Source organism: Balaenoptera acutorostrata, chromosome 6, assembly GCF_949987535.1.
Source record: "Balaenoptera acutorostrata chromosome 6, mBalAcu1.1, whole genome shotgun sequence".
Classification (NCBI taxonomy): domain Eukaryota; kingdom Metazoa; phylum Chordata; class Mammalia; order Artiodactyla; family Balaenopteridae; genus Balaenoptera; species Balaenoptera acutorostrata.
This window is the reverse complement of record NC_080069.1, coordinates 38,973,856-39,045,944: the sequence shown is the minus strand read 5'-3', so window position 1 is coordinate 39,045,944 and position 72,089 is coordinate 38,973,856.

Here is a 72,089-nt window from a genome sequence, read left to right as displayed (position 1 = left end):
TGTGTGCAGGCACCAACCCAAAGGCAACCGAAAGAGTGAAACCAAGTAAATTCATCTTTAAGAGGCTCTGTCTGCTTTCCTCTGGATTTAACCCCAGTTCTCTGGGCTCCAGCCAAGGTTCACTGCTACAGAATATAAAACCCCGATTCTCAGTCTTTAAGCTCAACCTTTGCACACAGAGCACCGTGGAGCTCTTTGTAAGCATCAGGCTGCATAAAGGTTTTGCATTCTCATAAACATAGAAGTTTTAGGAGTTTAAAGTTGACTTTGAAAGTGACACAGAACTACACAGAGCTTTTGTTTGCCAAACACTTGCAAATCATTTTCCTTCCACAAAAGCCTTTAAAATGTCAGCAGCCTAAGCATCTCTGCCCACACGGCTGTTCCTTCCATGGGACCTGGGCAGTAATTCACTACCCAGGATCAACTGGCCCCTGGACCCCAGGAAGGCTGTGAATGTTTACTGCCTTCCAGGCAAAAATTTTCTGGAACCATCTGGGAGAAGCGTAGGCCCTTTCACTACCTCTATGGCACTGAACCATTTCTGTGAAGGTATTTTTATTTTAAATAAGTGAGCTCAACAAGGAAAAATTAGTGAGGGCGAGTGAAGTGCCTCAAAATGAAGCAGACTGAGTGAAGAAAGAACAGCCTTTGGATAATAAGATTCTGGTTTTCCTTTTTTTCCTCCCTCTTTTCTTGAGGGGCGAGACCATGGAAAACAGGCATCAGCCTTTCTTTCAGAACCAGACCGTTGTGTATATCATAGATACATGGGCTGAGAACAGACCCAGGAAGGCGGGTGATGGTGTGGACTTTGTTTCCCTTCAGTTACCACATGAAGGAAATAATTCATCATCTTGCTGCTCCCTCTCTAATCAAGACTCCAAGAAGACTATCATGAATTATCAAGAGAGAAGTAGAATTTATTTTTATTCCTAAATGGACCAAAGAGGCATGCGGTCAAGTTCAGAGGAGATTAAGGCAGAATGGTGGGTGAGAGGCACATCCAAGTTTTCCCACACACATTGATCCCTATTTGACTAACACAGTAGTCTCAAAAGCAGACGAAGAAAACAGCACATGATTTTTCCTCCAGAAAGGGAAATCTAACCTACATCACTATAGTACAATTAAATTATACTATTTGTAATTAAAGAGTATTCCAAGCACATACTGTATTCAGCTGACAAATTGATTCCTGCCTCTAGCCTCTGTTCTCTGCCTTAACAACATTCTCTAGGTACTAAACAGGGTATAAGAAGAATTGCCAAGTCACTGCTTGATCATTTGTCACTCTGCAGTTGCTTTCCCAGCTCTTACTGTATCTGATTCTATTGATGAGAAAACTGATCAAGAATGAAAAGCTTTTCTGGAGTTTTGTGCTACAGTGTTGATCAATGAAAAGAATGTGGTGGCCGTAGATTTTAGTTTACTTTTACATTGAATGAGTTAAAAGAAAATAGAAAAAGCAGAAAATTTTTTTAAGTCTAGGAAATTTCGCAAATAAGGCTGATGGACTTAAAGGACTTCCAGAAATAGATGGAAATGAATTTAAAATCTAGCTTTTAGCTGTGTTTCCTTCTTTTAAACTGTTCATGCTCTCCTCTTCCCTGCAGTTTTCACATACTGGGGAAACATTTGTAAAAAGCTCAAATCCCAAAGGACCCCAAACAGCTAAAAGATGTCACAGAAGCAGTTTCACTTCTAGAAATCTAAATAAACTCATTTATTTTAAGGCCAGGGAAACGACAATAACATAAAACAACTGGCTTGCTCTCCATACTACATGAGCAAGTATAGATGCTCCTATACGCATACACATATACACGCAGACATGCACACATCTCATTGAGCCAAAGTCAACCACTCCAAAACAAAATATAAGAGCTTACTCAACGACTTGGAAGATCATTAGTTTTACTTGGGATTGGGGGAAAAAGAAAAAAATACAATCAGGTCTTAAATGCCAAAGCCAATAAAAAGAAGAGATGCTGTGATCAAGAAATTTTTTATCTTCCTCCACGCATGGGTTTAGAAAGTCTCCTGCGTCTGTCTCCCATAGTATGACAAAATGAGAATTCTTCATAGGGAAGTCTTCCTAGCATTCCTCAATTTCACATGGATTTTGTTTTCTTTTATTGAAGTACTAAATACATTAAAATACACAGATCTGAAGTGTACAATTGAAAGAATTTTCTTCCAAATATCACCATATCAAGATAGAAAATATTTCTGTCAACTCAGATATTTCCCACATGCCAATTCCAGTCAATACTGCTCCTCACAGAGGTCCCTACTAGAAGGTTTTAAGTTTCATTTGTACAACACTAGAATAGGAACAAAGATTTCTGAAATGTATAGGCCATTTGATTTCCATATCTCCAGAATGGATTATTGTCCCATTCTAACAACTATTCATGTATTCATTCAACAAATATTCATTGAGCACTCACTATGTGGCAGTCACTAGTTTAGATGCTTGAGATAGATCAGAGTACAAAATAAATAAAGATCTCTGCCCCCATGGATGTTATAGGCTAGTGGGGGTAGATTAGCAATACACAATAAATATAATACATTAGTAAATTATAGAGTATGTTAAAAGATTTAAGTGTTGTAGAAAAAAAGCAAAAGTGGAACAAAGCAAGAGAGATCCTAAGTACTAAGAGGGGTTAGCAGGAATTTGGTCCTGTCCAAGACATCCATGAGACATTTGGTCCATGCCAAAAGGTCCTGATATTTGGTCCTATCTAAAATGTCCGTGAGCATATTTGGTCCATGCCAAATTGTTTTGGATGAGACCAAATATCAGGGACCTTTTGACATGGACCAAATGTCTTGTGGGCATTTTGAAAAGAACCAAATGTCCAGGATATTTTGGTGTAGACCAAATGTCTTATGAACTTTTGGGGAAGGATCAAAGGTCCTGCTAGGCTAAGAGGTGGTAAGAATGAGTTACAATATTAAATAGGGTGGTCAGAGTAAGCTTCCCTGAGAAGGTGAAGCTAAGACTTGAGGATGGAGGGAGCTTCCTGTGTGAATACCCCAGGAAATATAGTTTCAAGTGGAGAATGGCCAGTGCGAGGCCCTTAGGTGGGAGTGGACTAGAGAGTTCGAGGAACAACAAGGAGGCCAGTATGGCCAGACCACAGGAAATGACTGGGACAGTGAGGTCAGAGCCAAGGGTGGTGCAGATCATGCTGGTAAGAACTTTGGCTTTTATTCTAAATAAAATGGGATTTCTTCCAGAAGAGAAAGGATGTGATCTAATTTATGTTTAAAAGTTTCGCTCTGGCCATTGCATTACGGATAGACTGTAGGGGACAAATGGGAATGGGATAAGAGGAGTTAGGAAGCTATTACAGTAATCCACATGCAGGAAAATGCAGGTTCAGATCAGAACACTAGCAAGAGGAAGTAGTAAGAAATGATTGTATTCTACTTATACTTTGAAGTAATACTTTCAGGGATTCCCTAATGTGTGTGGATATGGAGTATATGAGAGAAACAGAGAAGTTGAGAGTACACCAAGTATTATCTGTTGGTATTCATCACCACTCCTGTCTTTCTCTGTTTGCTCTGTATTCCAGGGGCAGGGAACTACATTTTTAAGATCCCTTTGCCACCAGGGTTCCAATTCATGTTCTACCAATGGGAGGCTCATGGGTGATGAGAAGGTGGGAGGAAGGTAGATGCTATTCTTGTGGCTCCAACTGTACCAGTAGCAGCAGACCACAGACTCCTTTAGGAGCCTTGTGGCAGCCCAAGGGCACATGGGCATAACCCCCAGAGTGGGTCATCACTCCCTGCAGTTCTTAATCTCTGGGTACCATCCTTCTCTTTCTGATCCCTGCAGAAATTCTGAGAAGGCTGGTGTTAAACCAAGGAGAAGGAAGGATGAGGAAGAAGGAAGGATGCAGAAGAAGGGAAAAAGGAAGAAGTGGTACTGTGTTAAACAAAGATGGAAAGGGGGCAAGATTTGTTATGTCAAGAGCAAAAGTCTTATCAAAATAATCCCACTCCCAAAGACCATTGCCTTCTGCAATTCTATTTGTCTCAGGTGTGTCAAAAAGCCCAAGGATCTCAAGTCATCACTCACAACCGGCCTTCTCATCCACACGAAGTTCTGTATGTCCCCTAACCTGACCATATCTCATATCCCTTTGACAGCCTACAAGCACCTCTACTGGGTCTGCTGAAATTCAAGGCCATCAGCAGAATCTTCTATGACTCAAACTCTTCTCTGAACCTCCTTTCACCTACGGTCAATCCTCATTATTCACAGATAACATATTTGTGAATTTGCCTACATGCTTAAATTCATTGGTAACCCCCAAATCAATATACACAATGTTTTCACAGTTATTTGTGAACATGTACATAGTGGCAAAAAATCTGAGTCATCTGACACATTCCCAGGTAAAATCAAACAAGGCAACACCTTGCTTTTGTGTTTCAGCTCTCATACTATAAACAAGTGTTGTTTTATGGTCTATTTAGTGCCACTTTCTTTCACGTTTTTATGGTTTGTGTTGGTGTCTCTACTGTTTAAAATGGCCCCAGCATAGTACTGAAGTGCTGTCCAGTGCTCCTAAGAGCAAGGAGGCTGTGACGTGCCTTATAGAGAAAATACACACATTAGATAAGCTTTGCTCAGGGAGTTGTTGGCCATGACTTTAATGTGAATGAATCAACAATATATATTAAATAAGGTGTCTTTAAACAGAAATACACAGAAAACACAGTTATGTATTGAGCAGTTGATGAAAATCTTGTGGCCAGGAGCTTGTATTTTTCCTAGGAGCAATGGTATTTGCTAATTCAATGTTCACAGCAACTTTATAGGACATCACTACCATGAAAAATGAGAATCGACTGTACATAACAGACACCTGGCTCTCCTCTGAAGGTATTGCTTCCCTTACAACCTTCTCAAGGGGTGACATTTATTTACTGACTTATTTTTAAATTCCCTGCCCCTCCATCCTCCACTTACCTCTGGGAGCGGGGGAGGGGGGTGAGATCAGTGTCCTCCTTGTTCTTTTTTGTCTTTCCTGGGCCATTTATCCTCCTTCCATCCTCATTCCCCACCACCATCTCAGCTCCTTTGAACTTCAGGCCATAAGACTATGCTACATCTTCAGATCCCCTAATAATTCTCCCTCGTTTCTTGAAGAGTTTAGTTTTTCCTTGTTTTACTGTCATTCTCTTCACTGCTACTTCTAATATGATTCTTGAGGATTTTAATATCCACATTTTCAATAATTTCATTTCTTAAATCTCCCTCCTCCTCCCCACCACCTGTGAGCTTGCCCTCCATCCCCACCTCATCCACCCATCTCAAATGATCCATCCCACTCTAGACTTTATCATCACCAGTAAGCAGCCCCCTCCATCATCTCAATTTCAAATATTCCACCTTATGACCACCTGCTCCTATCTTTTCAGATCATTACCTCTAGTGCCCAAACTCAATAACCCTTTGACCCCTGGGACCTCTAAGATCCTCTCCCCTATCTTTTCACTGCTTCTCGCCTCCTCAGGTCCTCTTCTGCCTCCAGACCTGACTTGGATCCCATGCTCTATAACTATAATCAGTCCCTTGCACTATCCACCACTCCATTTCCCCATCTCCCCCTCCATTAGCCACAACCTGATTAAATCCAAATACTTTGTGCTTACTGTCTGGTCTTGATCTAAATTCTTAACCAAACCTCAATGGGCCAGACATGCTACACATTTCCCTGATCAATTCTCACTATCAACCTTCAAGTCTACTATTTCATAATTCCCTTTCTATCCTTAAACACTAAAATGTATTCCTCATTCCTTTCTCTCAAGTAAAGACCTTCTTACTTCAAGAAAAAATAGAATCAGTAATAAGAGAAACTCTCAAAGTTCCCACCTCCAAATCTACCAACATGCCTGCATCTGGACCCGTATACCTCACCCCCCTCCTGTTCCTATGAGTGAGGTCCCTATAGCTTCCTAAGGTCACTCCTCCCTCAGACACTGGATTCCATCCTCTCCAAAGTCATCAAGGGCTTCAATCCTGCAATTGTGCCCTCCTCTCTCAAGAGTCCATTTCTCTTTCGATCACTTTGATTATTCCAGTGAGCAGATGTAATCCTCCCTTGACATCACCTTCCCCACCCACTACTAGCCACATTTCTCTACACTGTTGCAGCAAAAATTCCCCAAAGAATTTTCTAAATTCATTGTCCCCATAGTATCTCTTCTAATTCTCTCTTGAACAACTTCCTATCAGGTTTTTGTCTCTACCCACTCCATTAAAACTCCTGTCAATCCAATCCAATATTCATTTCTTAGTCTTCTTTCTTGTTCTGTCTACAGAATTTATGCCAGTTGTTCATGCTCTTTTTCTTGAAGCATTTTTTTTTTCAGTTGGCTTCCAGAGCACCATTTATGTCTAGTTTTCTTCTTACATCACTGCCTCCTTCTTCTTATATCTTTAATGAATTCTTCTCATTCCCCTAATCTCCGAATTTTGGAGTGTTCCAGAGTCCAGTCCTCAAATTGCCTCTCTTATCTATATACACCCCCATATAATCTCTTCTAGTAAATACCATTTATACCCTGGTGGCTCCCAAATGTCTGTCTGCAGCCTGGGTCTTTCTCCTGAACTCCAGACTTATTTTCCTGCCTTCTTGGATATATATCCAACTCTTGATTACCCAGCCGAACTTGCTTTTTCCCCACCTTCCTCATCTGGGTAAATGACAACTCCATCTTGCTAGTTGTTGAAGCCCAAATCCTTGACGTCTTCTTTCCTTGACTCCTTTCTCTCAGATCCCTCCTCCAATATATTATCAGATGCTCATGGCTCTATTTTTAGAATGTATCCAGAATATGGCCACCTCTCAACCCCCTTCTTCTGCTTCTGCTTCCGTCATTTTTTGCCAAGATTACTGCAACAACCTTCTAATGTTCTCCCTGATTCTATCCTTTTGCTTCCCTTTCAAAGTGTGTTTCTGTTTTAACACAGCAGTGAGAGTACTTTTAAGATCTAAGTTGGACCATATGGTAGTTCTATTTTTAGTTTTTTGAGAAACTTCCATTTTCCACAGTGGCTGCATCAATTCCACTCCTGGGATAGATCCAAAAACAAAAACAAAAACACTAATTTGAAAAGATACATGCACCCCAATGTTCATAGCAGCATTAATTACAATTGCCAAGATAAGGAAGCAACTTATGTATCCATCAACAGATGGATATATAGAATGCTTTAAAAAAAAAAAAAAAAGATCTAAGTTGGACCTATTATTGCTTTAACCAAAATCTACCAGGAGCTCTATCTGTCACAGAATAAAATCCGAAGTTTTCACCATAGACTACACAACCCTACCTGATCTGGCCCCTCTACTACTTCTCTGTCTGGTTCCCTGTGGCTCTCCCCTCATTCACACACCTCCAGCCACTTGGATAAAGAAGATGTGCTATAAATATAAATATACAATGGAATACTACTCAGCCATAAAAAGAAGGAAAATTTTGCTATTTGCAGCAACATGAATGGACTTGGAGGGTACTATGCTAACTGAAATAAGTCAGACAGGGAAAGACAAATACTATATGTTATCACTCACATGTAGAATCTAAAAATACAATAAACTAGTGAATATAATCAAAAAAGAAGCAGATTCACAGATATAGAGAACAAACTAGTGGTTACCAGTAGGGAGACGGAGAGGGGAGGGACAATATAGGGGTAGGGGATTAAGAGGTATAAACTATTATGTATAAAATAAGCTACAAGGATATATTGTACAACACGAGGAATATAGCCAATATTTTATAATAACTATAAATAAAGTATAACCTTTAAAAATTGTGAAGCACTATACTGTACACCTGTAACTTATATAATATTGCACGTCAACACTACTTCAATTAAAAAATAAATTTTATAAATATATAGAATGATTTTTTTTTTAAAAAAGATCTAAGTTGGACCTATTATTCCTTTAACCAAAATCTACCAGGAGCTCTATCTCTCTCAGAATAAAATCCAAAGTTTTCACCATAGACTACACAACCCTATCTGATCTGGCCCCTTACCACTTCTCTATTTGGTCCCCTGTGGCTCCCCCCTCATCCACTCAACTCCAGCCACTTGGGTTCTCACCTCAGGACATTTGTCCTTGCTTCTCCCAGATATCTGTCCATCTAACTTTATTCAGAGCCTTGCTCAAATGTCAAATTATTCAAGAACTTTCCTCTCTGTTCTATTGAAAATACCCCCATGCACCTCTTTCTTTTTCTGTCTACTTACCCTGCTTTAGTCTCCCTTCACACTCACCATCACCTGATATGATAGATTTATTTATTTATTATATTACCTCAGTTAGAAAGTGGGCTCCATGATAACAATGGTTTTATTTGTTTGTTTTTGCTGTTTCCCAAGAGCTTTGAGATATAACATGTATCGACTGAATAAATTAATTTTTAATAAGAGCATTTAATAATAATATAAACTCTGAAACAGATTCAACCATTGATATAGCCATTAAGCACTTTTTGAGCATCTTATTTGGGCCAAAAATATCAGCTGCAAAATAAAAATACTGAGAAACCAAAGAGAAATTTGATCATGAAAGACGACATTGATAACCATTTAAAAATATTTAATTGGCTAAGACTGTGGTATGGACCATATCCCAGTCAAAAAGGAGGAACTGAGTGTGACACATATTTGCCAGTTAAAGAACATGCAAATGTTAAGGAAAGTAGAGGCTTGATACACACATGACTAAATGAATTAAGAAGGTAAGTAGAAATTTTTCAATAAAATTCACATTTGACATTTTGATGGTCTGTAGAAGGCTGAGTCATTGTAAATCTATTATTTTTCACTAGTAATAGATGCAATCTGTTACCTTAGTTCTCAAGAGAAAAAAGACACCTCTACACAAGAGAAACATACATTTTATTTGCAGTTTAATATCTCTGACCATTGTTGTCACACTCTCCTTTAAATGTTTTAGACGTGGAAGGGGTTGTCCTTAAAACTGTATTGGATTTACTTGATCAGATCACAAGGAGGACAATGCACTGACATTGAGGTTGGAGAAGGGGTTGCTGTGTTTTGTTTGGGCTGCATTTAATTTGTGTTTTATGCCATGCAGTGTGGGCTGGTGGGAGGAACCTGGCACCAGGGATTGAGAGGCATTCCTATAATCCTGGATGTCAGAACACCTAGGGCCTCCATGGAGAAGGAAATTCATACTCCTTTCCTTGGTCCCCACCTACTTCTCTGACTTCACATCCCACTGCCTGCCTTTTGGTTGCTATGATCTAAAATGAGTGATTATTTCTTTGATAGTTGTTAGTTAGTTACTAATTAGCAATTAGTTATTTCTCTAATAACCAAAGATGTTAAACTTCTTTTCACATGTTTTCTGGTCCCTGGGGTTTCATTATTTCTTCCTTGCCTCAAGCTTTGAACTTTCTCTCTCTTCTGCCTGGAGCTCACTTCCCCAGATCTTCTTTCTCATCCTTCCATCTCAGCTTAAATGTCACCTCCTCAAAGAGACCTGAGCTGACCACCCAATTTAATAATGCCCCTGCCTTTTCAACTCTCTCTTTGACCTTACCCTATTTGGTTTTCTTCTTAGAACTTGCCACTGTCTGAAATTATCTTGTTTACTTATTTGTTTACTTTTTGTTCACACCCTCCTCCCTTTCCCCCAACTGAGCAAAATCTGTAGGACAGCAGAGAGCGTGTCTATCTTGCTAAGATCTGGATCACCAGTACTGGAGCTGTGCCTGGCACACAGCAGGCACCCTACAAGTATTTTCTGGAGGGAAAAAATGAAATGACTCTTCTTTTCTGATCATGCGGTCCTTATGTCCAGAATGAAAGAGCTGGGCTAGATCAGTGGTCCTCAAACTGGACCAGCGCATCAGCACTTACTGGGAGCTTGTTAGGAATGCAGATTCCCAGGCACCACCTGCTGCATCAGAGACTCTGGGATATGTCCCCATGATCTGTAATTTATCAGCCGTGCAGTGCCTGAATGTGCACCAGAGTTTGGGGACCACTACACCAGATGATCTCTGAAGCCTTCATATTTAATTATTTTAGCTGTTTAAATAACAAAGGTATTTCACATATAGAAATGAGAATTGAAAATAATACAATGAATTGCCATCCCCAATGGCTCAGTTTAGTAAATCTTAATATTATGTCATATTTATTTTTAAATATTTAAAAATATATTTCAAATATATTTGAAGTTCACAGTGTACGACTTTTTCCAGTCCCATCTCCTCCCACCCTCTCCAGAGGGAAGCCACTCTAATTATCTCAGTGCTCATCATTTCCCAGTTGTTTTCCAAAATACTTGTATAATTTTACATTCCCATTAATAGGGCATAGGAACCCCATTTCTCCATACACTTCCAGCATTTGGTATTGTCAGAGATTTCAAGTCTTGCCAATTGATGGATGTGAAATGTTATTTATTGGGATATTAATTTGTATTTCTCTAATAGCTAATGATGCTAAACTTCTTCTGTTTGTTAACCACTTAGGTTTCCTTTATACGTCAAATACTTATTCTCTATCAGCTATGTAGTTGCAAATATTTTTCTAAGAATGCAAATTTTTTCATTATGCTTCTGATGATTTTTATTACACAGAATTTTAATGCATTTATCATTTCTTTTATGACAAGTAATTTTTTATTGCTTAAGGAATCCTTCCTTAACCCCAAGGTCATAATGATATTCTCCAAAATTTAATAACGATTGTTATACTTTTCTCATGGAGGTCTTTAATCCTTGATCTTTGTAAATGGTGTGAGGCAGGGATTCTAATTTAATACTTTATCTTTCTATAATAGAAGATTGGTATCTTGTCTTCCTTTTCATTCAACATGAAAACAAAATTATATGTATATATAACCTCTGCCCTAATGGAACCTTAGTTTGGGGGGAAGAGAAACCATAAATAAGTGAGCAAATATATGAATAGTAATATGAACATATATATAGGGTCTCCCTGTGTGAGGCACTAAGCTCTTTACATCTGTTTAACCTATATAATCATTGTAATTTCTCCATGAGGTAGACGCAGTTAATACCCTCATTCTATGTATGAAAAAATTAAAGCATAAAACAATGCAGTAAATTTCTCAAAGTTTCACAGACCATGGGAGAGCTGGAATTTCAGCCCAGGCAACTCACCTCCAGGATCTGTGTTTCCCAGCCTGACACTTGGCTCCCCTTGTCTGTGACACAGGAAAAGCTGCAACTGAAATTCACATGGGGGTCTGGGAAGGGGCTTAGCTTCTTGGGGATCAGAGAAGGAGTCTTTCAGAAAGTGACATTTAGGCTAAAATCTGAAGTCTGAGAAGAAAGCAGCTTCTCCCTGTCCCAGGGAGGTAGATGGTTCTACTGTTCTAAGTCTTAAATAGGTCAGAGAACAAAGAAGGAATGAAGGGATTTTCTAATCCTTTAGGGTGAACTGAGTAAAGATAGGACATCTGTCTCAGTGGTCACAAAATATTAACATTCTTTTCGCCTCCCTGCCAGAAAAAGCAAAACCCAACAGTACACTGGATTGCATCTGTGTGCCCTGACCTGGGCTGCAGGTACACCCATGTGCCATCCGCACAGCAGACAGACCCAACACAATGGCTTCTTCTCTCTCAGTAGAGAACATCTGTCTTGAGAAAACAGCATGGTGTGCTCTCCGCATGGGCTCTCCTCCTGTCCGTCTCCTCCCTCTGTACTCCCGGCAAGACAGAGACGCCTCTGTGACTCCATGATGGGAGCAAACAAATTACACAGACCCGTCTGAACCAAGTCTGAACATATTAGTCAAGGCACTTGAAAAACATTATCTTCTTCCCCTCAAGACACTTCATTTACAGTTTCACCAGGCCCTCACATTACAAATCAAATGAGTATGTTGTTCTTAAATTGCTCAGGAGATAAGAAGTAGCAGAAAAGATTTCCCCAGGGACTATGGGGAAGGCTGAAACTTTCTGGAAAGATCCCTGAAGTGCTGGGCTGGCTTAGTCCACCTTGTTAGCAGGGCTTGCAGTGCACATTCAGAACTCGAACTTCAAGAAAGATAACCAAATATGTGCTTGAAGATTTTATAGCCCCCTCTGCACCATTCTGCAAGATAAGTTCAATGCAGTGCCTGCACTGTTCCCAGGTTCTGGAGGATGGGGATAAAGACAGGCTCTAGACTGCATTAGAATGTCATAAGCTGGCCTGAACAAGGGGACCCCTCCTCGGCCACATTTTGGGTGTCAGAAGCACTGGTGTGCATGGACAATCGAAGGCATCTGATTTCTAACCTGGCACAAACCCCATCCAGCTAGCTCCACTGTGCTGCCCTACTTATTATAACAGTGAAATATTTTAGAACAAGAACATACCATTCATTCACTGAGCCAATGCTCAGCTTTATAATCTCTGTGTTTGCCCTTGCATTTTATGTACAGATCAGTAGGGATAAATTGTGGGATGAGACATGTTACCTTATATACTTGAGTTAAAAATGTGCTCTGATTGTATAGGGCACACCATGACCCACCTTGAAGTGTACTCTTGAATGTCAGTTTTAAAACCAGTCCCCTTTGAAAATTATTTGATATAATGTCTTGGCATTCAGAACTTCTAAGGTGTTCTTTGATTGTCAGTGTGCTGGGCAAAGGGAAAAATGGGAGGACCAAGAGAAGAGGAAGGAGAAGTGGGTAATATGGGGGAGGAGAGGGAAAGGGATGGAAGGGAGAAGAGAGGGGAAGCTGACAGTGGAGAGATGGGTTTGTTTTCACCAGTATGCAATTGTCTCTAAACTTTCACAAAACATGAGGTGCTGGGAAGTTGACAGCCTTCACAGAAGTATCTGGGATAGCCACATGTCAAAGCATTGCCCCTGTCATTAATTACCTGTCTTCAACATCTGTAATATCCATTTGACCACAGTGCAAAGTAGAGACAAGTGCGTTGACCAATGCAGTCTGTCTTAAGGATACTAAGGGGCGTGTGGCAGGACAGATCTCTTTGGACATGCTATATAGGGCAACTTTTTTAAGTTCTCAGTTGTCTGATGGTTTCCTATGACCTGGAGGAGATTTATAGTTATGTTCCAAGAAGCCTGTGTCAGTGGGGACTATCCCAGCTTTCTTCCGGACAGAGATGGGATGACACAATTGGTAACATGAAATAACACACTCCAGGTACTAGCTGGAGAATAAGATGTCAAGCCGACATGTGCCCAATACTTATTCAAAAGCCCAATAGAAAGAAACAGTATTTAAAACTATTTGAAGGCTCAATGTTAATTTGTTTTTCTAGGTGTTCTCAACTATCCTCCAGACTCAGGAGGATCAGAAAGAAGCCAGGCACACAGATTTCATTTCCTTGGATCTCTGAAGAATTGCTCTTTATGAATTATGCATTGGGGATTCCAAAAGCCTAAATAAAGGGTCATTATTAGAAAAAGCCTTAAAAAAACTCCAACATGCAAGGATAAGACATTGTTGAGGACATCAATCATTATGTCCTGTTTGTGAGAACTCCAGGAAGAATTTCTTGTCTCACTTTAGTAACAACACTAATTAGAGCTTTTCTCGGTGATATCCTTTTTTGTTTTCCATCTCGAAAACATTGCCAACTATATAAATGATCAGGTTAAGACCATATGTTCAACCCAATCAAAACAGGTTCAAGTCAATACACAGCATGTTTTTTAAGCCTCATTCCTTCCCTCATTGTATTTTTTTCCTGATTCTTCCTTCACTCAAATTATATTTGATGCCATACCTTATATTACACACATTGTTATAATCAGCTAACTCATTTTTGGAATCGGGGAATATAAATTAATAAATAACTTCTTAGGGTCTAAAAGCTTGATGAACTCTAAGTGCTACATATCCTTGAGGTCAGGGCCTGCAATAGAGTTGAATTGTCAGAAACATTGCATGTTGCATCCCTTCTGATAGAGGATGTACCTTCCCAAATCTTAAGGAAAAGGGGATGCCGTTCCATTCTGCTACATTAAAAAAAAACGTCCTGCCCTATACCCACAGTTTCCATCTCTATTTTTTTGACCTTCAGGGTGTGATTATTTGGAATTTCTGGTTACACCCCTTGTCTGAATCACTTGGTGGTAACATTTAGAACATACTCTTAGATTCTACAGAATCTTCTGTCTTTAAGATTCCCACAATGGAGGAGATGAGGTCATTACAGAGCATATTTCTAAGCTTCATTCTTTGCATCATTGTATTCTTACTCAGTCCATCTTTCTACTTTCATCCTATTTATATTCGAAGCTCTATCTTGTATGTATATGTTTTTATAAATTTAACTCATTTCTGGAACAAGGTGGAATACAAATTAATAAATTGTTTCTTGTGGTTTGAAAGCGTGGTGACCTCTAAATTATAAATATCTGTGAGGTCTCAGGGTTTTGACAAGACTCTTTGGTGTTACCACACTTATGGTGGGCAGAACAATGCTCCCCCAAAGATGTCCACATCCCAATCTTCCAAACCTGTGGATATGTCACCTCACATGGCAAAAGGGACTTTGCAGGTGTAATTAAGACTATGGACCTTGAGATGGGGAGATGATCCTGGATTATCTGGTGGGGGCAATGTAATCAGAAGGTTCCTTATAAGTGAGCGTCAGAGAAGGAGATTTGATGATGGAAATAAGGATGAGGCAGAGGTTTGAAGATGCGGTGTTGCTGGCTTTGAATGAGAGAAAGGGGCCAAGAAGCCAATCAGTGCAAGAGGCCTCTGGAAGCTGGAAAAGGCAAGGAAACTAAAGGCTCCAGAAGAAACAGTTTCATTATAACCCAGTGAAACTTCTGACCTCCAGAACTGTAACAATAAATTTGTGTTGTTTTAAGTGAGAAAGTTTGTAGTAATTTGTTGCAGCAGAAATAAACGAATACTCTTTGAGAATTCTAGATCCCCTCCATGTCACAATTGTGCTTGTATGTTTTCACCTTTATTCTCTCTTGCTCCCACAGACTTTGGCATCACTCATTTCTTAGCCCCAAGTTTGCTCATGGTATAGGACTAGGTTCTGCATTCCTGCCCAGGATCGTTCAGCTTTGAATGCCATGCCTCCATTCTGGCATTGACTTCTCACCCCTGTTCCATCTTGGTAGTATGCTCATACAGAACATCACTTTTCACTGTTCATCTCTTTAACAAGAAGGTGCCCACTTTCCAAGGGCTGACAGCTTCCCACATCTGTAGAGTATCCACTGTGCAGTCCATCTGCCTTCATGCTTTAGGACTCAGCAACATCCAATAGAACTTTTTGTTATGATGGAAATGTTCTATCTGTATATCCAATATGGCAGCCACTAGCCATATATGGCTACTGAGCACTTGAAATGTGGCTGGTGTGACGAAAGAACCAAAAAGTTCATTTCATTTTAACTAATTTAAAGTTCATTTTTAAATAGCCACATATGGCCAGTAGTTACCATATTGGACAGCTAGGTTTTCTCTAAATGCATATTGATAATTATTGAAGCCATCATCAGACACCTGTAATCACACCTGTAATCACATCAGCAAATTTTTCTTTAATTGTTGCTTTAAAAGAAGGACTGTCTTGATGAAAAATATCTGAAAACTGAAGACATTTATCCATGAAATAGGCTTCAATTGTGTAAGGGAATGATCCATACTTAAACAAAATCCCCCAAACTATTAAATTCCTGTGCACAATGCCATTACCTTCAGCAACTCATAAACGGAAATGTCCTTAATTAAAAATGTGATTTTTTTTTTTTTTGAGCTCTGGGGACTTTTAAATGTCTGGGGTATAAATAAACCACATTTGTAGTTGGGTTTGAAGGCTTGCCTTTACCTCTTCGGTCAGGTTCTCAGCCCCTCCAGGCTACACCAACGCCCAGTTACCTAGGAATCCAGGTCTGCCACAGAATGAGAGAGAAAGCTTGCTGAGCATGTTGGCTGATAGCTGTGTCCCTGTGCTGTTCTCTGTGATTTATCTTCCATTAAGTGTCTGTGGCTGTAAAAGCCCATGTGAAAAGGAGTAAGTGGGAGTAATAGGAGATTTGCCACTCACTACCAGGCACTTATTGACGGCATTAAGTGGAGGAAATACAGCGGGAGCCTTGTGAGGGGAACGCTTGGCCTGGGATTTGGTCTAGACAGCGTTAGCTGAGCAGAGTGACACCAAATGGAAGCTGACGTGGTTCCCGGGACAAAAACCAGAGTTCAGTGGAGAATGCTGCCCCAGCTTCCTGCCACTCTCCTGGCTTCTGCAGGTAGATTCTGCAGTATTTGTAAAAAGAAACCCTAAATGGAAAAAGGCATCAAAATGCTAAATTTATAAAGCTTGCGCCTGATACCTCTTACCTTTGTGTAAGCATCTATAAAGTTAGGTTGGCAGATGAATTATAATTCAGGAAGAGTGAAGTCACAAGAAACTACAGAGACAGCCTGTCAATCAGGGATGATCCTGGTTCAACCTACAGGCAGCACCCAGTATCCCAGTGAGGTAGGTGTTTGTCTCTTTCTGGAGAAGCAATAAGTTCCCCTGTTTGGGCATTTCCTTAACTGGTTACAGAATTCATTACTGTCAGACTCTCTTTTATTTAAAAAATAATACTAAAGCAACAAATAACATTATTTGTTAAGAAATATGGCCAAAATACAAATCTCTAGACTGTATAGTCTATTTGGTTCAGATAACAGAACCCATCCATTTGTATGATGAAAATCAATTACTGCTCACCACATCCTGGATTTTGCAGCCTGAGAAATGCTTCTTGAGGGATTTCAAAATGTGACATAGCTTTATGCACAAATCAATGAACCAGTCACGTGGCAAATGTTGGGAGTTTGTGGGATATTCCAAAGAAGAATTTAACGTTGTGTGGGAATTACTTCCGTAATTTCTTCCTCAAAGGTAGAGGGAGCTGGGGAAAACATCCCCTTCCTATGTCTTTCTTAAGGGTATCTCCTTTCCCTGTATGTTCACTGCCCAGGATTTGACAATGCCCCCCCTCCCACCATTTCAGCTCACGTGCATTCTGTTTTGAACGGCTCTGCCACAAAACATCTGATATGGCTCAGTGAAATTTCACTTTGAAATTTCAGTGATCATAAGCTGAATTAAGGCTGTGAGTTCCAAACCCTGTAACAAAATTATCGTAATTAGAATAGAAATCTAAATTTCCTATAATTCCTAAGTGGATAATACGATAAACTTTTTTTTAATAGTTCGCATTTCCTCACTGCGTAATCATTTACTTTACCAAACTTTAAACCGGCATCAAATACTCCTTCATCCCTGACCTTGCCAGCTAGGACCACCTTATTAAAACCTTCCCAATGCTTACAGAAAAAAGAAAAGTACCCAATGGAAGGCAAGAAAAATCAGATTTTTTTTTTTTTAAATCAGATGTTTTGAATGTGAAAGGTTGCAGATGTCTGAGGCTGATGAGTGCCTGGAGCATACTCTGTTGCAGTTAGAAGTTCCATTTCAGTGCAGTGAGCAGTGAATGCATGATATTGGGTTTCCTGGGACATTTGAAAAGCAATACTGCCTATCTTTTCCTCCATTCAGCACACATGGTCAGGGGACTTAAAACACATTAGGAGAAAGGAAGTCTATCAGAGAAAGGAGAGCAGCCGCATCGAGAAAGAGACCAGGAGTCTGTCGTAGGCAAGAAAGAAACAATTCAGAAGTCGTATTTTTAAGAAATGATTTATTGTTCAAATTACACTCTTTGCTTTTTAAGAGCAGCCAGGAAAATGAAGTTTATTGGTACATTAGATTTTTCCTCTCTGCTGTCTTTCCAAATTAATTATTGCTCAAACATCTGTAATGGAAAGAACTAGGGCCTCAGAGCAGGGTTTCCAGCTTGGATCTTTCTAAATCTGTCCCTGGACAGATGATGGAACTGGGACAAGTGACCATGGCGCTCACAGAGGTTGTTTCTTTACCTGAAACAAGGGGTTCCTAAGTGCTGCATTACAGTGCAGATGAGAAGATATAATAAAGTTATGGATGTGACATTGAGTCAATGCTCAGCATGTTAGCCGAACCCAAATTTAATGACCATGTTTCTGCAACCTGACAGTAAGAGAGGGTTCTGCTCCCTACACAGCCCTGAAGTTTTGAATTGAACTGTTTGAGGCAAACAGGATTGGATTTGAGGAGAAAAGACACTGCCTGGTATTACATCAAAGCATTGACTTACCTTCTATCTGGATGAAGGCAGAGTGAGACACGGGAAGAGGTCTTCTGGACGCCATGTTGTAGGAGTCTGAGATTGGTAGTACCTGCAAAGCCTTCTCAAACATGGGATTTATTTAGACCAGCTCGGAACTGAAAATATCTGCCACGCAGGGTTTTGGGGAGAGTGAAGAGCAGACAGGTCTTCAAATCAGATGGGATGGAGGTATAGAATTTCATGGTTAACAATTACGTTTATGCTTATTTGTCATCTGGATTCTTATATACCATAAAATAAGTAGGTGCCAACCAAAGACTCAGCCCAAACATTGAGTTAATCCTGACCTGGCTCAGCGGCAGTCTGTATTTAGAGCCTTTTAACAAAATTAAAGTTTTTTTGTTTTGTTTTGTTTTGTTTTTAACAAATGGATTCTTTTTCAAGTGGCATATTTAGACATGGAACCACTGAAACTACATTTTCCCCCACTTGTTTTTATTCTACAATTGTCTGGACTCCCAGAACCGGGCAGACATAGAGACCTCTTCCAATGCATATAAAAGCATGGCTTGGCTTGGAAAGTCTTCTGGTCAAGTTAAAGCAGGCACTGTGCCAATGACCCTGTGCTCAGCTTACAGCTTTGAGACCTTCGTTAGAATCTCTTAGAGTTCCACTTTCAGAGGAGCAACAGACCCTCTTTAGCCGAGGGGAATGAAAGGAGCCCCTTTATCCATCACTCATGTATTCTTTCCAGTTCTGATCACAGATTTTGTCAGCAGGAGCCAGGCCAAGCTAGAACTTTCACGTTGGTCAAGCTCTGTGGCTCGTTCCCTCCAACAGCATGTCCCAGCGGACTGTGTTTCCTCATTAGTCACGCATTGCTCATGTTGTATTTCCTGGCTCAGCTGTTTGTATGGCTATCCTAGGGCTGGGTGTATCCGGGGTCAGTATTAATCATGAGACTTGCCACTCTTGGAGTCGGATTTGTTTTGAGGATGGCATCTTGTATTTGCCTCTAGTTATGTTTTTTCCCTGGAGAAATCTCAGGTGGGGCAGTTGCAGGGTGGGGGGGGGTGGATTGGGGGGGATCCAGTTCCTGCTTGATGTTTAATAGCCTGGTCATTATGAGGGATCCTGTAAACCGCACCCCCAGCTGTTATGTGGGCGTTTCGTAACCATAAAATCTGCCGTCTCTGCCACAGCATATTAACTGGCTCCAAGTTTAAGACAATCCACAAGGATTTTAATTTACCTCTCACCTGTCTCCCTACCTAGTTCCCACACAATTATCCCTGGAGACTCCTGAACCCTTGTTGCTATCATTCAACCATAAGCCGTTTGAAAACCACACCGTGTCCTGTAATGAGAGCAGCTACCAAAGGTGTCACATACAGAATTGCTGGCCGAGCTTGTCAGGCACTGTGGAGAGTTTCAATCACACTGTTTGCTTTAGTGCTAGACGTTGCCTCAGATTTGAGGTGTGGGAGCTCTAAATTAGCTTCTGAAACAATGCAGCTGTATTCCCACTGCTGCATTTCTAGCCAAGGCCCTAGTCCCTGCGACTTCTGAATTTTCTATCTGGGATCTGCTACTTGTTGCATTGAATTCCACTTTGGGAAAAAAATGTGGGTGTCTCTTGAATTAGCCCATGGAAGGAACGTGCTGAGATTCCAACTATCATTTTGGTTTTCCCCAGAAGCAGACACCATGGCAAGAATTCAAGTGTAAGTCATGTATTTGGGAGGTGACCCCAGGAACCACCAGGAGAGCAGTGGGGAAGGGAGACAAGAAAGGCATTAATGGGCTTCCCTGGTGGCTCAGTGGTTAAGAATCTGCCTGCCAATGCAGGGGACATGGGTTCGAGCCCTGGTCTGGGAAGATCCCACATTCCACGGAGAAACTAAGCCTGTGCCCCACAACTACTGAGTCTGCGCTCTAGAGCCCGTGAGCCACAACTACTGAAGCCTGCGTGCCTAGAGCCTGTGCTCCACAACAAAAGAAGCCACCGCAATGAGATGCTTGAGCACCGCAATGAAGAGTAGCCCTCACTCGCTGCAACTAGAGAAAGCCTGTGTGCAGCAACGAAGACCTAATGCAGCCAAAAATAAATAAATAAATAAATTAAATAAATAAAATTTTTTAAAAATTACTTTAAAAAAGATAGGCATTAAAGCATGCGTTATCAGGCTCATTTCCATTGTGGGCTTTGGAGCTTGACCTCCCTGGTGGGAAGCCAAGTAGCAGTATCCCATCTGTAAGGCAACGAAGCTGGGGTATTTCTCCACCAGCCCCCTTTACTCATGGGTTGAGGGGTGCTTCCAGGAGCTGTTAATCCTCCAGCACCTCTAGCCTGCAGTGTCTGCAGGTAGAGTGGGCTCCAGAAGCCAGACAAAAGCCTCAGGCAGTGAAATGCAGGTACTGGCAGGTGGCAGTCCTGCCTGTGTGTAAAAATGGTAAAGCTGGGCGGTGGGGGTGGGGACAGAGTGGAGTGTCCACAGTATCTGCTCCGCTAACTCCACTACCCAGGGACCAGAACAAATAGCTGGGAAAGCTGAAAGCCTTGTTAAATCTCACAGCTAGAAGGGACCTGGGCGAGGCTCTCAGTCAGCCTCCTAACTCCATACAGAAATACTTTCCAGAGCAGTCATCCAACTTCTACGGGAACACCCAAAGTGATGGGAGGCTCAGATGTCAAATCTTCCTATTCCAGGGATAGAGGGTTCTAGTCGTTATTCTACCTGATACTTTCTAAATTTCCAGGTTGTGTTCAAATAACCATTCACTCCAGTTTATTGAATGCCTCCTGCATGCTAGGTGCAGTGCAAGGAACTGGAATTCACAGATAACACCGCCCCTATAGCTCTTACGCTTGCATGTCCAAGAGAGGGATGGACAAGCAGATTTTATGCTCATACAGCATTGCCATAGGGTGCCCGCATTGCACCAGATGTGCACTGCAGGAAAGGGAGTGAGTAGCCCTCCGTAAGTAGGGAGGGCGAGACAGGTAGAGGAAGCTTCACACAGGAGGCATGAAGTGGGAGAGGGTGGGCGAGAGGGACTCAGCACGAGCTCAGCCGTGGTAAGAGCCACATCAGACTCTCAGCTGTCCATCCTCCAAAAAGTGTACACGCCAAGAGCAATCCCCACACGTACCGAATGGGTGCTTCACTAGTATTTAACCAGAACTCTATTTATAACAGGACTCAGGGCATAGACCTTTTAAGGAGAATATCAATATCTTTTCCTCTATCCAGTTTTCCTCTATCCAGTTTTCTCATCCATGTGGCTGCAAACAAGCTCACCCTACAAGATAATTTTCATCTTCCTCTGCAGATATTTTTAAAGGTATTAGGTGCAAACATATGGATACCTAGAAACCACCACCAGTTATACCACATGCAAATAGATCCCATAAAAAGTAGTTTAAATCAATCACCACTGGTGTGGATAGCCTGGGATTGACGAGTGCTGATCACTGTCTCTTACTGCATGGGGCTCTTTAGGGAATGTGGAAAAGAAGAGCAGTCCGAAGGCTGGTCACACAGAGGTGAATCTAAAAAACATGTTGGCCAAATGTAGGTGTGACTGCAGTTTATATTTGCATATATGTATATATGCAAACGTGTGTGTGTGTATGTGTGTAGTATTTGTTTATATTTGATCATGAAAAATGAATAAAAAGAATTGGTATACTGCTCCCTAAAATAAGTAGTTTATATTCAACAATTTTGTGTCATTTTATTGCAGAAGAAGGAAGCAGAAATCTTATTATGTAGAGTAATAGTCACAAACAAGCTGTTCCATCGGCCAAATTCAGTTTGTGGGTGTGTTATGCTTGGCTCACACAGTGTTCACCCACAAAGAGTTTTAAACATGCATTAGTTGCCATTCTTTAAAAATGAGAATAGTTTAAATCAAAATCCAGGCTTCCAAATTCTCTTGGGATAGCAAAATCTCCATCATTGTGAGCCTACATTTCACAGCATTCAGCTAGAGCTGGAAGCTCCTTTGGTCAGGCGTATACTTTCTAGTGGGTCATGCTCCTGACCTCCCTTCTCTGTGGAAGGTCAGTTATCACCTACCACTTCATTCTTCATTCTTTCATTTACATGACCTGCCTGGTTCCATCAAACTTTCAAGATAGACAGAAATGAGTGAACTATGGTATGAGGAACAAGATTTAGGTACTTAAATTTCATTTTACAGGTGAGCATATCCAAGGTCACTGGAAAACTGGAAGATGATCCAGGAGAAAATGCATTCCATGGGAAAATAAGTTGGAAATTCTCAGTGTGCACTAGAACAGCAAGTCCCTGGAAAGTTCCACGATATGTCAACTTGCCTGGCTTTGGTTAGAAAATAGGGGACCACTGGGAGGTTTTCAACAATAGAGGAAATGATCAGAGAGATGCACTGGCAAGTTAAATTCGCTAACAGTGCCATTTCCATAAAAATAAGGGTTAATATAAATTTTAAAAGCATCACCCGTACCTTCCAAGATCTTCCTCTCAGAGTTACAGAGATGTTTCCCATTGAGCATCTAGTTCCTTTCTCTATAAATGGATACTAGCAATACCTTCCTGTTTGGATATGTGGGAATATTAAATGGGATAATACATGTGATAAGTAAATGTTAGCTATGCGTATTTATTTCTTCTTCTTCTTCTCCCTATTCTTATTATCTGTAGATTCATAAATGTCCATTTACATGGATATGGAAAAATGGAAAGTTCCCCACTTTATGTGCAATTAGATATATCATGCAGAAAATCCTACTTCAACTTTCTCACCCAGTTCAAACTTTATGTCCTCTGGAATGCATATGTAGAGATCCCCAGGCTGAAACACTAATTTCACTGTTTGGAGTTATATATTTTTGTCTTTGCCAGGAAAGAAGATATAGAAAGAGAGGGGAAAGGAAAAGGGAAGAAGGGAAAGGAAGGAAGGGAGGGAGGGAGGAGAGAAAGAAAGAAAGAAGGAAGGAAAGAGAGAAAGAGAGAAAGAAAGAGAGAAAGAAAGAAAGAAAGAGAGAAAGAAAGAGAGAAAGAAAGAAAGAAAAAGAAAAAGAAAGAAGGAAAGAAAGAAGGAAGGAAAGAGCAAGAGAAAGAAAGAATGAATGAAAGAAAGAAAGAGAGAAAGAAAGAAAGAAGGAAAGAGAGAAAGAAAGAAGGAGAGAAAGAAACAAAGAAAAGGGAGGGAGGGAGGAAAGGAGGGCAAATAAATCTCCTCCTCCCAGAGCATAGTAGTGAAAGTAAGGCAGCATGGCAACTTAATGGTAGTCACAAATAGCAGAAGATCCTTTGAAAACCAGGAGAACAGAGAATTGGCTCCATTGTTTCCCAGAAACGAGAATTGCTAGGTCAACCCACGAAATTAGAAGTTTATAACCAAGAATTCAGCCAAGAGAGCTAGCAGTTTTCCATGAGTCCAAAGGCTGTCTGCAACAGTTATGTTCAAATTGTTTTTCTGCTTTCAGCTTGGTTTTCCATCCATGCTATGGCAGAAGGTTCTCTGATGTGCCCTGTGTAAGTGGTTTTGAAACAGGGACGAGCCATATCTGACTACACGTTGGACCTGTTTATTTTACTTTAACCTTTGCTTTCTGCTGCTTTTGTTCACTAAAAGGATACTGTCTATACATAATGGTCTGCCTTGGGGAACCCTGCCCCTCTGCCTGAATGTTAAACCAAAGTGCCTTTGTTCAGGGAAACATGCTGACCCTGTCCACCTGTGGATGGCTGCAAGAAAGAAGAAATTAACACATCTCCTCTCCTAGGCTGGCCATTCCAGGGGACATTTGCAAATCTTATGACCTTTTTCACTTGAATTCCTCATCTCCTCCTCATTCTCTATTCTATAAAAGAAACCGGCATCCAAACCCCAATAAGATGGTTTTTTGGAGACATTAGTCTGCCATCTTCTCGGTCTGCTGGCTTTCTGGATAAAATCGTATTCCTTGCCTCAACACCTCGCGGCCTGTTGTGTGGTAAGCAGAGAGAGCTTAGACTTAGTAACAGTTTGTCCTCCACCTCTGAAGTCCACTGAGGCAGTCCATAGTAAATGTTGCTATAAAGACCATCCCCGAGGGTGGGAGGCTTGGTGTCCAGGCACAGATGACGTACTCCAAGCTATGATGAGGCGGGCCTTCAAGTAACCAGAAAGGGACACATTCCATATAGATTTCAAAAATATTAAGATCCTATGATGTTTTACGAACCAGGCTACAGATAGAGAAACAATAAAAAACAAAAAGGAGACACAACCTCTGCCCTGTGGAGCTTATGATCTAGAGGAGAAGGCAGACAAACAATTCCACAGTTAAGTAAAATGCCAGCAAAATAATGACTTTGGTTAGTACTCAGAAGGAAAGGCATGTGGTGCTTTGAGAGTGTATAACAGGGAATCTGGCCTCATCTTGGAGATCAGAAAAGGCATTCCTGAGGAAGTGAAGTCTAGATGATAACTAAGAGTTAACCAAACAAAAGATGGATAGGAGTATATATATACAATGGGATATTCTCAGCCATAAAAATGAATGAAACCTTGCCATTTGCAACAACATGGATGAACATATAGGGTGCTATGCTAAGTGAAATTAAGTCAGACAGAGAAAGACAGTTACTGTATGATCTCACTTATTATATGTGGAATCTAAAAAATGAAATAAATGCATAAACAAAACAGAACAGAAACAGACTCATGAGGGTTTTTCTGTTTTCTTTTCTCTCTCTCTCTCTACATAAATGGTTTCATACTGTAGTTATCATTCTGCAACTCATTAATTTTTTTTTTTTCATTTTTGAGCTCTATCCCTGTCTGGTTATCTGTTTTAACTGCTGTATACAATGCCATCATCTAAATACACCACATTTTATTTCTCCATTCTCTTTGATAGACACTTAGGTTATTCCAATTTGTCACCATCACAAACAATGCTGCAATGAACATACCTGATGGCCCCTGGGCACAAGCTCCTCCCATCCAGTCATGGCCAGGAACACTGTCACCACATTTAAATGACAGAAAGCTTGACAATCACATCACATGGGGTCTCAAGTCTCATTTCTCCCACTGTCTGGACATTGGTGAAGCAAGGTCCTGGGGGTCTTGTGGCCCCGGCACTTCCCCTGAATCTCTCCGGGGAAGAGGCAAACAAGCCACTAAGAGAAATAAAGCCATCTCTTTCCCCAGGACTGCTCTAATACAGACCTGGGCTCGTTGGCAGATTCAAATGCAAAATGTCATTATTTCCCCTAAAACCTGAAAACCCACCTAAAGGTGGTTTAGTGTGGATCATTCCCTCCACGTGGCCCCTGGCTGAGAAGGACCTCAGGACTCAGCCTATTGAAGGGTCTTGGAGGAGTGGGCAGGGGCACTCTGGGAGTTCTTGCTGGAGGTAAGAGCGGATTTTCACAAACTCCTGCAGCGGGAGGTCTAGTCTGACGCAGTTCTTTCACACGTGCGATTGCAGCCTGCGAATACAATCCCGGCCCTGTTCCCCGGCCCCAGGGCCATGTGAGAGTCATGAAGTCATCACAGCTGCGACTGCGGGGCGGGGGAGCCCCCAGCGCGCTGGCCGGCGGCCCATCCCCCACAGCCTGAAATGTGCACTCGCTGCAACTCAGACGCCCGGGGAGACACTGGGCAAATCCAGCCGCAAACACCCTGATATTGACCAGGCAGCCTAGGGGTGGGGAAACACATTCACAGCCGGTGGGGGACAGCCGCTGTCTGGGCACCAGCATCATGCCTCTGGGCCTCCTGGGACCGGGCCCCCAGATTTAAGTCATTTCACACTTGGAACGTGTCACGAGGATGGCCTCCAATCTGCCACCTCGGTGTCAAGCGTAGTTCCACTCAATAACTCCTCGCGGGCCCGGGGCAGGATTGAAGAATTGGGGAGCACAGGACTGGAGCCTCACAAGCGTGGTTTGGGGAGGGCGTCCATCATCTGCGGGGCGCAGCCTGGCCTCCTGCTCCTTCCCTGCCGGTGGAAAAAGCTACATAAGTGCCAAGCCACAGGAGAGCGAGTCCCGGCCCAGGCCTTTACAATCTGTTTCATGAGCTATTCCTCCCAGCAGACTGGCAGAAGAATTTCTACATTAGTGCCGCAGCATATGTGAACATGAACACCCGGGCCTTTCTGCTCTGGGAGCACTGAGGCCTCTGAAGCAAGCAGGTGGCAGCCCTGAAAATCCTGGGAGGGCTGGAGAAAGAGCCTCCCCTTTTATCTCGGCTGGGGTAGTCCTGTGTGGTGGTTTGGGGTCAGCTTTAATCTGAGACCCTTTGCCTGATGCCATAGCAGGATCTGCCTCTGCCTGATGACCAGAAGCCTTGGGGTTGGGAGAAGCAGGAAAGGGCCTCACCATCTAAGTAGCCCAAAGGGTGCTTTGTCCTGGGGAGAGGAAAGCAGGGATTAGGCATGGAGTAAGGAGTAGAAAAGTCACCAGGAAGGCTGATGGGGTGTTCCAAGGGGCTGGAAGTTAGGAATTCAGCAATTCCCCCTGAGAGAAATCCTTGGAGAAGCTTTATGGTGTGCCCCCCACCCCTATCTCTCTGCCTACTTTCCCTTACCATCGACCTGCTGATTTCCGACCACAGCTCTTGTCACGCCATCTCAGCCCTCTGAGAAGCAGGATGACATTTTGCTGCTTCCTCTCTGGGTCTTTTTGAAAGTGGGGCGTTGAGAACGAAGAGTGGTCTTTCCATCCCCAGCTCTGCAGGCTTCAGCCCCGCTCCCACCAGCGCTCCTTTCCTTCATGAATCTGGAACTTTGTGTTCTCCTCCCCCCAACCCCTCTAGCACCTTGGTTCATAAAGCAAACAAAAGAAGAGAGAAAGATTTCCAAGAAGAAGCACACTGAAACTATCCTTTCCTGGCCCAACATAGTGTCTGAGTCTGGAGCAGGAGAGAGTGGAAAGAGGGGAGAAGGGAAGAGAGAAAAAAGATGGAAGGAGAGGGCATGGGAGGGACACAATGGTGCTGAGAAAACCAAACCAGAGAATAGAGTTGGGAAAGGTCAGAGTGACCAGGGTTGCCGATTCCCTTCCTTCTTCCTCCCCTTCCTGGGAGGGCGCTGCTCTCCAAGCCCCAGGTAAGAATACGGGACACGTTGAGATGCTGCTCAGGCAACATCACAAAGAAGAAAACAGAGAAATCTGCATGATGGCTAAGATGGAGTGAGAGAAAGTTATGGAAAGTGGCCATCACACACCCCTTTCCAGGGCCTCTGTTCTCTCTTATCTGAAGGCTCTTCACAAAAGAGTGCTTGCTTAAATTGTTTCTTTAAAAAATAGTGAAAAACATGCTATGTATGTCTCAAAATAAGGGTTCTTGATGAAGAATTGAGAAAGTACAATAGACACAATTTTGAGGTATTGATAGAATGCAAAGCAATAGACATCATTTTGCCTCATAACATAATTGATGTTTGAAAAATTGTAAATCCTCATTATAAAAATTTACTTAACTGTACATGCAACAAGTCAGCTCTCTAGCTATATACTAGCTATAATCTGGGTGTTCACATAATCTATCATCCAAACAGGAAACAATGGGCACCAAGCCAGCCATCTAGAATGCTAGTCTCCCTGGCTACAGCTGAACTTGCCAGAGATCGTGTCCGCTTGTGGATATTTAATTTACAATAGCTAGCAGTGAACCCATGAAAGGCAGGAATGAGAGCTGAAGTCAGGAATGAGGCTGCATGTTCATGAATTCGGCTTTGAGGCTCAGACCCAGTCAAGCACACTCCGTCTCACCCTCCTGACTGACGCATCACCCAGGACAAAGAGGTCCAAAGGGCAACAAGTGGACTTCACAGAAGAGGGAACCCCGCCTCCAGAGACATTGCTTCCTGAAACCCAGTCCTCCCTTAACAGCAAAAGAGTATCATCCTTCCTCCCTGAATTTCATTTTTGAGATTGTGACACAGAAGTTTCCTTGGATTCCTGAAATGTACTTTAAAAACTAAGATGAACAGACCAGATTGTGCCTTATGCATCGTGACCACATGCTCACAGCGATCGATGACCCCAGTTATAGTTAGAACCTGACTCTCGCACCAAGCAGTTCTTCCATGGGCATGATACCATCTGGCCCTCAAAACAAATCTATAGCACAAGATGGCACGTGCTCTCTTTCCAATGACACCATGAGTACCTTGAAAAGAGAGAATATATTCTAAACTGTACCTACTTTCTTTTTGATCTAAGAGTATGTGCCCCAGAATAGCAACTCAAATACTAGTTCCCTTCACGTCCCTAAAAAATGTTGATTTACCCAGCTTCCATTGTGCTCCTAGATTCTAGGTAAATAAATGCTTCTGGTGAATTCCCTGGAGCTGGGGCGAATCCGGCCATGGACAGAGGCCCATGTATAAGAAGGGAGAGAGATACAGGCAGGAAAGAGACAGGAGGAGTGCATCAGGCCCCTGCGCCTTGGGCTTGGAGATCTGCATCCCTCAGGAGGTAGCCTTGGAGTCACCACTTGTGCTGGGTTCAGAATCTGTAAGGAAGCAGGCTCAGCATCCATCAGTCACGTGCAGTGCCCAGCATTGAGGTGCACACTCAGAGATGCAGCAAGCAGAATGAATATTTTCTGTCTCTGCCTAAGGTACATACACTCCCTCATTGCTTGCGCCTGAAGAACATTACAGTGGGTTTTTCAGAAAGTAGCATTTAGAAATGCAAGAATTTTCATCTCATCTTTTATCTTCAAGTTACTGTTCCAAGGACTCCTAGGAAGCTTACTCAAGGGGGAAGAAAGAGGAGTGGCCAAGGCTCTGGCTTTGCTTTATCTCATAAATTGGAACTTCATATGAGATTATATTTGAACTGAAATTTCATTTCCAAAACAAAAATTCAAATTGTTTCTTTATTCCATAAAATACAGTTAATGTCTAACATCTCCTATATGCCAGGTGGGAATACAAACTGTGGAGTTCTCTCAAGGTGTATATAGATAGGCTCATGAGGTGAGCACATGTACAAATTCAGATCATCACAGTCTCAGGCAGATATGGGGAAGGGGCTGCTTTAAATTCTCATGATCTAGAGCCTTCCCCACTCACTCAAGGGTGATAAGCAAATATCAAGGGCATTGTCTTTTGTTGCCTGGGAACTGACCTTTGGTCTCCGCTACATAATACTGGGTTTCATGAAGTTCCCAGGGTGCAGCAGGGGCAGCAGAAACAGTGGGACGCTGTGTTTGGTGTCTTGCTCCGCCAGACGAGACCCAGTCGTTTTTGCCTTATTTAGAAATAGACTTGTTTTATTATGACACGGACCGTTTGTTAGCACAGAGAGAGACAGAGAGACTCACAATGTTTGAGTCCCTTATCTTGCATTGTTTATGTTCTTAAAATAATTTAATTAGCTTAATAAACAAAAGCATTTTCAATTCATAAACAGAGAACTCCAAAAAAAAAAAAAAATCAAATGTTCCAAAAGGCAAGGAGAGTAAAAAAGTCAAATCATTCCAAGACCTTCCCTCACTCTCTGTTTTGCACACTCCCTGCAAACGGCATCGCCGAGAGCCAATGGGACTTCTAGGACTTATGTCATTTCCTCATTTTGCTAAGTTTTTGGTAGGTCACGGATGCCTTCTAGAAGGATCGATATTTCATCTGGCTCTGAATGCTATGGCTCTGTCTACCTTCTTAAATGACTCCCTAAAAAGTTAACATGGGGAGAAGAGCCAAACATAAGGTTTAAATGTACAAAGCTGTTTTAAATACATGGATCGATTCAATTATTAAAGTAGGAAGAATTTAAAACTCTAGGGTTAAAGGGAAATTTCTGAAAGAGCAAAAGGAATGAAGAAGTTACATAACTAGCACAAGCTGACTACATCATGGTAATCATCGATTGTATCTCATTAATATTTCTGACATTATTATTTATATTTATATCTATAAATATATTTGTATTTATATTTATTACTATAAACTCTTTAACCCATCAATGACTAGGGATGGTCTCAAAATATTTGTACTCATTATCTCTACAGTGCACTATAATCTCTAATCTTCAGTTTATGGAGTGTGCATGTACTTCATAAATGTGGTTTATGAATTATGGGCATAAATGTAAATCAATAGAATATAAATTAGGGTCAAGTGTGATATCTACAAGTATTTGTATATTTTACATGATTAATATTAGCTAACTTGGTTTAAACACTAATTACATGGTAGTCACATACTAAGAACTTCATGTGGATTATCTCTTAATCCTCCATAAACCCATGCGATTGTTCCCTCTATTTTACCCATGAGTAAACCGAGGTTTGGAGTGTGCCCAATGAATATAGCTATAAAGTGAGGAACCAGCCTTGAAATCCAGCTTCTAGGCTCCAAAGGCTCACTGTGAACTCCTATGCTCTCCTGTGACATGAGCCATTACGGCGCTCTGATGGGTTGTATTTTTATTACAGCAACTGTTATTACGAAAGCCAGGTGGCTTGCCATTGTTTTTGACATGTCTTAAATTTTGCCCAGTAACCTCCCTTCACCCACATCAGTCATAGTTTGATCAGATAAGCAGAATCACTAGGCAGTAATATATGTATTTGGTATGCATATGTGTATATATATGTACATATGCCTGTATGTATATAGATACAGATATATCTTTTTTACAGGATTTTTACCTTAGAAAATTGTGGGAGCTGAGCAGGCAGTCTTTATAAGGCTACTGTCTCAGTGAAGGCAGTAGAGAAGCAAGGACAAGCTGGAACCCAAGGGGACAGACAAACCCATGTCAACTCTTGCTGCCTCTGACTTTGACGGTGTTGATGTCCTGTAGGACAAGGTGGTGCTGTTCATCACAGAGCTGTCCCAGGAGGCAGAGAAGCTGAAGGAGGATGCAGAGGAAGAGGAACGGTTGCAGGCCTGGCTGATGCCCCTACACCAACAAGACGAGCCAGCAGAGAAGCACCAACCTGTGAGCTACATCCTGGCTGCTCCTTCACTTCCTCCCTCCAAATCTGCCACAAGAGACTCTCTTGTGGCCCACCCTAACCTGAAACATAAAGGGGAAGGAATTCTGGGAAACGTGGGTCAGTCTAGGCAAGTTGATATATTACAAAGCAGCCACACCCCCTACTCCCTGTTTTCTTGCATTAAAGGAGCTGCAATGTTCTATGTAGAAAAACAGAATCATGGATGATGGAGAAGACTCAGATCTGCCGCACAGTGAGCACACAGTCATGTCAACCAACTCCTAGAGCACCACCTCTGTGCAGACACTGTGTACCAAAGGTGCAAAGATGAGGGGGATCTGGTTCCTGCCTTCGAGAGGCTAACCTCCTGGGAGTATGAGGGAAAGAGAAGCATAAACAGCTACTGTCAATACAAGTATTATGATAAGTGCACCCAGGGTGCAATAGGATCCCACAAAAGTGGCTCACCCCACCCAAGCTGGGATTCCAGGTGAGCTTCATGTCTAAGTAGTCTTAAAGGATAAAGTAGGAGTTGACCAAGTGAGAAGAATAGGTAGGGATTTTAAGGTGGATCACAGGAGAGAATAGCCATTAAGGTCTATGGCAGAAGTGGGGTGGAGAGATTTGCAAACAACAATTGTGGGAGGCTGGGAGTGGAAGGAAAAGATGTTGGAGAAACAGGTGTTGCAAACCCTGGAAAGTCTATGTGTGGTATCTGAGAAAACTTGGACTTCATCTCCTACTCACTGGGGAGCAATGAAAGAGTTCAACACACAAAAATGATACGGTCGTTGAGCTAAATAGTCTCCATGATAACCTCCTCAATGATTTCTCTCTCTGTACATGTGCTCATCACATTCAAAGATAGGGTCTAATTCTCCTCCTCTTGAATCTAGGGCTGGTCTAAGCAACTTCTTGAAGGTAACAGAAGCAACATTCCGAGGGTAGGTCTTAGGACGTCTTAGAGCTTATGCCTGGTCTCTTGGAACACTCTCTTTGGACCTGATACCTCTTCTTAGAAGCAAACCCATGCTGTCAGAAGCCCAAACCACAGGTACATGGCACATGTAGGTGCTCTGGTCATCACCTCAGCTGAGCTCCCAGCCAGAAACCATCATGAATGTCAAGGTCAAGGCTTTAGAAGACTCCAGTCCCAGCCACCATCTGAATGCAACTTCAGGAGGGACCCTGAATGAGAATTGCCCCCATCAACTCATAAAATTTGAGCAATAATAAAATTTGTTTTAGACTTCTAAGGTTTCATGTGGTTGTTATATAGCAACAGATAACCAGAATGTCATTTTTATACTTGATGGGGGAAGAAGATTCTTGGAGTACAACTTACTGACTTAAAAGAGATAAAATGGGAGTAGAAAGACATGGCAGGACTCCACTGTCATAATCAAAAGAAGAGACAAAAGAAAAGCTGGATTCTAGAAACAGGAAGAAAAATTAATAGACTTTATGATAAATGAAGGGTAAAGGAGAGGGGACGAGTCAAAAGTGCTTTGTGTGTCTCTTGTACAGCTGGGTGGAAGCTGGCTGTCCCACTTCCAAGACCTAGAATATGGAAGGAGGATCAGGTGCCATGGAGGGAGTAATATGTTGGGTTCAGATAGATACACTGTGAGTTGGAGGTTTCTAAGGGACACCCAGAGTGACAAGTTCAGGAGGAAGCTTGGTATAGGAGTTGGAAACTTAGTTTGGGAAAAACTTTTCATAGATATCACTCATTAAAGATGATGAAAATGGACAAAATAATTCAAGGAGAGGATACAAAGTGAACTGAGAAACTGGCCAAGGATATGTCCCTTGAGAAACCGATACCCAAGTCCTCTGCCATGGAGTAGCTGCATGAACCTGGGCAAATAACCTGACATTTCTTGGGGTCCACATTTCCATAAAGGGGTTTTATGTGGGTTGTAAGTGAGAATATGTGATATTTAATGTGATAACACATTCCAAGTACCTGGCCTAGAACCTAGTACAAGAGTTCAATAAAGATTGAGGTTGATTTTTATTAATATTGCCATTATCACAGCACCATCTGTGTTGAAGGGATGGGCTGCTGAGAAATAGATGGAGACCAAGGACTGTTAGAAAGATGGGAGGAAAAAGAGAGGAGTGTCACAGAAGCCAAAAAGTTGAGAGTTTTGAGAAAGAGTGAGGAGTCACATGGGACCAGGATATTCTCTCTGGATTTGGCAATGTTCAGGTTGCTGAGGACCTTGATGGGATATTTTTAATGATGTGGAGGGAGTTTACCAAAGCTGGGAAGTGGGATATGAGGACTTGTGGACTATTCTTTTAGGAAACTTGGTTGGACGTAAAAAAAAAAAAATGAAGAAATCCTACTATTTGTGACAACAAAGGACCTGGAGGAATTACACTAAGTGAAGTAAGTCAGATGAGAAATACAAATACTGTGTGATCTCACTTATATGTGGAATCTAAAAAAAAAAAAAAAGAAACCAATCAAACTCATGGAAAAAAGGATCAGATTTGTGGCTACTGGGGGGTGGAGAGGGGGAAGAAATTGGAGGAAGGTGGTCGAAAGGCACAAACTTCCAGTTATAAAAAAAAAAAGTACTAGGGATGGGATGTACAACATGATGACTCTAGTTAATACTGCTGTGTGATATACAGTAGCTTAGAGAGTAAATTCTAAGAGTTCTCATCACAAGGAAAACAAATTTTTGCTTTCTTTTTTATTTCATCTACATGAGATGACAAATGCTAACTAAACTTATAGAGGCAATCATTTCACAATATATGTAATTAAAATCATTATGTGTACACCTTAAAATTATGCAATGACGTGTGTCAATTACACTTCAATAAAAATGGGGAAAAGTTAAAATAAAATGTTTTAATACGTTAATTAAATTTTTTAAAAAAAGAAAAAGTTGGCCTGGAAAGAAAAGGAAAGGTGGTGATAGCCAGACGAGAGCAGTAAATAGAAGGAAATTTTGGTTTGTTTGTTATTCTTGTTGCTGCTGCTGTTTACATGCTGGGTTTTTTTTTTGTTTGTTTGTTTGTTAAAAAGGGAGAGATGTGAGTATAAGACAAAGGAACCTAGACAGAGGGAAAAACAGAAAGGGCTCCAAGTGAAGGCCTTTGACCGAGAACATACTTAAGTCCTGCAGGGGGAGATTTCAAGAATTGGCAGGGAGGTAAGGGTCTGAGACACAGCTGGCTCAGCAATGGGTCCCTTTCCTTGACTGGCAGGCTTGGAGGAGCATAATTTAGAATCAGAATATTAGAAGAGGCAGAATAGTGTGAAATTCGAGGACTTAGTGGGAGAGGACTTTGCATATTATGAGGTAGTTATTCAAGTATTTCCTTCTTATGGGCTTAACCAGCTGCTTCTGAGCATTAATGTTTGTCCTCAGGAGATAAATGTGGGGACTGATCCAAGAATTACTACCTAGATAACCATGGTTTATGGAGGTACCGTGGTTTATAAAGGCTTGAAAGCCGTCAACTCAGCCAGATGAGTCCTCCCTTCTTTAGCTGTAGGACCAGGATTTCCAGCAGGGCAAAAACATTTTGACCCTATCTGCTGTTCTGTAGGCAAACAACCCCAAAAAAGACTTGCCTTTCCCCCTCCTCACCCGGTGCTACAGGTGGGAGCTGTGGGTGGAACCCACTAGCCATTCCTCCTTCTACAACTAGGAGATGCCCCCGGCCCCCCACTCCTAACTGGAACATGCGGGAGGATTATGGAAAGTAGAGAACTAGAGAAAGTGATTTCCTAAATCTGGAATCCTGGGCAGAACTCTCTATGACCTGTACATAAAACAGGTAAGAAGCAACACAACAAAGGTCTAAACGGTCAGAAAAACTGAACACTGGTCTGAAACACCACCCAGGTTCAGATTGGTCTCAGGGGAATACACAGTGGGGCAGACCAGAACAGCACTGCCATGTCTTTGAACATGAAATTGAGCTTTGAAGTACAGCCCACAAAGTGCACCAGGACATGCATTGTGAACCTAAACAAGTTGACTGCCTGCTAAAATAAAAGATTTAAGTAGGAACCAGAGTCACATAACATAATACTCAAAATGTCTAGGACACAATCCACATCTCATCACACTGAAAACCATGAAAATCTCAACTCAGAAGAAAAAAGGCAATCGACAGACATCAACATTGAGATGACACAGATGTTGGAATTATCTGATGAGTATTCTAAAGCAGCTATTATATAAATGTTTTAATTTTGAAGCAATTATGAATGCTTGAAACAAATGAAAAATAGAAACTCACAGAAAATAGAATATGTAATGAAGAAACAAATGAAAAAATTCTAAAAATGAAAAATACAATAACCAAAAATTGTAAAAAATCACTGGGTGGGCTCAATAGCAGAAATTTATAAGAAAAAAAACAACTCAACAGAAACATGGGCAAAGGGTACGGATAGACTTTATGCATTGCACCATTTACAGAAAAGGAAGTACAAATAGCTCTTAAACATATAAAAAGATATTCACCCTCACTCATAAGAAAAATAAAAATTAAAACTACTGCCACAACTACCGAAGCCCGCACTCCTAGAGCCCATGATGCACAACAAGAGAAGTCCCCGCTCGCTGCAACTAGAGAAAGCCCGTGAGCAGCAACGAAGACCCAACAGCCAAAAATAAAATAAATAAATTTATAAAAAACAAAATTAAACTACAATGAGATACTAGTTTTCACTGATCAGAGGGCAAAACTCCAAAGTGTGAATATACACTGTTGGTGAGAATGTGGAAAATTATCCCAGATAGCTTCTAGGCATCTAGAATAATTTAAACACATCTCCAAAATCCACATGCCTTTTGGCCCTGTAATTCCACTTTGGGAAATCTATTATATAGAAAGCTTGCATAAGGGTGAGTGGAATTGACATATGTACATTGTCATTCTTGGCTACTTTGTTGATAATCACAAAAAACTAGAAACAGTTTAATGTCCATCAACAGCCTGCTGGTTAAATTAATTCTTTTTTTTTTTTTTAAAGAAATTCACGTTCTTTTATTTATTTATTTATTTATTTATTTATTTATTTATTTATTTATTTATGACTGTGTTGAGTCTTCGTTTCTGTGCGAGGGCTTTCTCTAGTTGCGGCAAGTGGGGACCACTCTTCATTGCGGTGCGCGGGCCTCTCACCATCGCGGCCTCTCTTGGTGCGGAGCACAGGCTCCAGACGCGCAGGCTCAGTAATTGTGGCTCATGGGCCCAGTTGCTCCGCGGCATGTGGGATCTTCCCAGACCAGGGCTCGAACCCGTGTCCCCTGCATTGGCAGGCAGATTCTCAACCACTGCGCCACCAGGGAAGCCCTAAATTAATTCTTATACATCCATTCAGTGGGAGGTTATGAAATTGTTAAAAAAAAAAAAAGGAATGAAGCCCTCTATAACTTCATGCCATTAAGTAAATAAAAGGAGAGACAATGATCTACATTTGCATGTGTTTGTATCTGCATAAAGAAACTCTGAAAGGGTAGTTAACAGTAAGTGGCTGCCCAGTGGGGTCTGGGAAGATGGGAGACAGTCTTGACTGTACCACGATTAATATGTTCTGGTTATTGAACCACGTGAATGTGTTGCCTATCTGCAAAAAACTAAACTAAGAACAGTTAAAGACACACCAAAAGAACAGAAATAGTCCTTATTGTCCTGTCCCAGGGTTGTATCATAGTGGTTCCTTTATGTCTGGACGAGGTAAACCTATCCAGCACTTCCATGAACATGGCTTCAGTATTAGCAGGGATACTGTTTCATCTTGGTCTGTTAGTCACATGCCTTCCATGATCCTCACTTGGAAGCAGAGCCCCCAGATCCCCAGGGGCACTGGTTAAGATGAAAGCATTTTGATTAGGAATCCTTTTTCTCCATGGCCTGGACTGCTGAGGGCTTGAAACCTGCCTTCTCCTCCCTCCCTGCCTCTCACTGCTTTCTGCTCATTGCACAGGGTCCCCCAGTATGTTTTGAAAAGATTTCCTCGTAGGAAATACCATCGTGCGGATGATGACCACTCACCCAGCTCCCAGCTCTCTGGTTCTGTATTTCTGCTTTCAAGTGGAAACTGGGCAGAGCAGAAGCACGTTTTACCCCTTCCCTCTCATCTTCCAGGCACCAAAAGCCAGACGCCTCAGCCACAAGCCCTTAAGCACCTGCCACGTGGAAAGGCGTCCTTCCGTGGCTCAGGAGTTTTGTTTGGTTTCTGTCAGGGCCACATGACCCCCCACAGGGCAGATTTTGAGGATGGGGTCTCTCCTCAGACTGCCGCTAACCCTGTAAAAACTGCAAAGGCCATCACTTTCCAGAAGGGGATCAAGTTGCTTATCTGCAGTTGCAGGGGTCACTTGTCTTCCTGTTAGATATGAGTGGATTTTCTCATGGGGGCACAGCTGCTCCCTTCTGTAACTTGGGCTGACACGCGCGGGCAGCTGTTGGAGGAGCACGCCTCTCCCCGCCTCTTTGTTAGACGGAGGCCGCTCTCCCATCCAGGTGATGCTCCCTAATTGGCAAAGAAAAGCCACGGGAATAAGGCAAAAAGACTAGTCCGTGCAGAGCCTGGCTCCAGTCATTTAAAACGAAATCAATCTTACTTCTCCCCTTTCCCTCCGTGGTCTGAAATAATATTTGAAGTTCTGTTTGGTCTCTTTGGAGAACTGCCAATGACTTCAAGGCATGTAGTAAAGTTATATATCAAGACACGATTACGAGCAGGACTTTTGAAAAGTGATTCTCACTTAGGAATAATATACGATATGAATTTAATATTCTGTCATACTACTTCTTTTTTTTCCTCAAGGAAATGAGTGGAATACTTACAATAGCAAAAGGAAACTCTCCTCCATGCATGGGATTAATCGATAATGTTTCTTTCATTTTATAAATGCTTATTGATGGTGAGTTTTGAAAGGAGCAAACTGCATAAGTTCTTAGATTTTCTGTTTGTGCTACTGACTACAGTAAATGTTTTCAGAAAATTTCTCCCCACCATTTTTTAGCTGAAAAAATAAGGAAAAACAATTCTTCTTACTACATTGAAGGTAATAGGTGAAATGTTGTCTGAGAAAGAACAACAAAATGCCCACTTTTCTGTTTTCCCCATTCTGATCACAATTAAGTAACTAATTATGAGACTAATTGTGAACATGTCAAGTTCAATGCAGTCTTCCTTCCACAATCTAGATAAGTGACTCCCACACTCTTTTTACAAATATTTTAAATATATCTTAAATTATATAATCATTATATGGATGCATTCTTGTAAAATATTTACAAAGTACAGAAAACCCCACAGTTCTGTTTGACCCACTCTTCTGTAAACTAAGTGTGGCATATATCCTTCTAGACATTTTTATAGGCTTATATAACAATGCAAATATTTATATACAAATAGAAATATTTATATTTATATACAACTACAAATATACAAGTGTATGGCTTAATTTTATTATTGCCTTTCGTATATATTGAATCATGTCATACTCATTGTGCCACAACTTGATTTTTAACTTAATATTTGGTGATGTTCTCATATCAGTACATGAAAATCTACCTCCTCTTTGGAACTACTGTGAAGTAGTCCACCATATCTATTTGCCATACTTTATTAAACTCTTCCCCTATACATTTAGATGGTTTCCACCTTTTTTCCTGTTACAAATGTTGCCTCAATGGACATTCTTGTACAAAGCCTCTGGTGCACACAAGTATTTCTCTATAGTTATACCTAGATGAAGAAGCGTTTGGTCAAATGGCCTGCATGTTTTTATTTTAAAAGATATTGCTGAATAGTAATAGTTATAGCTAAATACTACAAGCCAAGCTATATATTAACTCAAATACTGCTCACAATCTATGATAGGGTATTATCATTACCCTTACTTAGAATTGAGAGCTGAGGCACAGAGAGGTCAAGTAACCTGTTCAGGGTCACACAGCAAGTAATAAACCCAGGCATCTTGCTCCAGAATCTATGCTCTTAGCACAATACTTTCATGTCTTTCTCTAATGTGCAAATGTACACATATATCGTGCATGTAAATTATATATAAAAATGGAAGTTAAAAGGGATGATAAAAAGTAGTTAGTATTTTATGATATTTATTAATAATTAAAAGTTTCTTCTTTCAATAAAACTATTATTAATAGCAATATTTAGTGAGAATAAAGTGATTGAATATATTCCTTTTTAAAAAATTTGACTCTACACTTTTTGATACAACCATTCAAAACTCTGGTTCTAAGTTCAGTTTATTATCTGTCATAGATGAAGATGTTACCCCACAAAGGTGGACTCAAAGGGAAGAAGTACATGGTTGGCTGTACTGACCGAATTAAGATATTCATTTTGAAATGCGATCCACCAATTGATCATCATCTTTTCCTAAAGTTTGACTGGAAAATGTCCATTTCCCCATACATCAGTGTTTTCCTTATGGAGTAATCAGAACTTGTCATAGTTTCTGTATTTTAACAAATTAGACTCAAAAGTTGGTAGCTTCTCTCCAAGATGGCCGCCTTCAATTCCTTCCCTCCTTGCTGATGCAAGTCATTTCCCTACTGAGACAGGGAGTCTGTTCTTTCGTTCCCTTGAATCTTGGCTGGTTTGTGACTGCTTTAGCCAGTAGAATAATGTAAAAGTGAAGCTGCCAGACTTCTGAGGCTTGGCCATAAGAAGCCTCTTGGAGTTTGACTCTTTTAGAACACTGGCTCTGGGGAAAGCCAGCCACCGTCTGACTACCTGGAGGCTGCCATGCCATGAGGAAGCCCAAGCAATCCACATGGAGAAAGAAGGAAAGAGATGCCTGGCCAGGCCCCAAATGTTCCAGCCAACCTAGCCCAGACACCAGACCTGTGAATGAGAAATCTTCAGGTGACTTGAGCCCTGCTCAGCATGTACCTGTAGCTGTGTGTAAGACCTCCAAGTGAGAACCATCCAGTTGGTTCTGAACCCAGAACTGTGAGAAATAATCATAAATTATTTTAAACTACTTAGTTTTGGAGTTGTTTATTATGAAGAAATATTATCTAAAACAGAATTCTGCTGAAACACCACATTTGGAAGACTTTTCAACAGGTTAGAAAATTTTATTACCACATTTTCATTCAAGTGCGCAAATACAGCATTTTTCATAAGTACACTCAAAGTTTTTAAAGGGTCATGATAATAAGAAATATTTTCAAATATCTATTCCCAAATGTTCTTTCTGTGACAAAGTTTCTATTTAAAAAGCATCTCTAACCACTTATTGTTTAAAATGTCACTTTTCCTAATAGGACCAGAGTAAATAGAAATTTTTCCCCCAAACTATCTGCTACATGGCATACTACTAATCATGATTGTCATCATAGAAAAAGTCCATCTATTTTTTACTTTTTATTGTGAAATAGTTGTGAGAACAGTACAAATAACTCTTGTATAATCTTCACATAGATTTCTCCCAGCTGTTATCATTTTACTGATATATGTTTGCTTTATCAGTCTCTCTGAATACACATACATTATTTTTTTATGAACTATCCAATAGTAAGTTGCAGATATGAGGCTTCCTTTACATCTAAATCCTTCAGTGCATATTCCCTATGAATTAGAACATTCTCTCCCAAAAACCAGGAACTTAACACTAATAGAACACTATTATTTAACCTGCAAGCTTTATTCAAATTTCACCAATTATCCCAATAATGTCCTTTCCTATCCAGGATTTCATTGAGAATCACACACTGCAGTTACTTCACATGCCTCTTCATCTCTTCTAATTTGGAGCAGTTCCTTAATCTTCCTTTCTTCCTCATGACCTTGATATTTTTCAAAAATTCAAGCAATTTGAATTTGTTTCTTCCTGATTAGAATCAGGTTATACATTTTTGGAAGAAATGTCATAGAAGTGATTCTGTGTCCTTTTCAGTGCATTTTATCAAGAGGCACACGATGTCATTTTGTTCCATTTGATGTTAGCTTTGATCATTTAGTTAAAGTGGTGTCTGCCACGTAATTTTTCACTACTGTAAAATTCTCTTTACTTTCCCTTTTGTGTTAATAGCATTGTGTGGAGAGAGACTTCAAGACTAAGTCAATAGTCTGTTCCTCAGAAAATAGTAATCCACCGATGATATCAATCATCCATTGATGATTTTTTTCTGAATCAATTATTACTATGATGATTGCCAAATCCTGGATCAGTTGTTCTTGAGAGCTTATATTTTTGTAAGCATGTCACTGGGTAACTTTAGTACATGCAATCTAATTTTCAATAAACTTCCTGATAATATTAATGTTTTGACCTACTTTTTGTAAAATCTCATTAGATTTGTGGGGTTTTCCCTTTATATGCAGTCAGGTCACATTATTTGCAGCAATTATAGTCTATTAAGTCACCGAACACTGAACTAGCAAATATTGAACTCTGGCTCCTAGAGAAAACACATGGTTAGATTCTTACGAGCCTTTGGTCACAATATTTTTATCAGCCAATAAATACATAACTTGTTTTATGTGTGTTTGTGTTTCAACAGCACCATAACTCATGCCTGAACAAAGCTTATCTCACACATGTTTTCTCTGGAAGGCACATCACAGCCTTCTTGCACTTAGGAACAGTAGATAGCAGTTCGGCACAGTAAAATCACCAACAGAAAGCACAAAAAGATGAAAAACCTGGCAGTAAATAATCCACAAAAAGGAAACTTGTTCACAGTACGAGACCTGAAACAAGAAGGCAGAGCCTCGCCTCTGTCCATCTCCTCTGGGAAGGTGTGAATTAGGCAACTCAAAATTTCGGCTGTTATATATATATATATATAAAACACTCAAACTTGGAATAGAGTAAGTGTAATATCTTCCTTCTTTTTTTAAAAGTATTTTCTTAGGCTTTTGTTTTTATATTATCTCCTATCCGTGGTGTCTTTGCCGAACCTTGTTGAGTTAATTGTCTATTTTCAGAGGCATCATCTAGTTAAAACTAGATAATATAGTGCATCAATCTGCTTAACTAGATATGTGTAAGCTGCGATATATCTGTCATTTATAGAGAATAAATGAGTGGAGGCACCACAGTGAATCTTTTTCCTCCCCCAAAACACCTCACATATATTGCATCATACAAGACCCTCTGACATATATAAATGAAGTGATATAACTGTATTAATTCACATAATAAATACTATAAAGCTAAATTCTTTATTAATTTATTAGATAAATATAAATTTACATAGAGACTTTGAGAGTTGAGGATGGAAGTGAGAAGTGTGGCAGTTTTTTTGTTTTTTTTTTTTCTGATATCCTTGAAAGTACCAACCTATTCCAAAGCAGGAAACCCAAGACCACAGTGAGTGATGGAGTAACAGGGACCAAATTTACCCATCAACTTGAAACACATACAAAAAATATATTTTAAAATATATATAAAAATTGTTTTCAAGACATTTAGGAAAAAAAGGACAGTAGTCTAAGAGCTGGGAAACAAATGAGGTGATTTCTATGATGGCCCCTGATTACTGCCTGGAGAGTTTTTAGGTCATGGTCCATGGAGAGGAATCCAGGTCTCTGAGTTGAGGAGATATAGGTAGGGATCTAGTGAGGCCAAGGTGTCTAGAGTTCACAGGGGAGAATACCAGAGAAGAGGGACCTTCAAAGAGACAGAGCCCAAAATTACTTCAAATAGTCCCTTTGACTCTTCAGCTCCGTACTGATTGTGAATGTATACAAGGAAACTATCTGATGTCAGAGAAGTACCCAACTGAAAGAATCAGAGAGAAAAATCCATAGAGTTCACACAGCCTGGGAGTAATTTCTGTTTCTACTGACCAGAGTAAAACAACAACAAACAAGCAAACAAAAACCCCTCATAACTCATGGAGCATTGTGGAGAAGATTCAGAAGAGTCCTACCTTAGTACTGGGGCAAAATTAACCATAGACTGATCGGGTTCCATTTAACAAAGCTTAAAAACAAGACCCAAAAGGATCGAGCTGTTTGTAAGTAACTTAAATGTATCCCAGAATAAGCTCAAGAATGTTTACAAGAACACAAAAATTTCCAGTACCTAATAAGGTACAGTTTGGTAAAAAATTACCAAGCATGCAAAGAGGCAGGAAAATATAACACATAATGAGGAGAAAAAACAGTTTATTGAAACTGACCCAGAAATGACAGAATTTGTAGACAAGGATATCGAAGGAATTAAAGCAGTTATTGTACCTTTATTCCATATATTTAAGAACTAGGCAAAGATTGAAAAATTTAAATATAGACATGGAAATATAAGAAAAACCCAATTCAAACATCTAGAAATAAAACTACAATGCCTGAGATGGAAAATATACAGCTTGGAATTAATATCAGATTGGATATAGCAAAAAAAAGAAAAAGGACTGGTGAACTTGAAACTATCCAAATAAAACACAGAGAAAAAGATACTGAAAAAATTAACAGAGCAACAGTGAGCTATGGAACAAGTTCACTTGGACTATGTATATGTAATTGGAGTCTTCTAAAGGATGGATGGCAGGAAAAATATTTTAACAAATAAGGCTAAAAATTTCCAAATTTGATTTAAAAAATATAAATTTGCAGAGCCAAGAAGTTCAATGAACCCCAAGCACAGGAAACATGAAGAAAACCCACCCAGACATGTCACTATTAATGGCTTAAAACTAGTAATATAGAGTAAATGACAGCAGATTTGTCATTGGAAACAACACAAGACAGAAGACAGTAGAGTAACATTGTTAAAGTACTAAAAGGAAACAACTTTCAATCTAGAATTTTATACTCAATGAAAATATATATTCAAAATAAGGGCAAAATAAAGACTTTTTAGAACACAAAAGCTAAAAGAGTTTATTGCTAGCAAACTTATGAGAAATTTTGTAGGAAATCCTTTAAGAACTAGGAAAATAATACTAGAGAGAGATACAAAACTACACAAAGGAATGAGGGACACTAGAAATGGTAATTACATGGGTAAATATGAGACATGTTTTTAAGTACTTAAATATCTTTAAAATATAATTGACTACTTAAAGAAAGATAAAATAATAACATTATGTTGTTTATAACATATGTAAAAATATTCTTTGAAAATAATTGTACAAAGGCTAGGAGGGGAGAAATGTAAGTATACTGTTGTAAGGTGGTTGCACTATATGTAACATTGTACAATATCACTTGAAGGTAGACTGTAGTAAGTTAAAGATGTAGTACACTGTAAACTCTAAGTCAACCACTAAAATAATACAACAAAGAGTTATAGCTAAGAAGTCAACAAAGGGGATGTCTCATTTGCACCCACAGGATTTTAATTTATAGAGGTGATGCCATGGAGAGACTAATGCCATTGAAAGCAGATTTTTTGCTTTGCCCCCTAGAGATATCAAGCCTCCAAAAATATAAAAAATAAAAAATAGGACTAATACAGGAGGTAAAATGAATTCATAAAAATACTGAATCCAAAAGAAAGTGAAAAGAAAAAAGAAAACAAGGAACAGATAGCATAACGTAAAGCAAAGAGAAAGATTTTAGCTTTAAATCCAAATATATCAATGATAGTATTTACTGGAAATGGTCTAAACATCTTTATTAAAATCTAGAGATTATCATATTGGAAAAAGTAAGATCCAACTATATATGCTGACTTCACAAAACCTACTTTAAATACAAGCAGCAAGGCAAGCAGATCTACTCTAAATATTTCTATTCAATATTGTAGTATACAGGGTTTAGCCAATGCATTAATTCCATATTTTCACAGACCACATAATCATCTATGTAGAAAATCTTACAGAATCCAAAATAAACAAAACAAAACAAAAAAACTATTTGAACTAATAAGTGCATTTAGCAAGGTGACAGGACACCAGATCAATATATAAGAATCTATTGTATTTTTATACACTGAAAACAATCTGAAAATAAAAATTTTTTAAATATAATTTACAATAGCATCAAAAATATTAAAATGGTTAGAGACAATTATGACAAAAGACATGTAAGATCTGCATTCTTAAAACTACCAAACATTACTGAAAGAAATTGAAGAAGATTTAAATAAATGGAGAGATATAGCATGTTTATGGATTGGAATACTTGGTATTGTTAGGATAATAATTCTCTCCAAATTGATCTGTATATTCAAAGCATTCCAGGCCAAAATCCAAGCAGACTTTTATTTATAGAAATTGACAGGCTGATTCTAAAATTCATATGGAAATGCAAAGGATCTAAAATAGCCAAAACAACTTTGAAAAAGAAGAATAAAGTTAAAGAACTTACATGAATACTACCTGACTTCAAGACCTATGATAAAGCTACAATACTCAAGATACTATGGTACTGTTGTCAAGATAGACAAGTAGAATAATGAAACAGAAGAGATAACCTGGAAATAGGCCCACACATATATGGACAATTGATTTCTGATTAGTACAAAGATAATTCAGAGGAAAAGCAATAGTCTTTTAAATAGATAGTGCTGGAACAATTGGCTACCACACGTATAAAAATGAATGTTGGGGCTTCCCTGGTGGCACAGTGGTTGAAAATCTGCCTGCCAATGCAGAGGACACAGGTTCGAGCCCTGGTCTGGGAAGATCTCACATGCCGCGGAGCAACTGGGCCCGTGAGCCACAACTACTGAGCCTGCGCGTCTGGAACCTGTGCTCCGCAACAAGAGAGGCTGCCATAGTGAGAGGCCCGCGCACCGTGATGAAGAGTGGCTCCCACTCGCCGCAACTGGAGAAAGCCCTCGCACAGAAACGAAGACCCAACACAGCCAAAAATAAATAAATTAATTAATTATTTTAAAAAAATGAATGTTGATCCATACTTTACCCTATACAAAAATTAACTCAAAATGGATTATAGACCTAAATGTAAAATCTAAAACTATAAAACTTCTAGAAGAAATCATGGGAGAAAAATCTTTGTAACTATGGGCCAGACAAATATGTCTTCGGTATACCAAAAGCATAATCTATAAAAGAAAAGATTAACCACTACCATTATACCCCCTCTCTCAGAAATCTTTATAATGAAGGGGCTGTTTAAAAGGGGATAAAAATCTGGTAGAGATTAAAGAAAAGAGTGATGATGTGGGAAATGACATCCACATAAGAGATTTGACTAGCCATGCTGTGAATGAGCACGTGAAGGAGACATTTGAGGTGGGGAAGGAATCACAGCTTAGAAATGGCTTTAGGTACATTTTCAGCAAGGACAGTGGAGGAATTGATTGGCTTTGAATAAACTACTTTTGTCAATAATAAAACAGCAATGAGCCCCTTACTGAGAACTAAACGTGCATTATAGAACTAGCTTAATTCTCCCCCACCATATCATCTCATTTAATTCTTACAATTACTTTATGAAGAAGATATCAGTCCCCATTTTACAGGTGCAAGAAATGAGGTTCAGAGAGGAAAGAGCTTTGCCCAAGGAGGACTAAGTGGATCTAACCCCAATGCCCTCACTCTTAAACACTCTGCTTCTAGGATGGGTCCATGCCCATGCTATATTGATAGTCAACGAGCAATAGAATGATCTGAATCCAATTGATTTTTTAAAAAGTTAATCTTCTCCCCTATAAAAACACAAAATAATGACTAGAGGCTCTGAAATGTATTGTTAGATACTGGTACTAAACTAAAGAAACTGGCTCTTTCAGCTTGCAAAATGCATAAAAAGGCTAAAAACGAAAGGTTTTCAACTGCATTTAAGTAAGCGAGTAAATCGTGCGCCAATATCATCCATGTGACTCGGTCTTAAATAAATATGAGTTTATTATTTAAGAATAAATAATGAGCTACAAGTTATTTTTACAAGTATAAATCATTCACAACCATCTTCTTTTGTAAATGGTCAACTCCACCTCTCTAAAAGTCCTGGGCCAAAAGCTTTATGTTACTAGAGATTAAATTCCTTGGCAAGTAGGCCAAAGATCAAAACACATTGTGTTTTTATTTGGATAGTCTGGGAGTATTGAATTTGTCCTTTTCTTATCATTAACATTCATCTCTCTGGATCATCCACTTCTCTTTGAACTTGGGAAACAGGAATTTGATATCACTCAGTATTTAAATCAATTAAAACAAGGACCCAGACAGAACCAAGTTATTCTGGGAGTTAACTATAATAAGTCTTTCATCTTAATAAAGTTCAGTTCAGTTGTTTATTTGGAAAATGACCAGCATCAACACTAATTTTCCAGGGTGCATGAATGTGTTTTCCTACATTTACTAATACTATGTTCTACTTTCCAAAGACCAGAAATGAACCAAAGGCATATAAGCACTTGCCAGCAAAATAAAAAGTTAGCTTCAGTTTAGAGATTAGAAATTTGAATCAGCTTTGCCAAGAGCTTCCTAAATCTTCTTTTTGACTCAGCACAAGTTGCACACAATAGGTATTCAACAAATTTTGTTGACTTATGACAGTCATGGCTGTGAGTGATTGCTTTGTGCATTAACTAAATAAAACGATTTCTCCCGAAAAGGGATGATGTTGGCAGCTACCACTAATAGAGCCAGAAAGAAGTTTGTGAAGTTCCATTCAGTCTTATTTTGGTTTGGCGTGGTCTGGTCTGGTATGAAAAGTGCAAAAAATCAAACAAAGAAATAATAATAGTAACTCATATTTTAACCCAGAATTAATCATTACTAATATTTAGCATAATCGCTTTACAATAACCAGGACATGGAAGCAACCTAAGTGTCCATCGACAGATGAATGGATCAAGAAGATGTGGTGCATATATACAATGGAATATTACTCAGCCATAAAAAGATACGAAATTGAGTTATTTGTAATGAGGTGAACAGACCTAGAGTCTGTCATACAGAATGAAGTAAGTCAGAAAGAGAAAAATAAATACCATATGCTAACACATATATATGGAATCTAAAAAAAAAAAAAAAAGTTCTGAAGAACCTAGGGGCAGGACAGGAATAAAGACGCAGACGTAGAGTATGGGCTTGAGGACACAGGGAGAGGGAAGGGTAAACTGGGACAAAGTGAGAGAGTGGCATGGACATATATACACTACCAAATGTAAAATAGATAGCTAGTGGGAAGCAGCTGCATAGCACAGGGAGATCAGCTCATGCTTTGTGACCACCTAGAGGGGTGGGATAGGGATGGTGGGAGGGAGATGCAAGAGGGAGGAGATATGAGGATATATGTGTATGTATAGCTGATTCACTTTGTTATAAAGCAGAAACTAACACACTGTTGTAAAACAATTATACTCCAATAAAAATGTTAAAAAAAAAACAATGGAAATGTTCTGACTTAACCAAAAAAGAAAAAAAAAATTAGCATAATTGCATCTAAAGTTTTCTATTTAGATTATTTTTAAATTGTACAGCTATATGAGCATAAAATTTTCTTTTGAAGAAATCATTCAATCCTTTCTAAAAAAGCTGAGTGCCCTTTGACCTTTATCCCTGATTTGGCCCTTCCTCACTCACACACTTGATTTGTTTTTCTCCCTTTCTTCGTTACAGAATTTGTTGACCTTCTCTTTTTGTTCCTTCTTCCTTTTCCTCCTTTTCTTCCTCTGTTGCTTACACTCTTCCAAGTGTCTTCATCACTCAGTTCTACAGTATAATGCAGCTAGTGCAGTTCTATAATAAAGTAAGGGCCTCCTATGAATCAGCAGGAACATCTTGCTGTGGATGGGAGAGTATTAAAATGTATTCTGTGGTCCGTAGAAAGAAAATTCTCCCTGGCTTGAAGCTTCACAGATTTATGATTTATTGGATCAAATCTCCTTTTATTTAACTGCTCTTGAACAGGTTCAAAGAGTACATATTCCAATGATCTAAATAAGAACAAGGCACATACACTAAAAAGGCCGGCATGACATGTACAAAAAAAAAAAACAAAGGGAGACGGGAGACTTTATTCCTTAGACTAGAAGGAAATTGGTTCCTTACCCTGAATCTATGACTTTGATGATACTGCACCAATGGTCCATTTCCTACTTGAAATGTTTTTAATATTGCTAGAGTTCTTTATTATGAGATAAAATAAAATAATACACGCAAGTATACCTTGTGAAACAAAAAGACCTATACAAATGTGCATGGTTATTATTATTAATATATACTGTAAGTCTCTTCCCTCACCAAGAGCAGAATAGCTTCTGTCTTCTTGTTTCTAGTGTACAATTTTAAAAACTTTAAAAAAAATGTTTTCAAATAGAAGAGAATGGTAGCTACCAGACTAAAAATACTGAGTTGTTTTCTGAAATAAATAACAATGAGAACGCCTTCAAAGATATTCATGAAGCTCATCTCATTAAACATTGACTGACAAATCCAAATAATCTATTCCTGACTTTTGTTAAAATAGTTATAAATTTTGTATTTTTAAAAGGTTCACATCAAACCTGTATGTAGAGGGATAAGAATGATGAGATTAGTAATAGAATTAATTATGAATTAAGACTATCTTACTTGCTCCTGTCCCTGAAGTCACAGTCCTTAGCAACAGAGCCATATCTGATCAATGGTTATTGAATAAACATATTTGAATTTATTGTAATAAGCTAACATAATACAGGTCCAAATATTTATGTATTAGTAAGTGATGGTTTTTTAATACTTAATCATTTCAAAATATTATAAACTCATCTTTGCATATCCTCCTTGCCCAATGCACGACACATAATAGATATTTCTTGAATATATTTGAATTAAACGAATATAAGGCACATCACGGAACTACAATCTGATTGCTATTCCCAACTAATTGTTATCTTTTACCTCCATGAAATTCTATTTTTTTTTATGCCTGGGATGATGGACAGTGTAGAAATACTCGGGATTGAGACATAAACTCCAGAGGAACTGTTGTTAATTATGGACAGATTTCAGGAATTCCAGTTGTCTTCTCTTTGGCTTGAACTTTAAAAGAAAATCTAATTCAGTATGTAGGAAGAATTTCAGGCAAGAGTAATCTGGAGTTTAAACTCACCTATAAAACAAAAACTATTCATTCATGTCTAGAGATAATTTATATTTCTTAAAATTCTTTTCAGATGGAAAAATAATTACTTAGAAAGAGCCTATGGGAAATAGAGACTCACCTTGATGTAGAGCTGATATTCTATCTCATCTGAATCACTGCTTGAAGAAGGAAATAAAGGTTGAACATCAAGGGAAAGCATTAAAAATGTAAACTAGTGACATGTACTATTTGATATCAAGTTATAACATGGAGTAGAATGTATGGAGAACCTATGAGTATATGTGCACTCACACATCACTCCAGGGGATTATTTATTAGGTGTATTTGTTCATATTCCTTGGTATAATTAGTTGCCTTTTTTATTGTCTACCTCAAAACTGACACACAGAAGAAGAACATGGTTGAGAGATGGATGAGGTAACTTCAGAAGTGTATCTGTTCAGTAGCTGGGGATATGTCGGTACACAGACAATATTGTCAATGTACCTTTTGTCCACCAATAAGTAAAATTCCTTGAGACCCACCTGCCACTGTGGATAATTCATGAGACTACTGTCCTAGGGAAGGAAGGTTAGGTATTCCTGAAATAATGAGATTACCATACCACTTCAATTCACAAAGCTAATTATTCTGGGTTCATAAGAATACAATATTCTAAAAGCCAGGCTTTTTTGAGAATTATTTTTTTTCTAAATTCCTCCTTATACATCTTTATGTCTCTAATAAGTACCCCAGTATATCAGTCCTGGTCTACTCAGAAAACAGAGTTTTTATAGGGACATAAGGTGGAAAAGGAGGTGGATATGAGGAAGAGTAGTTTCAACACAAGAGAAGAGGAAGGGCCTCTTTGGCCTAGAAGATAAACAGGAAAGGGTGGAGGAGACTGAGAGATGAAGGAGATAAGACTAGAGTGGGAATGCTGCCTGGGTCCCTGACAGCCTTAGCATCAGCCAAAGGGAGAGGGTGAGACAATAGAAACTCCAATGTAAATCTCAGATAAATGAGGGGAATCTGAACGCATTCAAGCTGGCTTTCCGCTTTCCTATGGAAACCAACATTGCACAAGCACAGTAGAACAGCTTGGGCAGTACAAGATTTCTAAACAGGTGAGCCTAAAATGGCATTCCCTAGTCTCCCTGCATTTCATTTGAGGTGTGAGGGCTCCAGCAGTTTCTACAAGTGCTGTAGCTGGTGCACAAAGGATGGTTGAGAGAAAGGCTGGCTAGCGTGCCAGCAATAATTACCACATGGAACAAAGAGACCATCGAGGCTCTTGGATGGTGTGTCCACACTTGGGACTACATTGTAGACTTGGCAAGACCTTGCCGAATCTACAGAACAAGAAAGATCCAAGTTGGGTCTAATCAACTTGGAGAGATGGACAAGTTCCCAAGAGCAATCAATCATGGCACCTCATCCATGAGGAGAGAAGGAACCACAACTTATCCCAGCCATGCAGGCTTCAACTGCCTATGCCAGTGCCCAGTAGAACAAGATGGCATCATTTACTCATCCTCTGGCCCCAGTGCATTAGAAAGCTGTGAAGATCAAGCAGATAGCATTCAAACTTCTGGTTCTTCCAGCTCTTATTGCCAGGAGGCAGTGGGAGGACCCTTTCCACCCCCACCCAGAGCCTCCAGTTTGGGAACTCAGAGTAGGGAGAGAAAGGAAAGGCGCTATCCTGATAGAGACTTTAACCTTGAATTGAACTTGAGTTAAACCAGCAGAGATTGGGTTACCTTCAATTTGACAAGTTTACAGTAGCTGGAAGACTCCAGAGAAAGATGAGTCCAGTAATAGAAAATAGAGGATGTTATAATTTTTGGCACGTAGGTTACTTAATGCATAAATTTCAACCCAGTTGTCCTACTTTTAAAGGTCAGCTCCCTCCCTTGCTCTGAGAAATCTTCTGGCCATTTTCTTTGCCAAGGCAACTGGAGATTTATCTCACAGATTCTCTCTCTGGCTTTCTGGGGATATCTCAACCCAACCAGTTTTAGTTCTCCACCTTGTTGCTTTAACCTTTGGTGCTGGCATTCTTGCTAACCCTTCAGGCCTAAACAAATCTGAGCCCCACCTCATCTGGTACTTCAAGTTATAACCCAACTTTTTTTCCCACTCCTAGGAAGGTCTATTCTCCCACTGTGTCCAGATATAATTAGCTTCTAGGTCCATTGAGGGCAAAAACTGTGCCCTACACATACATATACTAAGTTCTTAATAAAAGTGTGTGTATGTCTGTATTCACGTTTTTGCCCATATATAAAAACTATTTCTTGTAACTTGGATACACACATACACACACACACACCACCACCACCACCACCAACACCACCATTTTCCTGTCTATTCACACTGGCCATTAAAAGTTGGCCTATTTCAAAGTGTATTTAGACAGTTAATATATGCATTACATCTAAACCAAAAACTTTTAAGGGCCTAACAGTAAACTAGTTTGATTACCATTATTATTGATAATTACGGGGGTTGTGCTGGTACTTAGACATAACTGCATACGATTATTGTTTTTCTGCTGAAATCATTGCCTATACAGTTACGTGGCACCAATAATAAGTTTGCAAGTAATTTGTGACAAATCTTTCTTTTGTAGTGTTTCAAGAAAGTAAAATCATGAGGCTCATTTTAGCATTATGTACATATGATATCCCTTCTTGAAAATATATGAACGTGGTGGTGAGGGGGGGGGGTGTTGGTGTTGTTTTAGTACAACAAAGTATGAAATGCTGTGGAAGAAATGGCCTCCAGAAATGTGGTTGATTTATATCTCAGGAATGTGTGAGAAGGATGAGAGGATAGATTTCCTCAAATAGCTGCTAAACCCAGCAGGCTCCAGCTAGCAGGCATTTAGCAACTAGATCCAAAAACTCTTACCTGCATGCATCTTAAGTTTCCCTATATTTCACCAGCTTTGGGGCACAAGTGGAGTCATATTAACAATAACACTCTGTATTTCACCCAACTGGTCCTCTGCTCCTCGCTCTAAATTTATTTTCCATAAAAAGTTCCCCTAAATATTTCTGAGATAATCCAGGGTGGCTCGAATGAGCTTACTAACAAGTCTGGTCAGAACTATCTTGACATCCCCCAGGCGCTGCTGTCACTTGCAGCACAAAGCACGATTCCTACCAGACCCACTGCCCCTCGGAAGGCAGTCAGCTTCCTCTTGAAGAGAGCAAGTACGTGGGTAGGTTCCCCTCAGGCTCTGACCACATGTTCTGTGTCTCACAATCGGAGCTGCTCCCACATTGAAAGTTGTGCTCAGAGCCAGGCGACTTCCTTTCTTGCTGGGTGTGTGCATTTACTCTTTAGGGAGACACAAAGCAATATCATAAACAGATTTTAATCAAAATCACTTTTTTTTACTTTGTACTTAATGTGAGCTTTTTCTTAGGACCCAGATGGATCCTAAGAGAGAGTGGGCCTGGAGCAGAAATTAGTAACAGACAGCATTGGACCAACCTGAAACCTCAACTGAGGCTTCGTGTCATCAAGACAAACAGACTTCCAGCAGGCCTGTCACATTAGTTTACCTGGAAGACCCTGACAAGTAAAATTTCAGGGGCTCAGCTCAAGCTAAGCCCCTGCTGCCCACTATATATGGAGACACATATATGTTCCATTTAAAGATAATCTACAGATATAAAATAAAGTCCAAACTGTAAATTTAAAAAATAAACATCAACAGTGTTTTTGTAATAGGGAAGAACAAATCTGACTTCATATTGGATATGTTTATTTTACTTTAACCTTTGTATACTTTTGTTTTTGCTACAAGTTAAGAATGTTGCCTCTAGCCTGAAAAATACAGGATAACCCATTCTCAAGGCTCTGACCTTTAAGGGTATAGTAATTTTCCATTCATATCAACATAAAAAATTGCAGAACAGAGAATAACATTTGCCTTGTTGGAGGTTTACAGGAACATCCTGACCCTACGTGGACAGCTACAAGAACAAAGGATTCTGACACTAAGAAGTTTGCAGCAACCAACCACACCCCCTCCCCTTTTAGTGTAAAAGAAGCCAGAATTCTAAGTCAGGTAAGGTGGTTCTTTGGGACACTAGTCCACCATCTTCTTGGTCTGCTGGCTTTCCAAATAAAGTCACTATTCCTTGCCCTAACAGCTTGTCCCTAATTTATTGGCCCGTCATGCAGCGAGCAGAATGAGCTTGGACTCAGTACCATTTTGATTAAACCACAGTGAGATATTATCTGACACCCATTAGGATGGCTCATCTATATTTTAGAAAAAGGAAAGAAGGGAGAAAGAGAGAAAGAGAGAAAGAGAGAAAGAGAGAAAGAGAGAAAGAAAGAAAGAAAGAAAGAAAGAAAGAAAGAAAGAGAAAGAAAGAAAGAAAGAAAGAAAGAAAGAAAGAAAGAAAGAAAGAAGGAAGGAAAGAAAGAAAATGAAAGAAAGAGAGAGGGAAAGAAAGAAAGAAGGAAAGAAAGAAAATAAATATTGGCGAAACTGTGGAGAAAATGGAACTTTTCTGCAATGCTGGTGGACATATAAAATGGTGCAGCACTGTGGAAAACAGTATGGCAGTTATGGCAGTTCCTCAAAAAAGTAAACAGATTTATCACATGATGTAGCAATTTCAGTTCTGGGTATGTACCCAAAAGAATTGAAAGCAGGGAGTTGAGCAGATATTTGTACCCTCATGTTCATAGCAGCATTCACAGGAGCCAAAAGTTGGAAGCAAACCAACGGATCATCAACGGATAAATGAATAAACAAAATGTGGTGTATACATACAATAGAATATTATTTAGTCTTTAAAAAGAAGGAAATTCTGATGCATGCTCAACATGGATTAAACTTGAGGACATTATGCTAAGTGAAATAAGCCAGCCACCAGGAGACCAGAGTAGAAATTACCTAGAGTAGCCAGATTCATAGAGACAGAAAGTGGAAGGGTTGTTGCCAGGAGCTGGTGGGAGGGGGGAATGAGGATTGTTGACTCATGGATACAGAGTTTCAGTTTTGCAAGATAACAAGAGTTCTGTGGATGGCTGATAGTGATGATAGCATAACAATGTGAATGTTCTTAATGTCACTGAACTGTAACATTTAAACATGGTTAAGATGGTAAATTTTATGGTATTCATATTTTACCACAAATTTTTTAAATTAAAAAAATGTTTTGAGAGTTTAACTTCTAGTAATGGCTGAGTAGGTTATTTTGGGCTGACCCTCCTTTCAAGAACAACTAGAAAAGTTGGATTAAAAATATTACATATATATTCCACTTGAAGGCATCAGAGAGTAACCAAGACAGGGAGAACTTGCAGATTCAAGATCTGAAAGAAAGAAGCCGAGGCAAGTAAGATGTATATATGTGGGGCCACTTTTCCCCTCAAGTTGACTACTAATTCTGAAAGTGAACATGGTGGCTGAAAGGCTGAGAAGCAGGACAGAACTTTCAAGAGTCTCACATATATGAAGGGAAAAAAAAGAAGTCCATGGCCCATCAAGGGGGGAGTAGCTTTGATAAACATCCCAAGGTTTTAGTTGGGTCTCCAAAAGGCTACACCAACAGATAAAGGCAAACCAGAAACGGGTCAGCCCTTAGGATAATATAAATATATATTCAGATTATGTCTATTCCTGTGTGGAATAAAATGATCTTCCGCTAGCCCAGCAGCCTGCCAGAAGAAGGGAAAGTAAATTTTCACTGAAGAAAGATAGTAATATCCAGAGCTTCAAATTATCTTTACAATTTATCATTTTAAATGCCTGGCACACTGTCAAAAATAGCCAGGTAAAGTCTAGAATTCAGTTGATAGTAATGTACCACGTTGATGTCTTATCTTTGACAATTGTAATATAGGAGATGTAATCTTCTCCTAAGATTTCTTACTTAGGAGAAGCTGAAATTGGATGAGGACTATATATGAATTCTCTGTATTACCTTTACAACTTCTCTGTACACCTACATATATTCCAAAGTGAAAAGTTTATATAAAAAAAAAGGCATGCAAGAATACAAGAATGTATTTGAAATCAGTTGACTGAAAACAAAGAGAAAAAAGTAACCAGAAACTGGAGTTGAAAACATGATGCTGAATATGTTCAAAGAATGAAATGAGATAAAATTTTTCTGTACATTGGAAAATACTTTAAACATGGAATTCCTAGAAGTGAAAGATACAATAACTGATATTAAAAGCTCATCAAATGATTTTAACATCATATTAGAAAGGGAATAATTTAGATCAGAAAAAAAAAATATTGAAAATGAAGCACAAGGAGACAAGAGAATAGAAAATATAGGAAAGAGTGGAAGACATGAGACATGGTAGAAATTTTCAACGTCTAAGTAATTGGAGTCCCAGGAGGAAAGGAAAAAGAGAATTATAAAAGTATTATTTTATTTTATTTTATTTATTTTATTTATTTTATTTTTTTAACATCTTTATTGGAGTATAATTGCTTTACAATGGTGTGTTGGTTTCTGCTTTACAACAAAGTGAATCAGTTATACATATATATATGTCCCCATATCTCTTCCCTCTTGCATCTCCCTCCCTTGCACCCTACTTATCCCACCCCTCTAGGTGGTCACAAAGCACCAAGCTGATCTCCCTGTGCTATGCGGCTGCTTCCCACTAGCTATCTATTTCACATTTGGTAGTGTATATATGTCCATGCCACTCTCTCACTTTGTCCCAGCTTACCCTTCCCCCTCCTTGTATCCTCAAGTCCATTCTCTAGTAGGTCTGCATCTTTATTCCTGTCTTGCCTCTAGGTTCTTCATGACCTTTTTTTTTTTAGATTCCATACATATGTGTTAGCATACGGTATTTGTTTTTCTCTTTCTGACTTACTTCACTCTGTATGACAAACTCTAGGGCCATCCACCTCACTACAAACAACTCAGTTTCGTTCATTTATATGGCTGAGTAATATCCCATTGTATATATGTGCCACATCTTCTTTATCCATTCATCTGTTGATGGACACTTAGGTTGCTTCCATGTCCTGGCTATTGTAAATAGAGCTGCAATGAGAATTTTGGTACAAGACTCTTCTTGAATTATGGTTTTCTCAGGGTATATGACCAGTAGTGGGATTGCTGGGTCATATGGTAGTTCTATTTTTAGGTTTTTAAGGAACCTCCATACTGTTCTCCATACTGGCTGTATCAATTTACATTCCCACCAGCAGTGCAAGAGGGTTCCCTTTTCTCCACACCCTCTCCAAAATTTATTGTTTGTAGATTTTTTGATGATGGCCATTCTGACCGGTGTGAGATGATATCTCACTGTAGTTTTGATTTGCACTTCACTAATGATTAATGATGTTGAGCATTCTTTCATGTGTCTGTTGGCAATCTGTATATCTTCTATGGAGAAATGTCTATTTAGGTCTTCTGCCCATTTTTGGATTGGGTTGTTTATTTTTTTTTTTAATATTGAGCTACATGAGCTGCTTGTAAATTTTGGAGATTAATCCTTTGTCAGTTGCTTCATTTGCAAATATTTTCTCCCATTCCGAGGGTTGTCTTTTTATCTTGTTTACGGTTTCCTTTGCTGTGCAAAAGCTTTTAAGTTTCATTAGGTCCCATTTGTTTATTTTTGTTTTTATTTCCATTTCTCTAGGAGGTGGGTCAAAAAGGATCTTGCTGTGATTTATGTCATAGAGTGTTCTGCCTATGTTTTCCTCTAAGAGTTTGATGGTGTCTGACCTTACATTTAGGTCTTTAATCCATTTTGAGTTTACTTTTGTGTATGGTGTTAGGGAGTGTTCTAATTTCATTCTTTTACATGTACATGTCCAGTTTCCCCAGCACCACTTATTGAAGAGGCTGTCTTTTCTCCACTGCATATGCTTGCCTCCTTTATCAAAGATAAGGTGACTATGTGTGCATGAGTTTATCTCTGGGCTTTCTATCCTGTTCCATTTATCTATATTTCTGTTTCTGAGCCAGTACCATACTGTCTTGATTACTGTAGCTTTGTAGTATAGTCTGAAGTCAGGGAGCCTGATTCCTCCAGCTCCGTCTTTCTTTCTCAGGATTGCTTTAGCTATTCGGGGTCTTTTGTGTTTCCATACAAACTGTGAAATTTTTTGTTCTAGTTCTGTGAAAAATTCCAGTGGTAGTTTGATAGGGATAGCATTGAATCTGTAGATTGCTTTGGGTAGTACACTCATTTTCACAATGTTGATTCCTCCAATCCAAGAACATGATCTATCTCTCCATCTATTTGTATCATCTTTAATTTCTTTCATCAGTGTCTTATAGTTTTCTGCACACAGGTCTTTTGTCTCTGTAGGTAGGTTTATTCCTAGATATTTTATTCTTTTTGTTGCAATGGTAAATGGGAGTGTTTTCTTAATTTCACTTTTAGATTTTTCACCATTAACATAAAGGAATGCAAGAGGTTTCTGTGCATTAATTTTGTATCCTGCTATTTTACCAAATTCATTGATTAGCTCTAGTAGTTTTCTGGTAGCATCGTTAGGATTCTCTATGTATAGTGTCAGGTCATCTGCAAACAGTGACAGCTTTACTTCTTCTTTTCTGATTTGGATTCCATTTATTTCTTTTTCTTCTCTGATTGCTGTGGCTAAAACGTCCAAAACTATGTTGAATAATAGTGGTGAGAGTGGGAACCTTGTCTTGTTCCTGATCTTAGTGGAAATGGTTTCAGTTTTTCACCATTGAAGACGTTGTTGGCTATGGGTTTGTCATATATGGCCTTTATTATGTTGAGGAAGGTTCCCTCTAGGCCTACTTTCTGGAGGATTTTTATCATAAATGGGTGTTGAATTTTGTGAAAAGCTTTCTCTGCATCTATTGAGATGATCATATGGTTTTTCTCTTTCAGTTTGTTAATACAGTGTATAACGTTTATTGATTTGCATATATTGAAGAATCCTTGCTTTCCTGGGATAAACCCCACTGGATCATGGTGTATGACCCTTTTAATGTTCTGTTGGATTCTGTTTGATAGTATTTTGTTGGGTATTTTTGCATCTATGTTCATCAGGGATATTGGCCTGTAGTTTTCTTTCTTTGTGACATCATTGTCTGGTTTTGGTATCCGGGTGATGGTGGCCTCGTAGAATGAGCTTGGGAGTGTTCCTCCCTCTGCTATATTTTGGAAGAGTTTGAGAAGGATAGGTGTTAGCTCTTCTCTAAATGTTTGATAAAATTCGCCTGTGAAGCCGTCTGGTCCTGGGTTTTTGCTTGTTGGAAGATTTTTAATCACAGTTTAAATTTCAGTGCTTGTGATTGGTCTGTTCATATTTTCTATTTCTTCCTGGTTCAGTCTCGGCAGGTTGTGCATTTCTAAGAATTTGTCCATTTCTTCCAGGTTGTCCATTTTATTGGCATAGAGTTGCTTGTAGTAATCTCTCATGATCATTTGTATTTCTGCATTGTCAGTTGTTACTTCTCCTTTTTCATTTCTAATTCTATTGATTTATGTCTTCTCCCTTTTTTTCTTGATAAGTCTGGCTAATGGTTTATCAATTTTCTTTATTTTCTCAAAGAACCAGCTTTTAGTTTTATTGATCTTTGTTATCATTTCCTTAATTTATTTTTCTTTTATTTCTGATCTGATCTTTATGATTTCTTTCCTTCTGCTAACTTTGGGGTTTTTTTGTTTTTCTTTCTCTAATTGCTTTAGGTGTAAGGTTAAGCTGTTTATTTGAGATGTTTCTTGTTTCTTAAGGTAGGATTGTATTGCTATAAACTTCCCTCTTAGAACTGCTTTTCCTGCATCCCATATTTTTTGGGTCTTCGTGTTTTCATTGTCATTTGTTTCTAGGTATTTTTTTGATTTCCTCTTTGATTTCTTGGTTATTAAGTAGTGTGTTTTATAGCCTCCATGTGTTTGTATTTCTTACAGATTTTTTCCTGTAATTGACATGTAGTTTCATAGCATTGTGGTCAGGAAAGATACTTGATACGATTTCAATTTTCTTAAATTTACCAAGGCTTGATTTGTGACCCAAGATATGATCTATCCTGAAGAATTTTCCATCAGCACTTGAGAAGACTGTGTATTCTGTTGTTTTTGGTTGGAATGTCCTATAAATATCAATTAAGTCCATCTTGTTTAATGTATCATTTAAAGCTTGTGTTCCTTATTTATTTTCATTTTGGACGATCTGTCCATTGGTGAAAGTGGGGTGTTAAAGTCTCCTACTATGATTGTGTTACTGTCTATTTCCCCTTTTATGGCTGTTAGCATTTTCCTTATGTATTGAGGTGTTCCTATGTTGGGTGCATAAATATTTACAATTGTTATTTCTTGTTCTTTGATTGATCCCTTGATCATTATGTAGTATCCTTCTTTGTCTCTTGTAATAGTCTTTATTTTAAAGTCTATTTTGTCTGACGTGAGAATTGCTACTCCAGCTTTCTTTTGATTTCCATTTGCATGGAATATCTTTTTCCATCCCCTCACTTTCAGTCTGCATGTGTCCCTAAGTCTGAAGTGCATCTCTTGTAGACAGCATATATACGGGTCTTGTTTTTGTACCCACTCAGCCAATCTATGTCTTTTGGTTGAAGCATTTAATCCATTTACATTTAAGGTAATTATCGATATGTATGTTCCTATGACCATTTTCTTAATTGTTTTGGGTTTATTATTGTAGGTCTTTTCCTTCTCTTGTGTTTCCTGCCTAGAGAAGTTCCTTTAGCATTTGTTGTAAAGCTGATTTGGTGGTGCTGAATTCTCTTAGCTTTTGCTTGTCTGTAAAGGTTTTAATTTCTCCATCAAATCTGAATGAGATCCTTGCTGGGTAGAGTAATCTTGGTTGTAGTTTTTTCTCCTTCATCACGTTAAATATGTCCTGCCATTCCTTCTGGCTTACAGAGTTTCTGCTGAAAGATCAGCTGTTTACCTTATGGGGATTCCCTTATATGTTATTGTTGTTTTCCCCTTGTTGCTTTTAATATTTGTTCTTTGTATTTAATTTTTGATAGTTTGATTATATGTGTCTTGGCTTGTTTCTCATTGGATTTATCCTGTATGGGACTCTCTGTGCTTCCTGGACTCGATTAACTATTTCCTTTCCCATATTAGGGAAGTTTACAACTATAATCTCTTCAAATATTTTCTCAGTCCCTTTCTTTTTCTCCTCTTCTTCTGGGACCCCTATAATTCGAATGTTGGTGCATTTAATGTTTTCCCAGAGGTCTCTGAGACTGTCCTCAGTTCTTTTCATTCTTTTTGCTTTATTCTGCTCTGCAGTAGTTATTTCCACTATTTTATCTTCCAGGTCACTTTTCCGTTCTTCTACCTCAGTTATTCTGCTATTGATCCCTTCTAGAGAATTTTTAATTTCATTTATTGTGCTGTTCATCACTGTTTGTTTGTTCTTTAGTTCTTCTAGGTCTTTGTTTTAAACGTTTCTTGTATTTTCTCCATTCTATTTCCAAGATTTTGGATCACATTTACTATCATTATTCTGAATTCTTTTTCAGGTAGACTGCCTATTTCCTCTTCACTTGTTATGTCTGGTGGGTTTTCACCTTGCTCCTTCATCTGCTGTGTTTCTCTATCTTCTCATTTTGCTTAAGTTACTGTGTTTCGGGTCTCCTTTTTGCAGCCTGCAGGTTCATAGTTCCCATTGTTTTCGCTGTCTGTGGCTAAGGTTGGTTCAGTGGGTTGTGTAGGCTTCCTGGTGGAGGGGACTAGTGCCTGTGCTCTGATGGATGAGGCTGGATCTTGTCTTTCTGGTGGGCAAGTCCATGTCTGGTGGTGTGTTTTGGGGTGTCTGTGGCCTTATGGGTTTAGGCAGCCTCTGTGCTAATGGATGGGGTTGTGTTCCTGTCTTTCTAGTTGTTTGGCATAGGGTGTCCAGCACTGTACCTTGCTGGTCATTGAGTGGAGCTGGGTCCTGGCATTGAGATGGAGATCTCTGGGAGATTTTCACTGTTTGATATTATGTGGAGATGGGAGGTCTCTTGTGGACCAGTGTTCTGAACTTGGCTCTCCCTCCTCAGTGGCACAGCCCTGATGCCTGGCTGGAGCACCAAGAGCCTGTCCTCTACACGGCTCAGAATAAAAGGGAGGGAAAAAAGAAAGAAAGAAAGAAGAAGATAAAACAAAATAAAGTAAAATAAAATAAAGTTATTATAATAAAAATTAAAAAAAATTTTAAGAAAAAAATTTTTTAAGTAATTAAAAAGAAAACAAACAAAAAACGGACAGACAGAACCCTAGGACAAATGGTAAAAGCAAAACTATACAGACAAAATCACACACAGAAGTATACACATACACACTCACAAAAAGGGAAAAAAATATATATATTGTTGCTCCCAAAGTCCACCTCCTCAATTTGGGATGATTCGTTGTCTATTCAGGTATTCCACAGATGCAGGGTACATCAAGTTGACTGTGGAGATTTAATCCACTGCTCCTGAGGCTGCTGGGAGAAATTTCCCTTTCTCTTCTTTGTTCGCACAGCTCCCAGGGTTCAGCTTTGGATTTGGACCCGCCTCTGCATGTAGGTCGCCTGAGGGCATCTGTTCTTCACTCAGACAGGATGGGGTTAAAGGAGCAGCTGATTCGGGGGCTCTGGCTTGCTCAGGCCATGGGGAGGGAGGGGTACGGAATGCAGGGCGAGCCTGCGGCAGCAGAGGCCTGCATGACATTGCTCCAACCTGAGGCACACCGTGCGTTCTCCCGGGGAAGTTGTCCCTGGATCACGGGAGCCTAGCAGTGGCAGGCTGCACAGGCTCCCAGGAGGGGCAGTGTGGATAGTGACCTGTGCTTGCACACAGGCTTCTTGGTGATGGCAGCAGCAGCCTTAACGTCTCATGCCCGTCTGTGGGGTCCGTGCTGATAGCCGCAGTTCGTGCCCGTCTCTGGAGCTCTTTTAAGCAGCACTCTTAATCCCCTCTCCTCATGCACCAGGAAACAAAGAGGCAAGAAAAAGTCTCTTGCCTCTTCGGCAGCTCCAGACTTTTTCCCGGACTCCCTCCCAGCTAGCTGTGGCGCACTAGCCCCCTTCAGGCTGTGCTCACGCAGCCAACCCCAGTCCTCTCCCTGTGGTCTGACCTCCGAAGCCCGAGCCTCAGCTCCCAGCCTCCACCCGCCCCGGCGGGTGAGCAGACAAGCCTCTCAGGCTGGTGAGTGTTGGTGGGCACCGGTCCCGTGTGCGGGAATCTCTCTGCTTTGCCCTCCACACCCCTGTGGCTGCGCTCTCCTCCATGGCTCTGAATCTTCCCCCCACGCCACCCGCAGTCTCCGCCCACGAAGGGGCTTCCTAGTTTGTGGAAACCTTTCCTCCTTCACAGCTCCCTCCCACTGGTGCAGGTCCCATCCCTATTCTTTTGTCTCTGTTTTTTCTTTTTCTTTTTGCCCTACCCAGGTACGTGGGGAGTTTCTTGCCTTTTGAGAGGTCTGAGGTCTTCTGCCAGCATTCAGTAGGTGTTCTGTAGGAGTTGTTCCACATGTAGATGTATTTCTGATGTATTTGTGGAGAGGATGGTGATCTCCGTGTCTTACTCTTCCGCCATCTTGAAGCCTTCCCAAAAGTATTATTTTAAATGGGAGCAGTTGAGAATTTTCCAAACCTGAGTAAAGATACCAAATCATGGATTCAGGAAGCACCATGATTGCCAAGTCAAAAATAATACCATGAGATTTATGAAAAATTTCTCTACTTATTAGTCAAAAAGGAACTGCAAATTAAAACCATAATAAGATACAACTCACCAAGGTGCCTACTATTTTTTAAGCTGATGATACAGTTGTGAGCAAAATTGAAGTTCATGGCCATATATACAGCTCTTGGGACTGCAAACTGGGAAAAATCACTTTGGAAGACTACTTGGTGAATGTCACAAGGCTGACCATAAAGTATACAACCTATGACATAGTGGCTCCCCCTATAGGTAATTGCTCAACAAAAATGAAACAAAAGATATGGACAAGAATATTCACAGCAGCGTTATTCATCCATCAACAGTAGAATAGATAAATAAATTGTGGTAACTGGCAATTGATGAATCACATAAGCAAACAATTGAGGGAAGGGGAAGTCTAGACACAAAAGAATACACACTGTATTTTGTTTGGAAGTTAGAAGTCTACCTTGGAGAGGATGGAGAGAGCAGTTGTTTGGTAGGGTTGCTGGTAATGTTGTTTCTTGATCACAGCACTGATTATGTGGGTATGTTCACTTTGCAAAATTTCCTCAAGCTGTGCCCTTAAGATCTGTGTACTTTACCGTATATATGTTATGCTTCAATAGCAAATTTATTTTTAATAGTCTTTTTTGGTTGACAGTGGTGTAATACACCAATACACACATGCATACAAACACAAAGGCAAAGTGGAAAACTAAGGCAGATTTTCATGTCAAATGTGAAAACACATCCTCAACAAAGACACTCCCAGTGGAGGCAGAATATATTTGAATCTTCCAGATTTGGGGAACTAAAACAATGGCTAAGCACACTCTGCCCCAGGTACTGTGCTAAGGGCTTCCTACATATTCTGGTAGCAAATTATAGGTTCTCTCATTTCATACCATTCATTTATTTCATACAGTAGAACACAGAAAGACATATCAAAAATGGAGCCATCTCCTGAAAAAATTGCAGTTGATTTTCTTATCAAGATTACTAAAGAAGGCAACGGTCAATTTCTTTTTTAAAAATCCAGCATTCACTTCACTGACTTTTTTTATAAAGGCATAAAAGCCCAAAAAGAAAACAGTATTCATCCCGCATAATGAAATATTCAACTTGCCAATCCATGCACAGCCAGCCATTTGCCTAGCCTGTGATTTCAGTGGCCAACAGAGAACAACAGTTCATACTAGTCACATTTACAAATACATGTAAGTGACCCGTTATCTTTCACTTGCTTATATTCTTTTCATGGCGCAATAATTATTTGTGAGTCATGTTCAGAGACCATACTTCTAACCTGCAGCATGATATTAAACTCACACTGGTACCCACACACATTCTTCCCTGAGTTAACCAATATTTTGTTAGTCAGTTTCCATGTCTTTTTAGCAAAAGTGTTTAGGAAACAAAGTGTGTGTATTACAATTACCTAAGACCTGTAAAAGGTAGATGTCTATATGTTATGACTACCTATAATCTATTAAAATCTAAAAAGGAAGACAAGGAAATAAACAGTAGGAAATGCCAGTAAAATAGCTTATTGATTCAGAAAAATAAAGTGATTATGGATGTCTACTGGAATATATAAGCACTTATTTATAACATTAAAACCAGCATGCTTTTTAAAACATTTACATTAATTACTTGGAGTTATGACTTCAAATGGGTGATATAAACAAATGCTTTGATATACCTTATTCTTGCAGAAATAATGCTGAATTGATGTCTTATTCACCAGCTATCTTTGTGTGGGACAATATAAAGAAAAATAGAAGAAAGTTACTAATACACATTTGTATGAATTTTTTAAAAGCCCTCAAAGTAGTCTCAAATATCAAATAATATACAGATTTTAGTAATACCAAATTAAAAAAAGCCAGTGGTTACATTTATGTTTTAAAATAGGGAAAATATGGAATGGTATACCATGTGTATTACAAAAAATTTATACTATTCTAGTTTACATACGTCTATTATTTCCCAATATCTATCTTGAGTTTGGTGGTATATCTAGGTTGAAAATACCTCTCATAGGTAAGTTCTTCTTGATTAACTACTAGTTCAATCGTCTAACTGACACACAAGTATACTTTTAAAAATTTAATTTATTTACTCTAAGTATTATATGTGTATGTCTTAAGGGTCAGATATAACCACCCCCTCTCCCGAATGAAGAAAGAAATCTAACAAACCCTGCCTCATGCTTTCTAACCTCAATTTCAGTTTTCCAGAGGCAACCACTTCCAACATTGTTTTTTTTTCCTTTTATGAGAGAGAGCAAGGGAAAACCTAAGATGGAAGCTGCAGTCTTTTATAACCTAATACTAAAAGTGACATACCATAATTTCTGCCATATACTGTTGCTTACACAGACCAACACTAACTGATCGTGGGAGGGAACTACACAAGAGGATGAGTACCAGGAGATGGCGATCATGGGGGCATCTTGGAGGCTGGCTACCACAGTCTGCGTGGTAAAAATATCAACTCTGACTCTGCCAGCTCCTCCATCTCCTCTCTCTAGTATCATCTTTTCTTCTCAGTTCCTAATCACTAATCCAGGTTCCCTTAAATCCAAAGCTGGAGTGTTCATCCTTGCACCCAGCACCAGATGGCCTTAGGATGCTTAGACCCAATCCTTTCCTACACCTGCAGCTTCATTTCATTTGACCAGTGGCAATGCCCTCAATGTATCAGTTATTAAATAGTTTTAATATCATTTCTGACTCCTCTAACTCATGAGGACATTTCCTTTTAGAGCATCTTAACACAACGCACAGTGTCTTAGTCTGTTCTGGCTGCTATAACAAAATTCAGACAGTCCCCAACTTATGATTGTTCAACTCATAATTTTTTTACTTTATGATGGTGCAAAAGTGATTCGTATTCCATAGAAACTATACTTTGAATTTAGAGTTTTGATCTTCTCCCAGGCTGTCGATATGCAGTAGGATTCTCTCTCATGATGCTGGGCAGGGGCAGTGAGCAGCAGCTCCCAGTCAGCCACGTGATCACAAGAGTGAACAACCGATACACTTTCTGTTTTTCACTTTCAGTACAGTATTCAATAAATTACATAATATATTCAATACTTTATTATAAAATAGGGTTTCTGTTAGATGATTTTGCCCAACTGTAGGCTAAGATATGTGTTCTGAGCACATTTAAGGTAGGCTAAACTAAGCTATAATGTTCAGTAGATGTATTAAATGCATTTTCTTTTTTTTAAAATAAATTTATTTATTTATTTATTTTTGGCTGCATTGGGTCTTCATTGCTATGCACGGGCTTTCTCTAGTTGCGGCGAGCAGGGGCTACTCTTTGTTGTGGTGCGCAGGCTTCTCATTGCGGTTGCTTCTCTTTTTGCAGAGCACGGGTTCTAGGCACATGGGATTCAGTAGTTGTGGCATGCGGGCTCAGCAGTTGTAGCTCATGGGCTCTAGAGCGCAGGCTCAGTAGTTGTGGCACTCAGGCTTAGTTGCTCCGCGGCACCTGGGATCCTTCCGGACCAGGGCTCGAACCCGTGTCCCCTGCATTGGCAGGAGGATTCTTAAACACTGCACCACCAGGGAAGCCCTTAAATGCATTTTCAACTTAAAATATTTTCAACTTACAATGGATTTATCAGGATGTAACACCATTGTAAGTCAAGGAAGCTCTGTACCATAAACTGGGTGGTTTATAAACAACGGAAATTTATTTCACACAGTTTTTGTTTTTGTTTTTGTTTTTATTTATGGCTGTGTTGGGTCTTCGTTTCTGTGTGAGGGCTTTCTCCAGTTGTGGCAAGTGGGCACCACTCTTCATCGCAGTGCGCGGGCCTCTCACTATCGCGGCCTCTCTTGTTGTGGAGCACAGGCTCCAGAGGTGCAGGCTCAGTAATTGTGGCTCACGGGCCCAGCTGCTCTGCAGCACGTGTGATCTTCCCGGACCAGGGCTCAAACCTGTGTCTCCTGCATTGGCAGGCAGATTCTTAACCACTGCGCCACCAGGGAAGCCCTATTTCACACAGTTTTAAAGGCTGAAAGTCCAAGATGATCACCTTCATGGTCAGGTGAGGGCTCTCTTCGAGTCACTGACTTCTGACTTCTCATGTCTTCACATGGTTGAAGGGACTAGGGAGCTGTCTCAGGTCTCTCTTACAAGGGCTCTAATCCCATTTATGAGGGCTCCACCCTCATGATCTAATCATCTCCCTAAAGCCCCACCTCTTAATACCATCATACAGGACATTAAGATTTCAACATTGGACTTCCCTGGTGGCGCAGCGATTGAGAATCTGCCTTCCAATGCAGGGGACACGGGTTCAAGCCCTGGTCTGGGAAGATCCCACATGCCGCAGAGCAACTAAGCCCATGCGCACTAGAGCCCACACCACAACTACTGAGCCCATGCGCCACAATTACTGAAGCCCGCACGCCTAGAGCCTGTTCTCCGCAGCAAGAGAAACCATCGCAATGAGAAGCCCTCGCAATGCAATGAAGAGTAGCCCCCATGCTCGCTGTAACTAGAGGAAGCCCGTGTGCAGCAATGAAGACCCAACACAGCCAAAAAACATAAAATAAAATACAATTAAAAAAAAGATTTTGACATAAGAATCTGTGGGGGGACACATACATTCAGACCATAGCACCCAAGTACCTCAACAGTTGTGAGATTGAAGTTTAGTTTTTCACAGCAGTATCCTAAATGCTTCAAAATTGGGGCATTACCCTCTAGGTGGCAATAGTCTCTGACTCCCTGACTGTCTCTATGTCCCTCTGGCTCTGGCTCTGGCTCTGGCTCTCTCTGTCACTGGCTCTCTCTTACACCCTTCAGTAATCTCTCACTCCCCACCCCTCACCTTATTTTTCTTTCTTTCCTTAACTGGCTATGTCCTCAAATTATTACATTTTTAATTTTTATATTTATGAAACATTTTTATGACTTGTTCTGTTTTTAATTTTTAAAATGGATGAGTAGAATAACTAGATAAATTGTTTTTATATTTGACCCAGCAGTTATCTTTAGTTAAAAAAAAAAAGGTTTCCTGTACTTTCTTTATTGCTTCTTGGTTGTCTTCTCTATTGTGTAGGAAAAAAGTAAAGAAGCAAAAATGAGGAAGTCAATGAAAATTCTGTCTTTCTCCTTGACATTTTATGCCATAATTTCCCTTATTTGTGGTCTTCTACTCTTCTACCAAATCCCCATCTCAGATTCTTTGATCCTGAAGAAAACACCAGTTAATAAGTGAGTCTCTCATTGTGTCAGCATTCATGGAAGAAGAACGTGGCTAAAACTGAGTAACTGTCTCCTCATTTTGTAGGGGGAAATAGTTGTCACTTCCAACTATTTTTAATGTTTGTTGTGATATTTATGTCCATATTTCAAAATAATTGGCTGAAATACTGTTTCCTGATGCCAGTCACCTTTGAATAGTCATTGTCTTCATGCTGTAGAAGTTGCAGATTTAGCTCCATGCACCTCTCCTATATACATTCCACCCTTCCTCCCAATAGAGCTATGTTACTTTTCTTTTTTAAATAAATGGACTTTCATTACTTACATTATTGCGGCTATGTAAATATTATTCACACTGAGCCATGTAATGTAATGAAAGGACATTCTTGTATGAAATTTTGCTTTTCCTGGAATTAACTTTTTAGTTTTTTTAGATTTCTAAGAACCCATCTCCAGTCTGTACACATCAGCCAATTTATCAGTTGAATCTAGAAGTCTGACTGCTTCTTTACAAATTTTCGACCAAGCCTCTCAACCCTCCACTGTCCCCTACCTTTAAGACATTCCTACTGCTCTAATTCCTGAGACTTTTCTGAGATTCCACAGCTACAGAAGGGACAACCTCATGAGAACTCCTTGATGTAGAAGATGCATGGTGCCGCTATGACTTTGAGGGACCCCAGGTGTGCTTTTTGGGGTGGATGCTTGAAGGGAATCTGGGCAGTCTCTGATGTCACCTCGACCACGCTTCTGTGACTTTTGCTGGGCTCTGCCTCTCCCCCTTTACTCACCCTCTCTGGCTGCCTTTCCTACTCCCTGCAGCCCCAGACACCCTTTCTCACAGTGTCTGTGTTCAATGATGCAGATGCAGCGCTACCCCACGAGTTTTTTCTTTGTCCTGAATCACTCAGAGTCAGTTCTCTTTTCTCAATTCATTTTTTGGTAATAATCCTTTCCTGGGATAGTCATCATTGATCAGTATAGCTGATGCCCTGCTATGAGAATAGGCAGGAACAATGGAAAATCCAGGGAGTAGTGGAAGGAATTATAAATTCTCTTGCATGGAGTCATGCTGACTTCTTCCCTGTCTACCTGCTCCATCCCAGCTCAGCATTCATTTTAATCATTATTTCCTTCATTGTTTCTCACTTTCCAGAAGTTCATGTTCAAAGGTGGATTAAGGATTCCTTCTCATCTTATATGCATGACTAAACTGAAGAAATAGAGCTTGTGGGCATCTTTGCCATGGTCATCATGGAACAGCAACCAACATCTCACCCATATGTGAAGGGTCCCAGCTGCATGCAGTCCAGCCTCTCACCTTCTGATTTGGCATTTCCATCTGATCTTGTATGTCTGTCAAACTCCTTTTTAGTTCCCAGGAGGCTTAAAAGTCTATATAAGCCAGTGGCTCTCTGCTCAGTTTTTCACTCTGTAACCTCCAGATATTTGCTTATGACTACCAGGCAGTGTTTTTTTACCATGAGGCAAATTGCCTTAATTTTTTGAAACCCTAGTTTCTCTTTTAATCAGCTTTTAGGCCAAAAATCTAACAAGATCACAAATCTAACACTTTCCTAAATCAAAACCACTTCTCCCTCCACCCTGCCCTCTGTTATTATCTTGTATGTGTACTATTTTTTTACTCTGCAAGGAAACAGAAGTTGGGCAAACCAGTCAGTTCTCATGATTAAACCCATTCCCACATATTTTTAAAAGTGTAATGAGGGGCTTCCCTGGTGGCACAGTGGTTGAGAATCTGCCTGCCAATGCAGCGGACACGGGTTCGAGCCCTAGTCTGGGAAGATCCCACATGCCACGGAGCAACTGGGCCCGTGAGCCACAACTACTGAGCCTGCGCGTCTGGAGCCTGTGCTCTGCAATAAGAGAGGCTGCGACAGTGAGAGGCCTGCGCACCACGATGAAGAGTGGCCCCCACTCGCCACAACTAGAGAAAGCCCTTGCACAGAAATGAAGACCCAACACAGCCAAAAATAAATTAATTAATTAATTAATAAAAAAAATAGTTACCACTCTTTATAAAAAAAAAGTTTAATCATTGTATGAATTTATTAGTCATTTGCTTTTACTGAAATTAGAATAATATATATTTATATATTTTTGTTAATACTTTAGATAGTTTTACAAAATATAACACAAGCAGAGAATCATATCATAAACTCCATGTATTCCTTCAAGAATTAACTCATGGCCTATTTTATTTCATCTGTACCCTCACTCACAGAACCCTGGGTTATTTTGAAGCACATCCCAGACACTATATAATTTTAAGTCTACATTGTTGCTCCAAAATATAAAGATTTGTCTCTTTATTTAAACTTCATAATACATTTTACATGGTATTATAATACACAATAATATAGTATAATTATAATATTTATAATACCATTATAATATAATATATTGTGTATTATAATACACAATAATATAATTATAATATTTATAATACCATTATCACAAAACTTATATTTTCACTTTTATCAAATACATCTTCAGTGTTCAAATTTCCCTAATTGTCTCTTAAATGCTTTTTGTTTTACAGTTTAGTGCTTGAATCAGGATCTTAATAAAGGCAATACATTGCAATGAGTTTATAATGCCTCTTAAGTTCTCTTCTAATCTATAATTTACCCCTCTACTTTTTTATGCCCTTTCACAATTTATCTGTTGACACAACCATGTCATGATACTGTAGAGTTTCTCAGTCTAGATTTCACCAATTGCACCCCTGTTCTGTTGTTTAACATATTTATCTGTCCCTGTGTTCCCTGTAAATTGGTAGTTAAATCCAGAGGCTTGTACAATTTAAGTTCACATCCTAATATGGACCAGGTGACAATACCTCTTTATGGGCATGTTCCCATTAGCACTTTCATTTCCAGGAATCAGAGTGTGAGGTGTGTACATATTTTGGAAAGAATATATATATATATTTTTTCTTCTTCTTCTTCTTTTCCACTTAACTGACATTCATAAATTCTTTGGGACTCACTTCCTCTGTACTTTCTAGATGAAAATTTTGGTTATTTTTTCCTCCTAGAGGACATTAAGAAGATTAGATTTATGAGCTCATTTCAGTGAA